We start from the raw sequence: 72,089 nt of genomic DNA, 5'->3' as shown, positions 1-72,089 counted from the left end.
TATACGCATCACTGTTGTTTTAATAGTTATTTGTTGATCATAATTTAAAACTGATATGTTTTATTTAGAGCTTATCGAAGTAAAAGCCGTAAGTATATTTAAATATTTTTACTATTTTTTTATTTTATTATTGTGAAAAAGATATCGCCTATCTTTGTTTTAAGAAATCTTAATGATATACATATAATAGCAGTACTATGATTGCGATTTGAGACGAGAATTTAACTTCAGCCTTTAAATTAATATAATTTTAAAAAAATAATGTCGAATATTATAGTACGGCTGTATAGTATACCTACTGCTGTAGAATAATATGATATGATGCTGAAAATTCGTATTTTCGAGATTATTCGGAAAACAAAAAATACTATAGCTTGTAGGGCAGGGATGTGCAACTGGCAACCCGTGAGCTGCATCCTAGCTGTCTACGTACTATTTTTAACGGACCCGTGCTATATTTGAAATTACATATTTTATAAAAAAAATATAAAATGTTAGGATTTTTCTGTATTATATTATAATATAATATTTAAAAAATCGATATAATGTTTATCGTAAAACGTATGTATGCACTTTTATCATCTAGTATTTAACTATAAATGTCAATAATAATTTTTATTGAATTTTTTTTTTTGCTTAATATGTTCTCTAGCCCACTAAATTTTTATTTTAAAAAAATTGGCCCTCTGTTACCAGTAAGTTGCCCATCCTTGCTATAGACTATAGAGCACATCAAAATTATTTTTTTTAACGCTATTATGGACATAAATTAAATACAAAATTGCATGGGTGAAGATTTTTTATTTTCGATTGTGAATTGTAAAAAATACATATTTTATTAGATTTATTATTTCTTCGACAAGTTTTTTTTTAAATAACGTATGAGATAATTATACATTTATTTTAAATAATTAAATGAATTAAACCAAAAGAAACACTATTTAGTGACGAATAAAATACCATGAGATTCCGCTTTAAATTTAAATGTTTGAACTCGTATTCGAATACACGTAAAATGTATATTTTACCCAGAGATTTATTATCCCACTCAAACCAAAAACACGTGTTATAGTTGTGATAAATAACATTTTCATTAAAGTGTTACAAAAATTCGACATTAAATTTAGATACATGTATGATTGTGACCGCGTAGTATATAAATATATTGATGTTTGGCGTGTTTGATGTTTTATGAGCCAGATTTCTGTTTTGTTAAAAAAAAATATGTACAAATATTTTTAATTTATTATTAAAACAAAAGAAATACAACGATGCAACGATGTGGATGGAGTGTATTTTCATATATAGTATACAGTATAGAGTTATTAATGCGTATTCAAAAAAAAAAAAAACAATATGTGTGTACTATATGTAAAGATCAAACAGATGTTACGTGCAAAATCGTGAGCTGATATATGTATATCATATTGTTGCACTGTGCACTTTAATAAAACGTCTCTTTATTTTATTTGCCTTAAGAAACCTATAAGAATTTTAATAAAATAACAGAGAATAACTTTTAGAATAATATCAAAATAATATAGGTCTATAATAATAACCTTCGCTCGAATAATATAATCGAAGGCTGGTCTTATTCGTGTACATTGTACATACATATAATAATTCTATAATGTATTGACTAATGAGCCACTTCATTGTAGAACGCGGATATACATAACATTAATGTCGCGAGCACACCTAACATTTGTCAAAATAAAAATATCTATACATTTGGTTTCAAAATCATAGTATTCTTATAATATCAAAATAATTTAATAGATCAGATAGCTAGCTACTATAGCTGGTAGGAATACAAATTGTGTATTGCAGGCTTCGAGAGGAACTACGGGAATACTTATGTTGATTAAGTGAGCACCAGCACAAAAGACCAAGAAAACAAATTACCTATTATTATAATGATGATGGTGGTATGGTGTTATATTATGACACAATTAAAACGATTTATTAAATGGCATTATTGGCAATTTGGGACACGTGTCGCAATCGGAAAGACGGAAAACCAGTTGTATGTGGCGTATTAAAATATTATATTTATTATTAATGTCAAAATTATTATTATGGTGTCATCCGTCATCATGGATTCAAAAATAAACATTATCCTAATTAAATAAATCAGATTCTTCAATTTTTTCACTATTCATTGACACTTCTGTGTCATCTATTTTAAAGACAACTTTGTAGGAAATTTGTGAAAAAATTATTCATAGAACAAAATTTGTTAGAAAAAACTCGTATGAAAACATTATCAATGCATTTTCCAGCCTTAAAGCATGAAAAAAAAAAACTTTTAAGTTTGAAATTGATATTGTTATAATAACTAATAAGTATATATTGTTATATAAGCAGTATATAAAAATTAATTTAAATAAAGGTTGAAAAAAAAAATAATATCACGTCAATTTTGTAATTGGTATAAAGGCACTTGTTTCTAAGTTTTCCGGGGGCACTAGAGAATCTTTCTACGTTAGTACGCTACTGCGTTAATATACCAGCTACCATGCTACCATAGTTATTATTTAGAATACTATTAGAAATATTTCGATAACCAAAAATTAACGTTATTTCTGGTCTTTAATTCCAAAAGGGCAGCCTTATAAACAAAATTAAACGATTATTTCATAAATAACCATAGGATTAAAATTAATAAGGCATTTATTTTTTAGGTGAGATGCTCAATTTGATAGCATCTACAATATCTCAATAATATTAAACTTATTTAAGTAGGCACCAAGGAGCTTCAAAGCTTCAATGAAGAAAATATTAAATACTATTCGACCGTGATATTAACCCTCCACTTCAAGTAACATGCCCCAAACTTTCGCATGATTTTGCAATTAATTTGCTATAATTTGTTATGAAAATTTTAGAATTTGTATAACATTAGTTTTTCCGGAATAAATTTTTTTAGTTTGGTGGGAGGGACAACTTCACGTTCCCCCCCCCACTTTCAATTAATAACTCTGGGATATTGGGAAAAATATGCAATTAATTTGATATAATTGGCTATCAACAATTTATTATCCGTTTATAATTTTTATATATATATATTTTTTTAATAAGCTTATATACCATTAATATTTTAAAACTTTTAACAAAGCTAATTTTATATTTGTAATTATATTGTACCTATAAATCTAAAACTTAAGATATTTTGTTTTGGGATTAGTAATTTGTGGTTTAAAAATACTTATTTACTTACTAAAAACGATACTACAAAGTCACAGATAATTTTTGTATATTCGTGTGTACCTGTTGTGAGTATATATTTGGTAAAAAATATATTATATTATATTATAGTTATATAGTATTGTTTGGTATTTAAGCAATTTTAAAATACATATATTTTAAAATTGTCAGATTTGCCATCTATCCTATAACTAACGTGTTAGAAAATAATTAATGTTAGTAATTTATATTATTTTGTTGAATATAAAACTAAAAATCTTTATTTAACAATCTATGGCTGATATATATATACACGATATGGAAAATATATTTGCATATATCAATATATGGCTTTTTACTCCAGTCAAAATTAAATTGGTTTAAATATTATATTATTATTAGTATAGTGTATAGTATTATACTATTATATTTTTATATATTTTTCATATTGTATATTTAATGTGTATTTCCGTGACCTTTTCTGCATGTTATATGGTATATTTAATTTTTTTTTTATACACATATAGATCGATTATACGTCTCGGCGTGACGGTCTACATCCATACATATATATATCGACGATGGCGCGTTTCGGTTCGGCTGCAGCAATCGGATGCGCGGTATAATACGTATTGGGACTTAGTTGCACGTGAGTTTGGAGGGCCTGATGTAAATTAGACACTCTCTGGTGACCGGCTGTTGAAAAGTCCCTTCCATTAATTCCACAGCGACAAAGAGTATATATATATATGTGGATATCTATACTTAGGTTTTGAATACCAATGATATCAGTAGCGTATACAATTGTGCCGCGCGAGTACCGCGCCTTACACGAATATGCACCGAAAATTGAGTGTAAATATATATATACAACATAATGTATATTAATATGTATATTTCTTCGAGAATTGTACGGGGACGAGACGCTGCCCACCCGAGACGACCCCGAACGCGTTACAACGTAATATATACATATTACACGCAAACATCACAAATCGCAGCACCAACCGCCGCTGGGATAAGTCCCTCATCAATGCAGTTGCCCACGACGCTGACGCCATTTGGTTTTTTGAATCTAAATTACGTATTTGTCAATAATAATTGCATTCCAACGAATATTTTAATAACATAATATGTTAATCTAGCCTTCGTCGTTTTTTCGGGGGTTTTTCCGGCGTCTGGACGCACGAGTTATCTTCTTCCGTCGTTCATAAGTCGTAAGTCACTCGGGAAATAATCGGTCGAAATGTCTCACATAATATACTTACGTATATATTGTATATAATAAATATACATGTATCCATTACTACCGAGAGAGTTGAGTGCTGCGTGACGAATTCACTCATCGCTCTAACGCTCTATATGCATAATAATAAATATAACAAATACACAGGGTGAATTTTAAAGGTGAACACTCCTCAATAGTTTTCTCGAAATTTATTGACGTTTTAAGAAATATATAATATATATATTTTTTTTACACAACTTGAATTCACTATAAAACAAAAATATGTTTTTATCATTATATTTTTTAAGTTTTTATTTATTTGTATGAAACGGAAAAGTGGACTAACATTTTGCGGTATATCTCTCCGAAACTCTGAACTTTTACTGCTAAACGAATCACCTTGTAAATGATAACATTATTGCAATCGATTCTCTAACAATAAAATCCAATTGCTGAGATGAGCTTTGCACTTTTCATATATACTCGTATGCAACGAAATTGCATAATAGCTCGCGTTTCTATTTTATACTCATTTAATGTACGCTTATATACTACACAAAATACGCCGTTTTACATGATATACATACATATACCATTGTGGTATTGTGTGGTATTACCACACATGCGACGTGTGCACGGGGGCAAATAAAAATCCTATCGTGAACCTATTCTATAGATTTGTATAGGTATGTAATATGTATACAAATCGCGCACAAAGTCAGCTGCGGGACTAAATCGAAAATAGGTATACCGTGGAGCTTTTATATAATATATATATACATAGACGAACGTCTACTTTATATTTGAATACTATAATTGTGCTACGGTACGCGCTTATACAAAGTTGTTTGTGCACCGTGCATGTGCAGGTATCACGTAAAAAAACGCGATGTATTTCGATTTGTTCGGACGATGTACGCACGCGCAATATTCGTCATTATTGTTGTTTTCTATGCCACAATACACGACACTGAAGTATTTAAGAGTGCTGGTGCAGCTTCGACTATATGTAGGTAACCGTACGAGGTAAATGCGCTTTACACGACAGTTTGTAACTTGTGCCAAAATAAATATAGATGTTTAATTGGCTGGACGGTAAAATATTAATATTATTCGAAAATAATAAAGTCAAGAAAAGAGGAAAATAATAGGTACATACGATGAATAAATGCAGAGCTAAGAGTAACATTCAATGAGTCGGATACTCATATAGAGTAGAAATTCTCAAAAGCAAAGAAGTAATTTCTACCAAAATGAGAATCTATGTATTCGATAATCACATCGATACTCTCGTCAAAATTCGACAAACGAAGATTCAATGATAATAATTATTTTTCGGGATTACTATATTTTCTGCATAATCACCACTTTAAATCCCGGTATCTGATAATTATTAGAAAATTTGACGTTCGATCCGTCGTAATCGCATTATTACATAATATTATTATTGTTACATTTATTAATTTTTGAAAAAAAATAATATATTTATTATTTTATTATTATATAATGTTTTTCATGACTTACTTATTTATAGATATAAACGCTAATCAGCTTTTTACATAATATAAGATTAAAATAATGTATTATAATATTTATAATAAGTTATATAATAATAAAAAATAGTGATATGATTAACAATAATATAATACAAGATAATAGTTTACTTATACTCTACTAGCGAAATACGTACCTTACAACTATCGAAAGAATAATTAATTTAATCTTGGCGAAAATTACAATTTGTATTAATTACTTTTTTTTATTACTTGTAATAGTTGCAAGTTGCGAATTACACACGTAAACATGTTGTTTAATGTTCAACATATTATTATAGATCAATTTTGATGTGAATTGACTACATTCCTTTACATAACGGGTATAGCCCATACATTTACACATGTACTTTAATATTATGCATTGTATATTATTATATATCATTGTCGACGAGGTTTGCCACCTACTGTAGTTGGTACGATTTTGTGATTAAAATACGATTTTTTTTTACGCCGCACCATCTTTTGTATAACAACTGATTATTATTTGGATTGCGATTTAATTAATTATAAGTACAGAGACACGACGTGCGTTCTAAATATGAAGTGCACGCCGCAGATATAATCCGGACGATAAATATTGATAAACAGTGTGCCAACGAGAAATTCTATATTTGCCATGGATAAGTCCGGCGCGGCGTCGTCGAAAAGTTTCCTTAGCGATATTTCTCGGTAGTATGCAGGGACGTTTTCATTTATACCTCTCGTCAAACATAAATGTTTCTGAAGTATGAAAATTAATCTCATGCTAAATATTATATTAATCAACTCGGATAGTTTTAAACAAATCAAAAACGTTGTAATATTGCAATACATTAAGACGAGATGCCGCAGATAGCCGCAGGAGAATATATTATAATGTTTTCTATTTTGTATTTATGCAACTGAAAAACGAATGCTGACATGTCTTCTACTTGGCGATATTCGTTTTCCGTCTTATATATCCATATTATATTATATATCGTATTTACGCTTAATAGTCTATGCTGCAACAGTTACTTCATATTGTATCATGGATAATATTTTTGAAATTAATTAAACCGCAAACATCCCGAGGAAACCAATTATGGATATATATATATATATACGAGTATAGGTTCATATAGGTATACGTATATGGTCTACAGAATTTACTATACTATTAGTATTACTATTATATGATATAATATTATAGCAAATGGCATTAGCCTATGATACATTGATACATCCAATGAAAGCCGTTTGTGTTTGACGGGTACCTTTGATGTCTTGCCTTATATTGCAGTTATTATTTATAACCGATAGCGTAATATTGGCTTCAATAATGCTCACCGTACATTTCACTCGGACAAGGATATCAAAGATGTATAACTTGCGATTTTTAATACCACATACCTAAATATTATGTTTTATTTAATCTAAATAACTATGTTATTTATTGAAAATCTTTGAATACAAGTAAATTTCATTGATTAAAATAATATTATAGAAAAACAAATGAGATTAATATAATACGTATATAGGTATGTTATTTGTGCATTGTAAATAATGGGGGTTTCAGCAAAATTTGAGTTGCTGAACATAATATAATGGTCCTCGAATATTGAAATATTTACAATCTGTATAATAATTATAATATATATGAAACGAACAGTCAATAACAATGTGGAATACTGGGAAATTTACATGGGTAATTTGGTAGTATATTGAGCAATATGAATAGTGAATACAAATTATTTTATGTATAATATTTTGTTTTAATTTATTATTACTAAACTGAATATTTTAAAACAATGAAAAATTATAATAATTATTAACCTAAAATTGACAGATGATCAATGCACTTGTACGATGTAGCTTTGCATAAATAAATATAATAAAATACAAATTTAGTGTAAATGACAGTCTGCTGTCTGCAGTTCTATAAATCATAATATGCAAATTAATAGGTAATGAAAAAATTCACAAATAATTACTATCATCATTAATATAAAAACGTGTTGAAATATTTATTACATGATAAATAGGTAATCATACAACTATAATAAATTATTTATTTATTTTGTTTTTATTTTCACCAATAGCATTATAAAATTATTAATTATAAATTATAATTAATAATAAATATAAAATAATGCAAAATATTACAAAAAAAAAAAAAAAAAAAATAATAATAATAATAATTTGTTGGTGTTAGTGATTTAAATTACAATATTGAATATTCTTTGATGTCCAAAAACCAATGGTAAACAGTTTTAATTAAATATAATGTATTGTTTAGGACACTCGTTTATATAATTTTAACGTTTTAAATTATTATTATTTGTTTGTATGAGTAAAATAAGAGTTTACAGCTGCTGTAGCCTCTAGCTGTATATTGTGTGTGTGGACATCTGTTGTTTCACTAAAAATTTTCTCGGCGGAACTTATACATTATTTTTCCGTTGTGTATATTTTTAAGCATTTGCGTTAAAATAAGAACCTCGTTCACCTGCTCAGAGGTGACTGACTCCTCGACGAACACTTGTAATTTCAGCATTCAGCATAATAGAAAACGCTGATTCTCGACAAAAACTACAAAGCAAAATAGTTGTATATAGTTGTGTAATTATATTTATTATAGTTTATATTTTTTAGTTTAATATTATGGGTAGTAGCATATGGCATGTGGAGAAATAAGTACGAAAAAATTCTGTACTTAATAACTTCCGTATTATAAACGAAGCTGAAGTGTATATCCGCATAACACATTTGGCTAAACAGTTAAACCATGTGCAATTAACTAGACGTGTATTAACGTATACTTTTTTTATCTAAATCTCGAGGTAAAGTTATATGACTAGGTTTAAAAAAAAATAACGTTCTTTTAGAGTATAAATTATAGATACCTATTTATGATATTTTTTTAAGGATAACTTTAAACATGTTTGACTCATATAGAAGTTAATCTTAATGGCTGTTACATTTATATATTAATTACTATCAGAACTATACATACTACATAGTTATTACTCAACTTCAACTTTTTTATTATTTAGATTTTAAACTTTTAACATTGAATATTGTATTAATTTTGTTAACTTTTCAATAGTATATCCAATGCATAATGATAAATTATACCTATATTCTGATAAAAGAAAAAAGTTAATCTACCAGTCGATTCAAAATTATGATTTGGCTATTTAAATTCGGTAACAGCAGCATGAGTTGCGGTTTAAAAAATTAAAAAATTTCATACGTGCGTACACCGCTGACAAAGGGTCGTAAACATTTTGAAAATTCGCCTAAAATGCTTATTTAAGTGTTCTATACATTTGCTTTCTTAAAAGTGCACATTTTAATTTTAAATATTATACGTATAATATTATATGTGTCGTGTTACCATTCGAATGAAACACACTGTGAACGTATACGTATAACGTGCCTCTGAATTGGACTATTATACGCGTGAAATATTAAAACGCTTCGCGAAGTGTAGGTATACTGTGCATAGAAACGTCGATCAATTCTTCGAACGAGCAGAGCACATCTCTCTCCGACGAGACAGGGACCGTCGTTTTATTGTTGTTATTATTCTTTCTTTTACTTCCGCTCGCCAACGTCGGATCCACATACATAATACAAACCCGTCGCGTGTATATACACACAACACGATCGACAGCATTGTATAATATATCTGTGTGTCAACTTTACCTTTTTATCCCTATGTATATATGTACACGTACACATAGTCATTGGGTATTCAAACAATGGCCGTCGTCACCGCCGTCGCTGTAAAAAGGGTCCCAAGGGCTCATTACCGGCGGCAAAACGTCGAAACGTCTTTCACCTGATCGGACTTTGAATAATAATGCGCGCACAAGCACGCGACGACGGCCGAAGACGGACACGTGAATCCGCGGGCTGCTGCAGCGACAGAACGATCGCAATAATAGACCCGAGAAATCGGTAACACGCCGTCGCCGTCGTCGTCACGTGCCACACTCGTCGGCCCGCCCGGGAATCGTTTATTTATCAACAACGGGTAGTAAAGAAGATAGGAGAAAAAAAAATAGAATAGAGAAAAACGCGCGTAAAACGAGTCGAAAGAGATGTCCTTTACGCGCACATATATACCCTACGCCAATAACAATACGGTTTTTTCCTGCCACGTAGGTATATTAAAAATCGGCCTATGAATAAAACATCGCGGCCGCGCGCATTATTTACTGACGAATTTCTCATATATATATATATATATTATAATAATATATACTTACGCTTGAGCATCAGTAGAAAACGAAATATTGTATTGTGCATATATACCTGCTTACGCGTGAACCGAATGAGTCAGTGACGTGTGGAGGGCTGAGTGGACTGCAGCCCCCCCCCCCCCGAAATATCAAGACAATTTAAAAATAATTTTAATTTTTAATGGTCTATGAAAATCGCTACAAAAATCTTAAATTTATTGTACTTTACAAAAATTGATCAGCCCTCGCCGAAAATAAATCCTGGCTACGCCACTGGACTAAGTATATTATATAATATTATTATGTTCGAGACATTAAAAAATATTGTACATTTGTACCTGCACGTAAACGTATCAGCTGTGTATTATACATAATATACTTATACAGATCAATACTCGTAATGATTAAATTTGATAAAGGTGAAACAAAATATAATTTGTAAATTTTCGTGATCAGAATCTAAAATGTATAAAATAAAAATAAAATATATTATACGGAGACCGCCGACCGGAGTCGAAAGTAACATATTGAGTTGAACGTGATACCACGGAATTTGTGGTAATACGCTAAATTTATCTTTCCATGATAATTGTTTAAAAGCAGGAGCATTTAATTTGCACCATGAACGGCATGAACTAAAAATCTTCTTAGTTCATGATTTGCACTGCTATATACTCGTAATATGGATGATCATAATTCATAGTGCATATTAATCAATATTTATTTTTTCACTATCCCATTTTTGTTGGTTAAAACCACGGTTAACCGTGGTTAAAACTTATCTTTTTTACGTTTTAGCTGTGCAAAAATCTTAGAAATGATTATTACTATTCGATGTTACATGGTGAAAATTCTTATACACCAGGTAAAATGCAACATACGATATATGAAATCAAAAATACCTAATATTACGTATAGTACGTTATGTTAATTTACTTCGTTGTATCTTTAATAAATATGTAATAACAGTTATACATTTATACTAATTCGAGTGTTATATTATATTAATATGACTTATAGTGCAATATAATAATGATATTTCCCTTATATTCAGGGAGGTGAAGTCGTCAGTGTCGTAAACTCGTAAGTAACTACTAAAAATTATACCTACCTTTTTGAAACAATGCATTAATTTATATGTGAAAAAGCCAATTATAATATTGTTCTTTTTGTTTACCACTCTTACAAATGATATAATAATTAATATATTTATCATGATAATCACTCATCGTAAAATGATTAAAAATATAAATTATACTTAAACTGTAATAGTATCATAATATACAAAATAGAAAATTGAGTTGGGAGGACTATAAAGGAACTATAAATGTTGATACAATATTATATAAATATATATTATTATAATAATTTGATAAATACATTATTTACCGAAAAATTAATTTCAACCTAACACAATAATAAAAGTAAAACAAATTACTTTAAGAGCTATATCAAAAGACATATCATGAAATATACAGTTATGATATAAACGAGCAAACTGTCTCTGCTCAGATAACTTACAATTGTTATGATTTTGACGTAAATGATTTCTATAAAAGCAATAATGAATAACAATTATATACTGTTGTAGTATTGTTTTTAATTCAATGTTAATATTTTAATACTTCTTAAGTTCTTAAGTTTAATACAACTTCACGGACGTTATTTTAATTCTTTTATTATTTGATTATTTACTTTTTATTGCATGTAACTTTTTTCCGTAATGTATGTTAATACTTTTAACCATTATTGGGTTCCGATGTAACACTTTTTTTTAATACTTAATAGAATCAATGCAAAAAAAAGTTTAAAATATAATTTTTGTCTCCGGTTTCCGCTACATTTTTCGATAATTAAATCTCAGTTCTTTCAACTATACTTTCAATACTTTGTATGACACATTATAATGATTATCGATTGTATGCTTTGATCGTGGATAGGCGGTTCTTCCACTTAGAATCTAATATTTGAAGGATTAAAGCGCAAACGCCTCGGGGACAATAACGCTGTCAAAGGCATCGGATATTGGTTTCTTTTTATGCTAAATTTTCTTTTAGAAGTAGGTAGTATACGTATGAGATTAAAATGAAAACTATATTCAATTCGGTTTTCTTTTATCTACGTACGGCTATGTTTTGTATGCGCCTTTAATGCGACGTATATATTGTATTTATCTCGCAGTGTATATAACAGAAAATCGCGGAACAATAGAATTGTTTGTGTAATAACAATATTATTTTATACAGGATGATTATTTTAATAGTAAACTCTTATAACCTCAAAAAGTATTTGAAAAATAAATTCTCAAAACATTTGTAGTAATAAAAAATAAATATTTTATTAGAACCTATTTCATTTTGCATTTCAAAACAGAATATTTTATGAGAATTTTTACTAAATTTAGTAACCATAGAATTTTCTTATTTTTTTTTTCATTATAAATTTTTTATTGAACTACTTAATTATCGTCTTTTCACTTGGAAGTGGTAGAATGTGTCTAGCGCACAACTACCCCTTTCTCTAAGAAATTAATTTTCACGTGTGTGGACGTAACTCTCAGTGGAATGAGCCCGGCCTAGTCAACCACAAAAATCTTGATAAGAGAAACAATTAACTGATACACACTAAAGTTTTTTTTTTATTTATTGAGTTCAAACATTAACATACATTAAAACAAAAAAAATAGTTTCATTAATTATCTATTTTTAGAGCTCATGATAAAAATATAGATAACTTATGGGGAAATTAGGAAATATAATAGTCCTATATAGTATATATAATTAAAATAACAATATCAATAAAATTATGTACTTATACCTAAGGATACATTATCAATTTAGCACAAACACGAAGTTTTAAGTAAATTACAAATTTTGTAGTGTAAATATTTTATGAATTCATAGATAAAAATTATTATTCAATAAGTTTTTGAATACATTAACTATTTTTTAATACAATCAATATTTGCTTTTAAATAAATTTAAAGGTTATAAATTATAATAATAGGTACAAGAAAAATATTTTGACTACTCGTATTATTGATATTTTTAAATTTAGTTATTTAAGCGGTAAAACATGTTGATTACATTAAAAAAATATCAACTCAACTTTAACTTATCTTCTGGTTGTCGAGTCAATTGAAAATATAATATAGATAGATACATCGGTAAGATACGTCCTGTGTGTAGTACTTATTAACACATAATATTGTAATTTATGACAAATTATGTTTCTACAGTAGAAATAACGTAAAAATGCGTAAAAATATAAATATTATGTATCTTTCGAAACGGCCAAACTTTTAAGTCTATATTATACTGCTTATAATGTGTCAAAAAATACGTCAATCTAATTGTTCGTTATTGTAGTCGATTTTTTTTTAACCTAACGACTAGGTATCATATTATATATAGTTGTAGCATGTAAATTATATAATAATCTTATCCATATAAACATAAACTAAAATTTATAATGAACATAATAATACTATATAATATTAAACTTCTCGAAGTCTGTATATTTTGCATTTAATTTTAAATATCATCTCGCGTTACACCGCATGCAGTGTGAATCGCGAAAATTAATTATGACGTCTTCTATATTAAAAAAATATATATATACATAAACAATATCCCTGTATCCGACCTCAGCCACAATGATAATATAATATCATAATCTAACAGAGTGTCCATCTGTTGACAGGTCAGGTCCGGTCTGGCGCGCGCGTCAAACGCATCCCCTTCCGTCGCCGGCAACGGTTACGCGCGCAGTCACATCACGTAATTAACACGCGCTGGTGCGGTAGGCAACCGGGTGGGAGGTCGGGGTCAAGTCCATAAACTACAGTGAGCGTACTTATATAATGATGGTGAGGACGGTATTAGGTATGTATTATTATTATTATATTTGAAAGGGTTAAACGCGATCAGAAGTCCTCAGAGACGTGCTGTAGGGAAGTTAGCAGATTTTTGACCGGCGCACGAGCATACAATATTACCTTTCCAAACCAAAATATGTATATATACCTACATAATATAAATGCAAGTGTGCGTAATATCTTTCGGACAGAGCACACGACGCGACGGTGGTCTTCATGTCTGAACAATAATAGTAATTATGATAATACATACGTAGTCCGTCGAACTCTGCGTTGGCCTTTGGCTATATAATAATATAATATCTCTCCCTGATCTGCTCTCTGCACTTGAAATCATCTCCTCTCCTCTTGCCTGGCCACGCCACCGGAAACGCAAGTAGGCGCACTCAAAACCCGAATATTGTATATATGCACGAGAAAATTATTAACGCAAAGTTGCCGATCCCGACCGCCTTTGACAGCTTTCGTCTTTCCCTCTCTTCTACAGCAATGTTTTTCAATCAGCTCTCTCTCACTCTATCTGCAATGTTGGTCTATCTACCTGTCCAGTGTCTATTAAAACGAACGTCGTATCCAGTCGTCCGATAACGATTTCTAAAAGTTTTCGAATTACCTGCTTAATGTATCTATTTTGTCTTTTCGGTCATCACAAAACCAAAAATAAAGTGATGACTTTTTTCAAAGTTACATGTACATATTTCATTATCAGAAATTGAGAAGTATTATCACGATAACTGTAAATAAATATATCGTTCAATTAAAATACTGTTCGGACAATACAGAAATAAAAATTATAGTTTGCAAAAAAAAAATCGGAACATTTTGAAAAAAAAAACAATGTTTTCTATAATCTGTAAAAGAATATGTACTTAACATCTACGTCAGTATAAGAATAATCACTTAAAATATATTTTTTGATACTACTTATAATTTATATCTCAAAACGATTTACTACGTATAGTTTCTCGGTATTTCGCGACCGTGCAAAAAACGCCAGTCTCCCCTCGCCAGAGTGACGTTCCGGAAATTATTGTCGTCAGCGTTTTGTCATAACGTTTCCCGTATTCCCGTAGGTACATCCACATTGGTACACATAAATAAATATTTGTTCACGACAGTATTGCAATATAAGTATCTATAGTCAGTCGACTCGCGGTTTTCGATTGTTTTTTCACTCGAACAACCGCGTACAGCCGGGACGAGGTATATACATCTATGTCGTCGTATATTGAGTATACAATATATATTCCCATGTGATATATTATAATGATAAATATTAATATACTCGGTCGTTCAGGCGTATACTTTTATATATTACTGTTTATATAATGTTTGGTTATCGGTGATGGATTTATCGTCGCGCTAAAACACTACGAAATGGATTTGGAGTGGACTAAATAGTGCGCTCGCTGCACTAACACACATAGATTATAATATTTATACTGGTTGGCGGTACGTTGCGTAATATATTATTGAAATCTGGCTGCCCGAGAACGACAATAGACAATTTTTCGCGTGATAGACTCGGAATTGATAATATAACGAATACACTTCCGGCGGAATGGTTTCAATAACTGCATCACCGCGCAGTGCAAATATAATATAATAATATAAGACGCTCTGTGCCCGTTCCACCTGTACACGTGACACTATAATATATAGACATTATTACGAGAAATATTATATATTATTATGTTTATTTTCTGTGAAAAATGTATTCGCGTATACAGAGCGATCGTCACTAGGAAAATGTATACGGCTTTGCCGTTGCATCTACGTATATGTGATTACACGGTACAATCCTCATCTCTATATTCTGCACAAATAATATTGTGCTCGCAGGTTTGCGAGTCGCAGCGCTACCATGCTGCTGTAGACGAATAAAAATTTAGTATTTTAATATTTTTTTGTTACGTTATAAATTATAATATGTCAATTCAATTCACTTGCAGAGTTTGTATAATCGGCCATAGACTTACAATAATATATTGCCGTGTACGATGAATACACGCTGTAATAGGTAGGTACTTTAGGCACTTAGCGTAATATATTGGAAATCAATATTGATGAACAACAACGTAGTTTTACTTTTCTGACTCCGCCATTTCATTCCGAATAAAAGGGGTGCATGATTATGCATCCACTCGGTACCTCGTATATCTGTAAAAAATATGTTTATTATGCATATTGAGGAACAACAGGTTGGTTTACGACCTTTTAATTGTGAATAAACTAACCCGAAAAATTGGACAAAACGATTAACGATAACGTTTTAAAAGTTGTATAATATATTATTATTATCTCCCTGAACCGGGCAGTTAATGCCTTTATGGTTGTGTATTATTATTTATGTAGTGGACAGTGGTATACCACTATGACATTTCTCATTCTACCCGTGTTTAATTATTTATATTCATTTTTTAACTTATATCGTTTAAACTCTTTAAAAGTGTGTTGGTTCAATATTGTTATTACTTATTTGATTTTATAATATGTATGTCGCATCCACTTAATGTAATCGTATTTTTCATGAAATGGATATCCATTTCATGAACAACGATCATATCGTGTAAGTCAAATTTTAGTTCATGAAATGGACATATATTTTATCCATTTCATGAAATGGAAACTCTTATTTTACACTTTGTGTAATATTTTTAATTAATTACATCAATGGGTAACATTTTGTGAAATCGAAATAATAATATTGATACGAGTACACGAATCTAGTATCTTTAAACTGTAAGTATTAAGATACTAAATAGGTACCTATTGTAGAACTTACTGTACTATACTAATAAGTAATATGTTATCGACACCTGTTATCGATAAATAATCGCATCAATTGTATGAGTGTAATAGCACTCTGGAAAGTTTTTATTTTTATTTTTATATGATGCCAGTACGTTTTCTCGAGCCGTATATTAACGTTCATTACAAGGAATACAATTTATAAAATGGAATTTGATTCATTTGCTGAATATTATGAAAAATTAAATGCCTACTATGTAGGCAAACCCGGGAAAAAACCACCCACCAAAAATGAGGTTCAATTAATAATTGAAGAAATATTAGCGGCCAAAATAAAAATGTAAGTAATTGTTAAAATATACAAAATATTTACACTTCAAATAAAATTATAACAATCAGCCATCAGGGCTTGTATTTCAAAAAACTATTTTGTTTTATGTTATTTGGAATTAAGAGGACGCTATACCCGCAGTGTTGTCTCTGTCTTACTAACGTACATTATAACAAATTTTCATTCAGTAGAATACATTTTGTGATGTTAGCTTTAATATTAGAGTAAATTTACCTATTATTAAATTTAAAGGTAAGAATATTATCTAGACAATGACATATGCTTTTAACGATATTATTATTTTAGAGTTATGAACATTTTAAAGTTGTAATATTTCACATAGCTGTAACTCACTTTAAAATAATAATATCATTAAAAGCATATGTCATTGTCTAGATATTATTCTTACCTTTAAATTTGATAATAGGTAAATTCACTCTAATATTAAAGCTAACATCACAAAATGTATTCTTCTGAACGAAAATTTGTTATGATGTACGTTAGTAAGACAGAGACAACAAATGCGGGTATGTCCTCTTATGCTTTTATTAGGAGTGCGATGAAAAAAATAAAGAACCATAATACATCATACAAAAAATTAAAATGATGAAATAATATTACAAAACTAAACACACCATTACCGTCCGATTTGAACGACAAAGTTCAGCGCAAATCATAAGCTTCTATATCTATAGCCGCTGCGCTGTCGTGATGTTATTATTACGCGTATATAAAAAACCCGCGACATCTAATTTTTTAAAAATTACCGAAGTTAATAATGATAAAGAGCTTACATAACGTGAAACAGTTTCTCATATTTCTGGGGGACAAGGTTTTTTAAGTTGCATTTGTAAACGCCAATGTGAATCAAAACGTTGTGCTTGTTTTAAAGCTTCGGTAAAATGCAACATTCGTTGCCATAGCTCTAATATTTGTAAAAATAAGTAATAATTTATTATTTATATAAATAATAAATTATTAATTATTATTATAATGATTATTATAACTATTTATATTTATATAATTTATTATTATTATAAAATATAATTATAATACAATATTACATAATTATAATAATCATGAATAAATGTAATAAAATGTACTCGTATCAATGTTATTATTTCGATTTCACAAAAAGTTACCTATTGATGTAATTAATTAAAAATATTACACAAAGTGTAAAATAAGAGTTTCCATTTCATGAAATGGATAAAATATATGTCCATTTCATGAACTAAAATTTGACTTACACGATATGATCGTTGTTCATGAAATGGATATCCATTTCATGAAAAATACGATTACACTAAGTGGATGCGACATGTATATCGAATACGTTTTTAAAATTACTAATTTAAATTAATTTGAAATTAATTTGCTGAAACTTTGCTGTCACAGCTACAATATAAATAATTGCTGTCATATTTTGTTTCTTCTTTTGCAGTATTTTCCATCCAAACTCTGTACAATACAAAGAACAATAAAATATGAGAACACCTCTACGAAGTGTGACTCTACAGTCGTTTAAGTTATCGCGAATTCGTTTTAAGTACCTTTTCCACATTTTAATATCATCATTCGTCATCTGTCAACCTACTATCAATAGTTTATGCAATATTAATAACTTATGGTAATTATATTTTAGCTAAGCATTAAATATCGAAACAATTATAATAATTATCGTTTGTCGTTTGACATTAGCGGTACCGCGCGTGTACCTATTGACAGTTTTTATGGGAAAAGAAGGGATATTTTTTGTACCTTATATCTCCATTTTTACAATTCCGTCATAATAGTATTACATTACTATTATAGTAATGTAATACTCAACTCAGTATTATAATGAGGTATAAATGACTATAATGTTGTAACTTATAAGTATCTATGATATTTATAAGCATTAAAAAATCAAAAGTTATTGCAATTATATTACAAACATTTATATTAGAAAATGATTTATAATTTATTATATTATAATAATAATTTAATACAAAACAAAATCTAATTTTTGTCAATATGTTACAGTATTGTTAAACAGTATAACCTACTGAATAAATAAATAAATATATATATATATTATGTATACGAGGTGTCCCACGAAGATCTGACAAATGAAATAACTTTTGTTCTAATTAATATTTAAAAAAAAAAATTTTGAATATAATATTCATAGACACTTGCGCTACCTACATTTTTAGTATGCAATTTTTTTAAAATTTTTTAATACCGAAAATAAAAAACTAAAAAATTGATAAAAAAATTTCGAAAATATTGAAAATAGCCAATTTGTGAATCTAATTAAAAAAAATGTAGATGGTAAAAACATTTATTTAAGTCCAGTGGCTGATTTTATACAATTTTTTAAATATCAATATTCTCGTTAAGTAAATTACGATTTAGTTTTTGTAAAACAATAAAAAAAAAAGTGGGCAAGTGGGTATCGCTCTGTTGTATAGTAGAGATGGAGAGTAGGTCACTGGTCACTATAATGGATGTGTTAAATTTGAATGCAATGACGGGTATCATTGTGTACGAAAAACGATTCTGAACGGAGATGATTTGTCAGTCAATGATAATTAGTTGGATGTATTATATTATTACCTAGCTATATTTAAATTGTAATATATCGTTATTTTACGCAATTTCGTAAAAAATTAAATTTCATTTGCTCATAAAATGTTTTCTATATTTTACAGTTACTTGAAGGAAAACTTATAATAAACCTTGTATTAAATTTTAAAGATTTTTTGGATAGCCAAAATTTTTTTATCGGCATTTTAAGAAAAAAAACTTAGAAAAGTCGAAAATGTCAATTGTCTATAAGTAGCTTATTACTATTAATATTTTGAAAATTTAATCATAAATAGATAACCATAATATAAACATTTGGTGAAAATTTCAAGTATTTACAGTGATTCGTTTTTGAGTTACAGCAAAATCAAAAAAATCGATTTTGTCAAAAAGTTGGTTATGCGTAAAAATTCCCGTTTTTCCGTTATTTTTTCAGGGTTTTTCCCGACGCTTTTGAAAACTACTGGAAATTTAATTTTGACCCCCCCTCCAAGTACCAACTAGATGAAAGAGGGGCTGAAGTCAAAAATCGAAGCATTATTTCTACTCCAAAACGTGATGACAGATACAAAAAAAAGAAATAAAAAAAAAAAACATACATCATTGTAAAATCAATACACTCATCACTCCGTTCAGAATCTAAAATAGTTAGATTTTAACATGCACCTATTTAAAAATGTTTATATAAAATATTTTTAAAAAAAATTGTATTTTTTGATATTATAACGTTTCTTACATTAATTATTTCATAAGTTATTAGTTATTTCATTATTATTCTTTTGATAGATCTCCGTGGGACACCCTATATATATATATAATTCTATATATATTTTATATCTTTGGTGTAACAATTTACTTACATATTCAACAAAATCATACTTGGTACAATATCGAGTGTAACACTGTAATTACATTTTAAAATTACAACAAAAATAATTAAATAACTAATTGACTAAAATACAATATATTATATATGTGTGTGCCTAAAAAAATAGTGCTAATTATTCGTGTTTTATTTTAATTACTTTAATCAATAATTAAAAACTGTATTATACATGCTATGATGTGTGGAAGAGGTATAGGTAAATGTCCCCACTACCACAACTACTCCACTGTTTGACCCTCAATAAAAATAATTTTGCTTAAACAACGATGGAACACGAGTCACAATTTTGAGCTTTTTCTTAGTCAAGGGCGTTCACAAAGAAGATTTAATTAATAGTAGTTGTTCCTGCCCTTAGTTATTTTTTTCTATAATATTTACACTTTTTAACACTTCAGATCAATGGCCATACAATAATAGTATAATATTATTACAATTTGAAATTATAATATAAATAATATCCAGATCAATAATACATTTATGTATATATTATTTTGTATTAAACTACATTCAAATAGCCAAGGTTGCAGACGTTAGTTCTTTAATTCAAAAACTACTTGTTTGAATTTTAATTTTAAAACGTTATTTGAAAAACGGTATTTTATATCCCCACAGAACACTCCTTTAGTATTACAAAAAATCTGAAGGATTTAAAAGTATAATATTTAAGTATACTTGAATATTCCAATAACTAGATTTTAAAGAGCTACATTATTGTTAAAGGAAAAGGGGGTAAGCATGAATTACGAGTGAATCCGAATTTAGCGATGTCAATGATATAAGGATTAGTGATCGCCATCGGTTTCGCGATGCGAGATTCGAATAACCCGCAGAGATCTGTACACAGTAAGTCAGTAATAACTATGTAGGTAACAAGCTAATTTAACTCATTGCTACTTATAATATAATATATAATATTATATATTGCTGCGTATAGCGAATCTGGAAATTCAAAAGACCGAACAATTTACACGCGATATTTACACAAGAACGCGCGTATTATATATCGCCCCTGCCTCGGATAAAGAACTCGTCTCCAGTTCATTACTAATAAGGGCTTATCCGACGCACACACAGACATACACCATATGTATATTCGCAAATAAGACTTTGAGTCGTGTCGTATATACGGTTAATTAATGTACCGAGAAGTTTTCTCATTTGTACACGTTTAATCTCATCTTATCCTTTCCAAATGCAAATATAACGGCAGTGGTGGTGGCTATGGAGTCGTGATTTTCTTTGCTCTTTTTCTGGTTCTCGAAACCAAGCACTACATTATTATACACAGACAACGACAATTCGCAACAGCTTCGAGATACGTCTCTATTTTTAAGGGGCTTTAAATAGGCAATTCCACTGAACATGTTATTTGTTTAAACCAATACATTTACAAATGTAAGTTTTTGCAAATATCCAAAAACAAAACAAAATTGCTCAAACCAATAATACTACATGCACATTGCACACCTATAGCTATATCCAATTCCATTTACAGAAAATTCTTGTCATTGAATAAAACTTTATACATTATTTATTTATATACATATATTTTTGCACAATTATTATCAGTAAAATAACAAACAATGAACACATTTAAAACTCAAAAACCTTAATTAAACATTTAAAAAAACATTAGATAAAAATTAATTTGTGCATTAAAACTTAAAATAAAATACAAATAATGTTTAAAAATCATTTTTACGAGACTAAAACCTGTTGAAATTGTTGGATTTACTAGCGAGCTAGTATAATGATAAGCGTTGCAACAGATTTCTGAAATCGTCTGATCTTTACATATTATTATTGTTATTGTACTCGTATATATAGTTGCAAACCCGTCCCCGTGATATGACTTTGTCTTGCGACCGTCGCGCGTCGCCATAATATAGCTGTAGATTCGTATTATACCTATTATACATGTATATGGGTGATTCAAGATATTCATCCACGCGACTTATTGTTTGTCCATATATATACTTGAATAAATATTCGGGGGAGAAATTTAATTTGAAAAATAAGAAAAAAAAATGTGAATCCGGTCTAATTTCGACGAAGCTACTGCTGCGAAAAGCGTTCCCTTGGGTTTCTTTTCGTCGAAGAAACTTTTCGCGTCTTCCCAGTGCAAACAAAACCGTTCAAAGGAGCAGCAGTAAAGACAGAGAGAGAGAAAGAGAAAAAATGAAATCGTATATACGTCTATCGCGTGTATATATTTTATTTTTAATAAAGGCGCAGGAAAAGTTTAAATTAGATACGACGGGATTCGAGGTCAAGGGACGTTATTAATATAGTAAAGTATATATACGCCCACAATATTAATGCAATTTATTATTATAACGACCACCAAAGATCGCGACGGGCAAAATAACGTTAACACATCAAAGTCAAAAGTTTCTTTTTTTGTATTCCGAAAAGTCCGTTTTTTTCTCCCTTCCCTCGTGCGTATTATATAAATATATAGTATACAATTTGTATACATCGCTTTTAGATCTTTTTGGTTTAAGAGCGCATGCTCTAGGAGTGTGTGTGTGTGTATCTTTTTCTTTATTTTTTTTACACCGATTTTTTCGATAGACCATCGAACAAAAGGGAAGCACAAATTTTCACGCTTCTCTGGTCAAAGCGCGCATCGGGTTCCTCGTGATTATTATCTCTTATACACTTCTGAAACCTTTCTAAAAACATCATTATTACGTCTTTTATACGGCACAAACTCAACTATAATATGAATTATACAAGATACAAAGAAAAAATACACTCGTAATTTAAAATTGTGTTTGTTATATTAAACGTTAGCCGTTAAGTATATAAAATATTATAATGCATTATATTATATTTATCTAGCATTTTAAATTCGCGGAGATTACTTAACAACAGATGTATACAGTTAATAAATCATACATCTTATGAAAGTCACGAAAGATATTCCACATGACCACATACCTATTATTCACCGAATGCTTAGCGGTTTAGGTAATGTTGATTTAAATTTAAATTATAATATCATAATTCAAGTACTTACATCCGTAGTTTTAATGTTATTGTAACTTTATAAACCCTAGAAAATTTCTATTCAGATATATACATGTACCATGTATGCACTACATATTAAATGTATACATTAAAAATGTCCGTCAGGCCTTTAAAAATACTTACTTGTTGTAGGTACTTATAAAATTTACGCATAATGTTGATAATTCGTGATTTTATATAGTTATTGTAGTTAGTTGTATGAAGGTTATTATTGTTCTACCGATTAAACCCATCAATTATTCACAAATTGTGTGTGGATTAGGTTTATTTTTTATTTATTTTTTTTGAGTTGTCTTAATCGGATATCATAGCTTGATAATCGTCATGCAATAGAATAAAGAAACAGAATATATTGAAAATAAATCAAGTCTTTATAATATCATAAAAACCCTATGTGCTATAGGTTTATTCAACTATTTCATATATTTATTCCTTAAAAATTTCAACTAAAGTAACAAAAACCGTATTTACAATAACTTACTATGTAACAGGTACAACACTAATAATAGTATAAGGATAAGGTATATGCTATACATTATATAACTATGATAAGTGATTTTAAAACGAATGTGAGTCTATAGTATACAACTACGTTATACATATATATATATTATATATAATGTAATAATTATATACTTATTTTTAGTTGTCCAGGAAATGTAATTTGGAGGAAAAAAAGGAAACAATATTTTAATATTATCATATTAAAAGAAACTAAAACCGCTCAAGAAGCACTGAAAATCTCTAAAAATTAATTTAAACTCAGTTTTATCGGTAGTCTTCTATGGGTAGATATAACGTGAGTACAAAGGAAAATAGTTTTAAAATGATCTAATACACTTCACTAAATGTAGTTTATTATAAGTTATTTTAAAAATAACAAATTTTAATAACATTTAAAACACTAATCAAAATTTTGATTTTTTTTTAATATTTAGATTTTTGATATAATTCATGTCATATTGCTTGTATTATTTTAAAACCTAAAATATTCGATAAATATTACTAAAATATGTCATTCATGCGCTATTAATACAAGCATAACGTACATACATATTATGTGTACATATGTATTGTTAGATCAAACATGAAAAATGCGTTTTAATCGTAAATGGTTAACGACTATGAGATATATTTTGGTAAAATAAACTGCAACATGTACAATAATTTTAATGTGTATAGGCAACTTGTCTTACGCTTGAGTTAAATTGTACGTAGGCAGATGAAATAACAAATCTTTTGCATATTTTATTATTTTTATATTTAATATTATAATTTTATCTGTAAAATATATTGCAACACGTCCCTGAACCAAGAAATTTGATTTATTGATTTTTTTTATACTTATATATTTCTCTAAAAATACTTTTCGATGTTTAATAATGATGACTAAGTATATCATTATATAGTGCCTACATATTTTATGATATACATATTATATGGTGTTGTATACAGTCCTATATTTTAATAGTTGTATAATATTTTAATCAATAACGAGAAAACATTTTAACTGGCGAAATACGTCTATCTGTAAATACGTCGAAGATGAATAATATCTAATTCAAAGCTCAATCCTAAACGATTTGTGACGGCGTGATAAGGATGAAAAAAAGTCCGTAGGATCGGTAAAATTTCAATATAATTTAGGTAGGTACTTTCCCAACGTAAAATATTTAACGCTTTTGTCGGGTATTCGTCGTTTAACCGTTCGTTTTAATTATTGTCCGTAAACAAAAAGATAAGAGAAACGACTGCGTACTCCGAACGAAGAAGAGAACATCTTCTCGCATCTCTTAAATTATACCGCGTTTTTTTACTATTCGCCTTATCTCATCCGACAAGGAGTATAATAGGTGAAATATCCCGTCGACAGAATGATGGTACTCAATTAATGCAAATCTCCTCGTTTCTTAGTGCGTGACCGTCTGTGCACCTATGTATAGAGGTACGCTGTTGCAGCCGATGAGTTTTACCGGTCGCTATTTTGTTTTCAACAAATTTTTTCCCGCGTATATTTCAGTCATAAACACCGCATTGTACAACGGCGCCAGACAACGGTTATTACATTATAATATGCAGGGTGATTTACCAAACATGTTCACTCCCATTTTTTCATTTAATATAATACATTTATCAAATTCTGAATTTTGGAGTTTTTAAGTATGTATACTACGTACCTCGTATACTTTATAAAACCGTATTTTCATATTCTTGAGAGAATCCCGTTTTTTTTGTATATTTGATTTACCTACCTAATTCAAAATTTGTTCGAGTAATTTTTCAATTATCAAAATGTATATTATATATTATTATATACAATATACAGTATATACCATAAGCGTGCGCATATCTTTTTAACAGGGGGGGGGCAATATTGTTGTAATTTGAGTTTACTAAATAAAAATATCATAACAGTTTTTAATGTGTTCTTTGTAAACATTTTTTTTTCCATTATTATCACAAAATAAACCGATAACCATTTCTGAATCTGTCTTATTATTAATAAATATAAAATTATATGTAATAATACAATAGTTATTATTTTAGTATTTTATTCGCATAATGTATATTAATAAAAATATATTTTTTAACTCTTCGTTAGTATGTTGACGATTTTTTGCGTCTTTAATGTGTTTGGGTTTATTACACCCCACAATTTAAAATAACAAAAAATCAAATTATGTTTCAACTTTTATTAAAATTTAATTTCATAACAATGTATTAATATAGAAATAATATTATATAAAAAAAAATAATAATTTTTAGTATACTTTTTAGAACTTATAAGTAAATAAAATATGTTTGAAGATGAATGATGTGTTGGAGTTTGAGTCGTTTGAGATACCCATAATTTGATATTACTCAGTTGATTGCATGATAACGGATAAACGTATTGTAATTTATTAACCAAATCTGTTTTGCATTATTGTCTATTGAGTACTATGTTAAGAAGAAATTTCATGAAGGTATAAGTTTGATCTAGTTTAATCATCAGTAGTATCACTCAAAATCTTATCACGTGGGGCTTAATAAGCTCCAACACACTAACGAAGAGTACTTATATTAAATACTAAATATTAAATAGATACCTTGGTAAAAAATCTCAGGAGCGTAAAACTTTACTCCCTCCACTGTCTCTCCTGTGCTTACGTTTATCGTATACACTTAGGATAATAATACTTATGTTCAAATTTTTATTTTGATACGTCAAAATAATTTTAAGTTTAAAAGGGGGGTTTTCATCTAAAAAAAATACCTCCATAAGATACTCATCCTTTAACACCTATATTACAAAAAATCTCAAGAATTTGAAAATATGGTTTTTAACTAAATTTAAAAATTCCGAAAATCAAATTTTGTATAAAATATATAATTTAAGAACAGAAAGGAGGTGAATTATCCTGTATAGTGAATATACTATTATCATAGTGCTCTCGATAACCGTTCGCGCCCATCACCGGACACAATAACTATTCCATTAGCATAAGCGGATTACCGTCAACCGATACGCGGACATTATTACCATCGCCCTGTATAATTCAATTCCGACGACTGTCTCGTGCGATACACTGAGCTAACACAGTGTAAGTAGCCTATATATATATATATATATACATTATACACAGCGATAGTGGAGTGCGGGCGTTTGTCGTCGGATGTTTTAATTATCTCTTGTTTGCATCACAACTATATACTATGTAATATTGCATAAGAATTACCAACGAGTGTTTTTATTTTTTCTTCATTATTCGTTCCAGCGTTGACGGTCTTACGAAATTTTTTTTCTTCTAAAGAAAATGGACGACTGCGACAGAGAAGAGATTTTCAAAGCTAATGAAGTCGGACCCGCCATTGTACATAAATATATATAATTGAAAGAGGGGCAGCTTGGCAAAGAACGTAGGTACTTACATATATTTTTCCGCCGACGGGACGGAGGGATGACGGGCCAATACCTAATGTAGTATGTATATATACATGCTCCCTTGTATAATATATACATTATACACGTGTCACGTATACCGCTCGACCGATGGCGGAAACTGTAATTCTTAATTATTCGAAACGCGAAAGGCTTATTGTCGCTGAAAGTATCGCGTGTACCAACCGGAAAAAAAAACGAGAAACAACAAAATTAAATAAGACGTCGTTCCGCGGATTATAATGTATATATCATATTATTAGATACGCATATACTTTACAATTCTTCTTAAAATACACTACCATCTCACGATAACCCTTTCGGATTGCTTACGGTGTTATTTTCGTCCGGTCCTGAGTATAATAATTCTTGTTTTTAAGGGTAGCTGTCAGAAAACGGGGTGAAAAGAAAAAAAAATTACTGCCGGTCGCGACAAGACCTTCGATTTAATTAAGTGAAAACGGAGTCGCCTTATAAATTATGACTCCGCGATGGGACCGCCACCACCACCGCTGTATATATATATACATAATTTGCTTGTGTCGGAGATAATTTCGTACTTATTTTTATTAATTATTGTTGAAAGTCGCCAGTAAATTACGATTATAATATATATAACGAGCTGCAGCCACGGTACGGACTTTTATACAAAGTGTTCTCGAGAATCACCGTATGACGCAATTTAATATAAAATAATATACGCGTGTAAGAATGAAACAGAAGCGCACCACTCAAGCGCATATTTCTTCTAGATAATTTTTACGATTTATAGCAATGCCAATCCTCTGACCCCTAGTGTATATTAAGAAACTACTTCTCCAGTCATCATCGCTGGAGTAGTGGTCCCGTACCATTTTAAGAGGTTAAAAATATATAACCCTTATACACAGAGGGTTACGAAAGATTGATCCCCATTATTCATTTTTTTTGTTAAATAAGATAAGTTAATATAAATAAATACATTGTATAGGGAATACGACTGCTTTATGGCTATATATGTCCAAGTTGTCCAACAAGGATATAAAATTACAGTTTTAGGAACTCTATTTGCCTATCTATATATTTAGGTTGACCAAATGTGTCTAATACAAAAAGGTAATTTCTGCAAATGATTTCCTAGTGATATACAACTGCAGGTATATAAAGTTGTTATATAATGTTTTAAAGGTTAGGTAAATGTAAATCACAATATCCACCAGAATAGATTTACATATTGTCGGATTTGTTGATTTGTCTAATTCTGATATCTATGACTAGAGCACTGGATATTAAAGCATAATAAATAACAAAAAAAGCACAAAATTGTTTTTAAAAAGCAAAAATGAAGCATATTTATTCTTTAAAAAAGCAAAAAAAAAGCATGACTAAAAATTAACATGAATGATTAGTTATAATTTATAAAACTGAATAAAAAAAAATTGAAAAAATAATTTACTACCATGTATTTGACAAGATTTTCAGGAGTGAAACTGATTCTATTATCTGAGAGGATGTTTTTATACATAGAAAACGAACGCTCTACATCGACTGAAGTGATCGGTGCGTACTTCATGCAAGAGGTTTCGTTTAAATCAAACCCATGATAGTTAATTTCGTTTGATGAAACGCCACACAGTATAGAATTAATGTTTATTTTTATAGCATAACAGACATATAAAAATTCCACAGTTAGAATAACTGAAAAAAGCAATAAAAAAAGCAAAAAAACATTTACAAAAAAAAACACAAAATAAATTCGTTTATTTGGAATCAGATTGACGTGAAACGAATTTATGTATAATAATTAGATTTCTATCTTAAATATATAAAAAGAAGCATAAAGAAGAAATATAAAATAAGAAGAATGCATTTCCATAAAATACATATAAGATTTAAAAATATTAAATTCGTGAATAATTTGTAAATGTAGTTATAACTTAACCGTAAAAATCAAATTTTAATCACACTACTGCAAATGGGTTTGAAAAGGAATTTACAAACGATCAGAGGCTGATCCTAAATATCAATCCAATTATCTAAAATTAATATCTTAAATATTTTTACAAATTGTTATTATAGTAACATACTCGTGATACTTATCTCATGGTACCTAACAAACAAATAGACAATAATAAATATATAGGTATACCAACGTGTATGAACAAATAATAATAATTATAAACTATTATATTATCTATATTCTATATAATTTATATGCTTTTAATTATTATCGTGTTTATTGTTCTATAAACGTTGTCAACTTTTTCATTAACTAATCATTATTTATATATATATATAACAAATATTTATTAGCCATTCGTAATCAGTCACATCTATTTAAACTTGATACATATAACAATATGGTGTACTCCGTATGGAGTGGTGGGTCCCCAATTAATATTTTTTAAGGGCCACAATAGGAATCTGAAAATTTTTGTGGGCCATCAAAATTTTAAATACATATAATAACACGTAATTTAATGTTGTTGTAGTATATGTTATTTATTCTTTGTCTGCGGTCGCCGGTCCGGATAAAATTTGTTCGCAGGCCGTATACGTATTACTAATACGGCTTCTAAAAGATGATGCCGTTTCATCATTATGATTGCGATCGTAACGCAGTCGTGGAAAGTATCTACTGCTTCGAGGTAGAAACTTTCACGATATAATTAAATTTATAGAGTACCTATAAGTTAATCTTTTACCATAAAATACGAATAGGGTAGTCACTAGTCGTAAGTCACAACTCATTAGTCAGTCATTCAATAAGTAGTAAACTAGTAAGTTTATCAATAATTATTTATGACCATTAACCATGTAGGTATACCTACACAGACAGAGTTAATAAACTTATCATCCACCTATTCCACCAGTTTGTATACGTCAACTTTAATCAATTTCGTCTATACGGTGTATAGTAAAACGTCGGCCGTGTATAAATTAACATGAAATACAGTTTTTGTTTATTTTAACCGTTGCGCACAATAGTGTTTTAAATGTTATTAGCGAATGTTATAAAAGTAAAATCACTCTAATGTATTCATAGACATTATTGCAGTTTTCATATTAATTATAGTAATTTTATTATTGTCATAATAATATATTTTTTTTAACTCCGACAATTAGTGTATATGGTGTACGTACTACGTACGTGGACGTCGTGAACGTAATTCGACGTACTCGCCGAAACCGGCGCGGAATTGATAACGCGGAATGGAAAACGTTTAAAAAATAATTGTTCAATATTATAATGTTCTGTCCTCTTTTAACGGCTGTCGATTTCGTTCTGGACAATATTGTCCAATATTGTTGTGTCTAATACAAAAGCTCATTTATCGTATCATGATAATAATTAATAATAATACATTATGACATTCTGCAGGTACACATTATGCACTATTTCGACCATTATTTATTATTCAGACGTACGCTACAATATTATAACACGTGTACCGATCCAAACAGAAGCCATATCGTAGCCAATATAGTCATACATCAATTATTCCGGTATTCGCGAAAAGTAAAAGTATGTTGAGCCGACAATTCTCCATATGCGTAATAATAATAATCGTTCAGACCGTCAAATATCGTTATATTATAATATATTATTCATAACATACCACGGTTATGGCATATAGGTAACATGTTTACACGTGTACCTACATATACATATAATAATAGTTATAATATGTGCTATATAGCGGCGTGCGTGTACGATGTCGATTACAAGACTGCAGTGGCGCAGTGCAGGATACGACATTATTATTATTTATGTTTTTAAAAACTGCTGGATCCTACGTTTTCTCCTCGATATAATAATAACTGTTGCGATAAAATGTCAATATTATATTATTATAATATGTTGTTCTGCACTACGCGATGGCGAATGATCAATCGCGATCTCACTAATCCAATAGCGGATAACCGCGACGATACGTAATTTCGAAACGCATACAAATATATACTATACATACGTGTTATTATTACGTTATTTATTTTCACAATCGACTTTTGCACCGAAGAGCAGTATAGCACATAGTAATAATTTACAAATGGCACGCGCGTTCGTCTTAAAAATCTCCTAGAAAATCGTGTCAAACAAATGCCATATCTGGATGTAGTACATTATATTCCATATATAGGTACTTACCGAAAGTGATTCTTTAAACATTTGTTTAACGTGAATTAATTATAAATCGATTAGAATACCGTCGCGACGAGATAGTAAAGAACGTCTGACTATAATGTATAATATTATTTATATATTAATATTGTTATCATAACATGTATTGACTAATTCAATGGATCGTCAGCGTTACTTCCATCATCATCACCTAAGTATATAGAACGTATACGTACATGTTACGCTGCGCGCGTGCGCATATAATAGTAATATCTGTGTATTATAATAATTTATTGGCGTATAACGGATACTATTTTAAAGACGTACTTCGATATTTTGTCACACGGCTCTCATCGGTCATTCAGTCGGCACAATGTCTAGGTCAAATCTTCGCTGTCGCGTCGTACGAACGTAATATATCGGTCGGTTATTATAATGGTTCAGAATGATTTCGTTTTGAAACCAGTTCGGTAATTATTTGACGATCAATTCACGGTTTAACGTGTAACCTTCACCTGGATTAAAATAATAATAATAATGGCATTGCCGATTGTATAGAGGTGTATTATAGCATTTAGATAGTACTCGAAATAATTGACATTGTCTTATACGGTGAAATTATGATATTCTACCGAGCCGTCGCCGCGTGGTTATGGACATTATGTCTTATCGAAACAATTATTCTGCTCTACGGTACATACTTAACGGTTTGATTGTTTGTTTGCACGTGGCAATCAAATAATAATTTAATTATTCATAAATAATTTACGTGTCGCAATACAATCAATATAAGCGTCAGCCGTTGCGTTGACAAAACTATTTAAAAATTATATCGTCTAAACAAGGTGTATTAAAAATTATTATAATAATACACAGGTACTTAAGTATAATGATTAAAAACGATTCGACACGTAACCCGCAACGGCTGTGGTGCATGTGTAATACACCCTGTTTGATCGCGGTATTGCTTTCGATAGTAATTTTGGTATAGTATGATGATGGTAATAATAGTCATCATATAACACATATCATCGACACGCCCGGTCTGTTTCACGATAATAATTAATCATTTTACTGCGGGCAAACGGATAATTATTTCGGTAGCGTATTTAAATTTAGAAGCTCCGTCAGCGCGTGTGAGTAAAAGACGTTGATCTATGTAATTGCATTTGGGATTTAGTGTTTGTTTTTTTATCCTCTTCGAAACGTCGTCCGCTTTAACTTTATAGACGTTTGTCCCCTAAGGAGCCGTATAATATAATAAGACGCGGGCACGCGGCGAGCCAACAGGCCATGGAAACCTTCCAAAATACGAATCGATGATGAATGCGATGCTTTTGGCGGACATTATTTTCGCATAAAACACCATACGAATATTATTCTATTTATTTATTTATATTTTTCTTGTTCGTACAGAGAAATTCATATAATGGGCTCCTTCCTGCAGTCTCTCTTCCAAATATAGCTCATTAATATAATTTACGAATACATTTTGTGCTTTCTGTCGAGGAGCGATAATATAGTTTTTAGCCGGTTACTTATTTGTTAGATATTATTGTGTCAGTCCAACTACATACAGCCAGCATTCCGAATATATGTTTATAAATATTAATTTTAAGCGTAACGCTGAAGTTACGAATTTAGTTTTGCTGAAAATAATTATTACTTATTGATCAGGTATAAATTTACTAATATAAAGTAATTTGTAGACAACGATTTTGAATTTGTGGTGACGCCGGGCAGACGGTGTCGCTGAATACCGTATACGTTAGGTTATTACAGTATTATACCTGTCGAACCAGTAAGTCTTCGTTTCGAAAAGTTGTCTTAAATTTATTACCAATTATATTATCATAACGGCGAACAAAAAATATTATACATACACTCGAATTATTTTTTCATTTTAATATCGCGTGATCGTCAGCGTTTTCACCGAGATGTTCGGAATATTTTATTTATCGTCGTCTCTTAAGTGCACCCATCATATTTATGTGAGTATAAAGTACATGCGGTCTTTCAGACTTTGCAAAGGAAATTGATTTCATTAAAATATAATAACGGATAGACTGGTACCTATATATATATATATATAACATAAATAAAATATAAATATTATAAACTTGCTGTTTATATTGCGTTTGTTCGCTAATTATGTCATTATACGTATTTTGAGTTGTCATCGTTGAATATATTATCATACAATTGCAATAATAATAATAACGGGACCGCTCGGCCCTCTTAAATTTATCTTCAAGACTTCGCTCTCCTTTCCCCCGAGGCCTATATGTATTAATTTCTAAATTAACATTATTGCTCCCGCGAGAGACAATGTTAATTAGTCGAATAATTATTATTTTCGCTCCACCCGTAGAAATATGTGACAAACTGACAAATGATGGAAATTGTACTTATAGGTATACGCATCGTAATATGTTTTTTCTTAGAAGGTATCTCATTTTTACGTGATTTCTTTAATTCATGTTTATTATGGATGATGCAATTTACTCGTGCCCATCGTCGTGTGCTAGTAATTATTTTTCAATCCGGTTTTTAAATATAAAACAGAGTTCACAATACAATTTCGTCGTACGATAGACTTTTTTTTTTTATAAAAACTTACTTGTATTATAGTATATTCGTTGTTCTACTTAAATTTTGATACAATCGAAAACAAATGATGGCATTATGGGCTACGGCAACATATATATTATTGTTACGGCATAATAATCGTACGAAGCAATTCGGAGCATATTATATAAGAAATATAACTCAAATAAATAATAATATGTTAGATAAAGATTAAAAACAAATGGAAATTACGTAAATTATTTTACACTTTGATAGACGTTCTCTTATATTCTCCCCCAAAAAATACGAAACAACCCCATATAATATATACGTTATATTAGATGTGTTACAACTGATAACAAATGCGTTTCTTTTTTGAAAAACGACTTGGAAATGACAATCTTATTTTATTAGGTTCTAGACGCATTGTTGTTGTCCTAAAATAAATCGAAGACTCTAGAGCGCAAGGCGTCCTTATTGCTCCGCGGGGGCCGATAAGTCCAAAAATAATAACTTGGTCGCGATCCCTATAGTTTTTCAGCAGTACATACGGTTTGAGAAAATATTGCTTATTGTTTAGTATCATATTAAATAGAGCGGTTTTCAGCATTTATTTATATTCAAACCCCAATGAAATTGAATCGTTGAAATAATTAACACAAAAAATGTTGTATAAAATTTGGTTTTTAATTTGTACACAAATAATTGAAGTTATTCTATACAGTCTATACCTACTTTTAGTAAAAATCAATGTTAATCTGATGGTTTGAATCATATCATAAAGAAATAAAGTACTACTGCATAGTATAATATAGACTTTATATATTATACAAATACTCATTTTTATTCCATCTATGTATTATATAATATATATATATGTTACGACCCAATTTTCGAATATTTTAACGGACTACATGATTTTATTCCTAAATTGATTGTGATCGCATTTAATATGTGCCGACTGAAATTTATACATCTATTTATTTCTTACAATACACAATTTGTATTGTGATATAATATTAGCTGTGTTGGGGAATAACTTAACTCAATATAGTTACAAGTTTGATGTTTCTCTAACGAAATTACGTTTTAAGTAATGTTATAATAAATTATCATCATGAGTAATTTATATGTAATTAAAGTTAATTTTTTGTAATAAAATGTCTATATTAGTTATTAAACTTTAATACCTTTTTTTAATACATATTTAAGAACTAATTGTTTATATAGTTATACATGTATGTAAATATATCATACCTATAAGTACAATTTTTGGACAATAATATTTTTGTAATAGCTATTTTACAAAACATTTTTATTTTGAATAAGTATTAATTTGAAACATTTATTTAAAATAAAGAATTAAATGTGTTAAACAATATTATTGTTCCTTAATAAACATTTTTTATAATTTAATATTTCTTTTTTTGTCATTATTAAATTAATGTATTGACAATAATATTATTGAGCTCAAGTGATATTTTTGAATAATATTAAGTAATATTTAGAACCCTATATTTAACCAAGCCCAGTAGTCCCATTTTCTGTTTACAAATATATCATTACGTATGCAATATTTCCTGCTCACGCTCCAAACTGCCACACGAAATTGCGATTTATTGATACTCTACTTCGAAATAATTTTAAAATAAGTATTTATCAAATATCACGTCGCGTACTTCATATGCGTTTGCCATGAATCGAGTAAAGTTTTTTCTCAATCGCGCACGTAGGCAACGCAAAATAAATAAAAAATATGAAAAACCTTCAATCCACCACCACCTCCCCGCGAAAACGGGTTGCCGTCATCGTGGATGACGAGATTTGTAGATTTCATGCATCCGCCTCTGTCGCTTAGCAAAGGGGTGTGTGGCAAAGAGGCTTGTCTGGATCATCCTTCGACGGAAGTAAAAAAAAACTCGCGTGGTTATGGTACGAATATAAGACGAACTACTCGTGTCGTTATTATATATATATATATATGTATACCACCCAAAAAGTACAACTATGTGCTACAGTACACGTGTTAGTGCAGTATATAAGTTTATAATACATGAAATATATTATACAGAGTGATCCTCCAAACATTTATACCCCTCTTTCTTATTCGTCAACGCAGTTATTCAAAATCTAATTTTTTGAAATTTTAATTTACAAGACAATATTATCAAATTTCTGGGTTTTTTTTTATAATACTTAAGAAGTATCCTGTGGAAGTACAAATATTTATTTTTCAAATGACAACTCCCACCACCTTTAAATAAATAGTTGTTTTGCTAATGTTAACGTACCAAAAATAAAATTCAAACGAATAGTTTTTTAATTATTTAACTTTGTATACTAAAGATAATAGGGCCATGACAATGAGTTTAGAAGATATGGGGACTATAGTAATTTTAAAATTTAAATAATTGCCATTTATCTATCAACATTTATAATTTTTAAAAATGGTCCAAGTGCCTAAGGTATTATACGTATTTTAAGAATTATTTTCCTTGATATAAACAATTTAATAATTAAAAAATTACTGGTTCAAATTTTAATTAGATTTTTAAGTATATTTAAAAATTCCAAAAACTAGAATTTGTATTATTTCCTTATTAAATAGAAAAATGGAGGTGAACATGTTTCGTGAATCATTCTGTATATACAAGCCGGGGTCGCTGTATCTCCCCCTCGTGTTTATATCGTATATGTATACCATATCGACTGTACATGTATATTACTATAGTACCTATATATGTAAATGAAAAAAAAAACAAGAAAACGCGATGGTTCTCCCTGTATATATGTATAATATAATATATATAATATATGTGTTAGTATGTTGTAAGGCGGCTGCCGAAAAGCGCGATAAGTCGTCTCATGTTACGCGACTCACCGCACCACCCCATCATGCCGAAAATCCGTCAATCCTTTGACGTGTTTCTTTCGATGCGATCGTCTTCAGCTCTGACTTTGCATGTCCGTCGGTCGGTCCGGGGGCGCAGGAAGATTTGGTGAATATACTTACGTGTCAAATATTATCGGAGAAACTTCTATCCTATAGCATGTCTCTCACTATGTCTCCCTCCATTATTTAATAATATACAGAGTGATTCACCTGCAAGCAAGGCTCACCCCATTTTTTTTTTCAATAATGTTGTTATTCAAAACCTGATTTCTGAAATTATTATATATATATAATTAAGTATATTTTAAGACCATACAAAGACAACTTTAGAAGGGTCTTTTCGAGATATAAACTTTAATTTTTTAAACGACAACTCCCCTTTTGTGTAATAAATTATTTAGTAGCAAGTTTTTCTGAAAACGTTGACATACTTTTAAAATCAAAATTAGAACGAGTAGATTTTAAGTTATTTAACTTTGTGCACTCAGGATAATAAGTAAACGTTAGTAATTAATATTAATGTATTAACATTTGTAATTACTAATTTGTAAAAATTATCCAAGTTTAATAAATACTAGATTCAATATTACATCTATAATCTATTATATATTTACTTAAAAAATAGGGTTTATCATGCTCTGTATCGCTCTGTATATCATAAATATATATATATATATATATACACAGTAAGACTTATATAGAACGGTACCGAAGGCTCGCGTCATACCTTGTATAGATGTATAAGTAATATTATATAATATGTATATAGTTGTTCGAATGCGTCGGCGGTGGTATGGAAAATATCCCTACGGGACTTGTCAACACCAATACGATTATTAATTATATACATGTATAATAATTATGTCTGAGCACTATCAGTTATATTATTATCGCAGTGTATACAATATTTAGCGGTGGTCTTTAAAAATGTTCTTTTGAGCAGATAGTCGCTTTTTATATACACATTATATCTGGATACAAAATAAATAAAACAAAATTCGACGCTTTACGTTTTTTTATTATTTTATTGGGCAAGTAAGCTATACACGTGGTATTATTTTACTTAGTTTTTGGAGTGCATAACTGTTTTTTTTTTAATTTAAATTCTATAGTATAACCTATAGATTCAGAAACCATCTATTGGTCATGAATTCTAAAACTTGATTTCAGAAAATAATTGCCTTTATAACCTTTGTTTAATTTAATCAAAGATAGGTAATATTATTTATTTTACAGTCAATAAATTTCCAGTTCTAAGTACACTTATAATAAAAATATTAGTGAATATAAGTTATAATTATTTAATAACTAATTACTTTTACAATAGCTTAGTAAATAGTTTAGAAATATACGAAGCAAATAAAATATAAGAAAAAACAATATTGGTATGTTTCAAAAGATAGTCAAGAACTATTGGTAATATACGTATATGAATATATAATGATATTAACAATATGAAATCAAAAATTTGAATATAAAAAAAGAGAGATTACAATAACTTAAAACGTAGATTATTATTTTGTTAAAATCGAGATTATTGGTTATTGCCACGTGATATTAAAATATTAATGAACGATTTAACATGTTAGTTGTCTTTTTAAAACCTCAGTAGTTTCAAGATTTTATTTGCATTGCCGAGTATATAATAATATTTTTCGATCGTTTTCTATAGACTTTTTAGCCGGATAACTTTCACTTTCAATGATGCGTTATAAAATTAATTAAATTAAAACTCGCTAACTTACACTGGAAACGTTATTATACAGTCGACTCGTTTAATATATATCCGGAATCACCAGATAATATTTTTGGAGGACCACTTAGTGAATTCAGATGGAAGTCATCAAAAAATCTAGTAAGCATGTTTATGGTTTATAGAAGAACAGTAAAGGAGAAATCAAAAAGCTTAACTTAAGTTAAAAAAACTTCATATTTTAATTCACCAATATTATTATTATTTAAAAAAATAAATTTCGTGTCTGCAGACCAGATAAAGTTTGTCCATGGTTAGCTATTCAGCGGCCACTGCGTCGTTTTTTGACCCCGGGTTTTCAATATCATATAACATGATTATATATTTCACTTGAAAGTTTCGAAGACTAACCTGCAAAAGTAATAACATCCATTGACTTATTACTGCAGTAAGTGAATAATAAATAGATAGGTACCATATCGTACTACCTCCTATATTATCATATTATAATATAGGAGGTACACTACGCTAATTGTTCTATTAAATTATACATAAAACCCACTATATCGTAACAGGATTACGATCGGTCGTTATTACTTATCCTGTGAACTCTGTCTACAATGCATACACATATACGTATATATAATAACAATAGTATATATATATATATATATGTAGAATACACAATTTAAGGACTACAGGGCTACTTTTGAGTGATGATACCTTACACTATATACAATATACATGTATCTTATTATTATTTCTGAGAATATTGCGAACTCTCTACCGTTGGAGAACGTATTGTCCAACTCAATTGAGTTAGCGCAGCGGTTAAACGCTGCAGGTCATCTAATACAACTACACAAATGACCTGCATTTAAACCTGCAACTATATATAGGAAACAATCGGGTTTCAAAGGCCGGTCATGGTGTACGAAGAAAATAGTAGGTTCTGACTGCAGCGGCCCTCGTCAATAACCAGATCGAATTAAGTGTCATTATCGTCAGTTCGAAAAGACTCTTCTGCGTCACACATTCGTCTGTAGTACATAAAAATTAATATCAGGTATGACTGTATGACGTATATGTATATATAATATACATTGCATAAATCCTACAAAATATCTTTAGTAAAATTACCTAAAAAAAAATATATATATCTCATAATATTGCTTTAATGATGGATACAATGGGGCACTCGTTTGCTTTGAAACAACAAATTTTATAATATTATGATGTAAGTACATTTTATAACTTTCTATAATATATCTATTAATTAGAACTTAAGATTTATAATATTAATTATTAAATGTTAATGATAAATAAATATCAATATCAATAATGCATTAATAAAATTATAATGAATATCGATGAACTTGCATGGAATTTGTATTGAGCTTATTACATACAAATTTGATAATAAGTGGATAGTACAATAATATTATTTATACTCTAAATTCGGGTCCAAGTGATGATAGTAAAACGTGAGATTAAGAACAGTAACACCTATAATATTATGGTTTATAATAGTTTAAAGAGAAGTACATATACGTATAAGTATATATATATATATCGACGATAGTTACTATTATTATATGTAGTTGTTATTAAATATATAATATATTCATTGTATAAGTTGTATTATTTATTAGTATAATATATAGTTTGATGTAATATCATAAAGTCAATACTCTATTACTATATAATATGTAGTTAATATAACTTATATGTAACTGCGTAAGTAAATACCTTTAAATTTGAGGGACTCGAGTCTCGTTTAAAACACTTTTTATAAAGGACGTCATACCCGCATGACGTGTTGTTTGTCTTACGAACGTTAGACATAGCAAATTTGCGTTCAACAGATTCTATTTTATGCTGTTAGCTTTAATATTAGAGTCAATTCACCTATTATCAAACTTAAAGGTAATAATATTTATCTAGGCCCCATCTCATAGGCTTTTATTGGTATTTTAATTTTTAAGTGAGTTACGAGCATTTTAAAGTTTTAATATTTTACATAACTCACTTAAAAATTATGATATCAATAAAAATCTATGATAATATTATTATTACCTTTAAGTTTGATAATAGGTAAATTGACTCTAATATTAAAGCTAACAGCATAAAATTGAATCTGCTGAACGCAAATTTGCTATGTCTAACGTTCGTAAAACAGAGACAACACATGCGGGTATGACGTCCTCTTAATAATTGAAAATGTCTTTTTTTTGCATGCCATTTCTATATTCCATACAAAAGTTAACTACTAATAATAATTATACATATATAATATATATAACTTGAGCCACTTCTAGTTTCTAGATCCACTACTGTTACTAATGATGACAGTGCAACGGCAAACGTCTACAATCGCATTTTCGCAATTGTTTCACTATGTTGTATAATTATATAATAATAATAACTAATAAGCGCGTGTTTCTATAATGGACTGTACGTCTCTGTACATATTATGATAACGATTTATTATTTTTCTGCTGGTTCCGGGGTTTTTTTTTTTTACTTGTTTTCTCATATCAAAACTGAATTCGATTATACCGTTGGCGGTGTATGCACGTAATCGCGTATACTGAGCAGGTTACGAGTTGAATTATTTATGCGATTTTTGTAATATTATTATTTGTGGTCTATACTTCTGCTGAAGCAATTTTAATTTACGTATAGTTAAAACTAGAATACCTACAACTTGATTATAACTTATAAGATATGCGGTGGATGTAAAAGTTAATTAGATGAATCTATTTTTGAATTGAGTAGGACTTGTGTAAAATATACTTACCTATATTGACATATTATAGGTAATCGTATACGTAAATGTGTATCGTTCATTTAAATAGTTTATAGCAAATTAGCAACAGCTAGTTTATCGTATACCAAGATTTTAAAAACTAAAATAATGCAAAAAATAAAGCATATTTATTTTAACAATTACGCATAGTCCATAATATAATATAACTTAATTTTGTTGATTGCATTTAGTGCGAATAGTATGAAGAAAAAAAAGTATGTTATAGTCGTATGTTAATCTTATTTAAAAGTTTTAATAACTAAACGATCGTCAAAGTCTTGAATCAACATATTGATAGCAACCCGAATGACTTATTCCTGAAACAGTATCTATGTAATACTAATTGTAATAGTATGACCGAGTCATGTTTAAACATAAAATATTATATAGTATATCATCGGATCTTCATAATATGATATATATATATAAAATAATATAAAATAAGCTATATATATAGAGTGGTAATCAATGGTATAATAGGTACACGGGATAACAAAAGACGATTAATTAAATAAATTTACATGTTTTCTAACACGATATATAATAATATATAGTAGTAACTTTATTGCAATAAAATCATGTTTCGTTGTTTTACAATTTTTTCGTTGTATGCATACATCAAAATTGTTCGGTGTATAGGTAGGTATACTAGTCGGATACGCGCGTTATAAATACGGTAACCACAAATACATAATGTTTTATTCTTAAAATTACAATATCTTAAAAGAATATAATAATATGGTAAATCTATATATATAGGTAAATAATATATATCAGTATATGTTTAATAATAATTGGTAACTAGCCTAAGACGGTTGTAATATATTCGCTATAAAATAAATTATTAGACATAAGAGACTTGAAAATTATGTACAATATGTAATAAAATAAATTAAGAAAACTCTAGAGTATACCTATATATACTCATACCTGTACAAATTCAGATAATACGTTTACAAGGCGTGCATATTATATATATATATATATAAAATCGTGCGCACGATATTATTGCTACACATGTATATACGTATACATATAGGTATATTTTATTATATACATTATTTGTATGCCTATATGTATTATTTATGAATTTGTTGATGTGATATTCGAAACGTGAGTATATAACATAATATAATCGATTTGTACAGATATAATGTAAAGTGCGTATAGTATATTATTATTCTTAATTTGTGTTATTATATTATTTGTAGAGATCTCGCATTGACAAGTATATATTTGCTATCCGTTGCCGGGTGAAACGCGTAGGAAATTCAATCTACTTGCAGTGTGTTTCGTTATCGGATCTCGTCATCATCACCAGAAGCTGAAAATGTTCTGGCCTTGTGGTGGTTCTGCAAAACAAACAATAACGTTGTAGTATAATAAATTCCACTATATACAATATACATATATTCATATTGTTTATTACGAGTGATATGACACTCGGTTGGGCTAACATCTTAACATCTTATAGCGGATCGAGAAGATAGATGATAAGCACGAGCTTTATGTGGTGAAAGAAGACACCTCACTACTGGGCACTGTGCAGCAATATTAGACTTTCAGTAGGCACTCTATTCGGAAATTTTAAAGACTACTCGCTCTCGTGTATTTTTTAAAAGAATCTCATTAGGTGGTATAAGCACAAAATCATTAAAATAACCAAAACTCGGCCGTTTAAAATATATTATTTAGGCGGTCGAGTGAAAAATAGTTATATTATATACATATAGTATCATCACGTCGTAACTTGTAATCATTATACATATTATTTGGCCGCAGAAACTATAGAGAGTATAGTTTCACGGGGGCAATGTATAATAATAATAATGATAATATTCAGCTTTGAAGTGTCCCGGCAGTATTCGTAACCCGAACATTAATATCCGGCACGAACGGGCTCCTCTCGCCGTGTCCTATATATACGCGTATCTCGCAATAATAATAATATGTAACGTCGGCGCAGCATCTCGCGGCTCGGTCGTCTTCATTAGCGCGCCTATCGTGTCTCCCGCAGCCCGCCGCGCGTTCCACAAAGGGGTTGTTTCCGGCAAAGGGTGGACGTGGGATCCGCGCCGCGCCCGGTCCGAAACTGTTCGTCTTATACATTCAATAACATCCGCAAAAGACGACTTATCGGCTGCCACTCCACATATATATATATTATAGTATATACACGGTATACTCCGGCAGCAGTTTCTGCGGTCGGACATATTATTGCTGCGATCGCGCCCTTTGAGCTCGGGTCTCTCATCCAAATTAACCTCTCGTCGTGGCTTCTTCCCGTTCCACCCCCACGACGATACCTTCGCGCCCTTAAACACCGGCGGCTACCGAAAGCTCTCTGTGTGTTGTACCACTGCAGCAACATTCCTACCCGCATCACGTATTATATATTATTATATATATAATATATAATTACCGTACCGACCCCGTCGTCCCTGGCGGAGTCAATAGAGCGCACAACAGTCATCGCGTAAAGTGTACCTTATATATATACATATTACAAGCGTAATATTCCCGTGGTGCAGTCGAAACTATCCGAACAATTCGCGAACACTAATAATCCTCTCTGGACGTTCGCCACTTATATATATATATATGCATTATACGCGATTTATATATTATATAACGCGAACCGCAGTGGGCCGTATTTTCATGTATGTATAACAACTATAGTAATAACTGCAAACGTCGGCGACGACCGTTTGTGACCCAAAAACCGTTGAAAACAACACATCGCCGGGGCACATAATATATAATTGGGCGCGACCTATCGACAATATGCTAGCGAGGGTCATCTGCTGTTCGCCACATATATTCGGAGAATGCGTACCAAGTTTTCCGGCCGCGGCCAATACTCTCCGACAGCGATTTCAAAGGTTGTGAACTTGCGACTGCCATCACGCTGTACCCGTCGAATAAGAACGAACCGATTTAATTTCGGACCCGTCGCGTCGCGATGAAATCTATCGCTGCGGTCTCTCAAACTTAGAGGCACGATCTTCGCGGGCCTTACACAGAATCCGACCGCGCGCAACCCGAAATCCATTCGCGTGATACGCGGCTATTTTTGCCCACCCATGCGACCCTCGGTCTATTTTGATGTCGATATTTTACCAACGATACAGTGACAATAATATATTATGGTCGGAAAACTCGAGAAAGTCCTTTCGATTCGAAAACGCGCGGGTTTTCACAACGACAATAATAGTCAGTCGGAAAAAATTGCACAACTATATTCGCGGTGACGACATACGTCATTATTGCGTCAACGCAAATTTGCTATACACGCGCACCAAGCACATATTAATATTATTATATTGTGCGCGCGTTTAGTCGGGTTTCTAGTCGATGGACAAGTTTTCGAGTAAATTTTGCCGATTATTGATCGATTAAAACGCGATTAATATAATATAATATTGAAACGCTAATACGACGACGAGCCACGTGCCTAATGACTAATGACTATAATTTAGTATAGTAGTGTATACAACACTATATTATTAAAAACACTTACGTTTGTTGCCACCGGGTGGTACGAATCCGAATCCCGAAGCTCCCACTACCACGCCGCTGGTCTCGGAACCGGGTTGTGTTGCCGGGAACAGAACTGGACCTGTTGTTTATTTTTCCAGAAAAGGGGAAAATTGGAAAAAAAGATTATTATTTAATATGTTATTTTGGAAAGATTGAACCACATATTATACACATTTATTTTTGCCTAAACTCACCTCGGTTTTCTCTGGGGTCTCGATTGCTAGACTGTTCGACGTTGGACAGGAAATCGCCAAAGTTGAATTGAGCTGACGCGATCATCAGGTGGCACACGACGACGCACAGGACGATCAACACCTGTTGACAAAAGCAAAGTCATAAAATCATAAAATAACATATTCATGTACAGTATTGTACCTATACTGGTATATTAAATAAATAATATGATATGATGTATTTATACAACATGACTGCATTTAATCCGGACATAGGATAACATATTATTATACGTTGGTGTGTAATTGACTAAAAATTATCGTTTATCATTCGGAACTAGAAATATAATATTATCGTCTTCGGTATCGTAATCATTGTGGACCGAATACGAGTGGATTGTTTTTGGGTCATAGTAGCAGCTTCGTAAATATTATTAGTTATTAGTATGCAGAAAACAATAATGCGAACGAATAGCACGGGCTTGATAAATCTATTCTACCAGAAATCGACCAAAACGTGTTTTTTTTTAATGGTCACGTAAAGAAACACTTTTAATTTAATATTATCACGTTTTTCGGTATTCCAGCATACAACAATATTACAAATATCTTTCGATTATTTAACCTTATTACGGTGACGGAATTCACGGATAGCCCGAGGAGGATTCATCGAACCATGAAATAATATGTATTCGCTTTCTATTATTATAATATCATAATAATTTATTAGAGATGAACGATACTATTTAATCCTCAACCCTTTTGATACTATTAATATTTTAAATATAAAAATCTTAAAAATTGTATTAGTTTCCGATTTCAAAATTATATGATGCATTAAACTAGTTGCATTTTTTGTCCCCCGTCTTATAAACACATAGCACAGCAGTTTAGTTTCATTTATCAATACTTGCGAGTATATTATTCGTGAATTTACTACTTAATTTATTCGCTCTATATCATAATAGGTTGTGATGCATTTATGATACAATAAACAACATAGTTTGTGAAAATTATAGAAATTAATAAATTAATATTTTCCTATAAAAATATGTATAGTGATTTTATATGTGTCGACTTGAGGAGTATTAAAATTAAAGTTTTTAATACCACCGATATCTAATTATTATACCGGTGTCTTCTTAATGATCGTACAGATACATTTACAGTTTTTATTTGGTGAACGGCTGTTCTTATCAGTTTTCGGAAAAGTATGATATTATACTAGCTATTACAAATTACAATATAACAATTTCGTCGTCCGGCTATCGTCATTTCATTACTAACCATAAGTGCAGTGCGTACGCAACAGTATAAGTTTTGCATACCTACATACTTTTATTTACATATTTGCAGGCAGTCTGCACCTTATGGCTTATAAATACCCGATACATATATACATATAATAATAAATAATATAACAATATATATGACTCGTGCACTATTATTGCATCCGCGCACACATTTCAATTCGCATAATATAATCATATACTCGACACTCGTATATATATATATATAAATAAATGTGTATGTATGCGTATTGTTATTAGTAGTCGTCATCGTCGCTGTAAACTTGTACGAGTGGCAAGTAGAGCGCGTAGGCATTGCGGGGTCTGAGAGTTGTGTAAAAATCGACGGAATCCGACGTAAATTTATGCGTAACGATTTTCGCTCGTGTCCGTTTTTATTTCGAATTTTTTTTCCTCGCCGCATATTACGATAATATTTATGGCGCCGTGAACGCGATATGTACCTATATATATTATATACATATAATAAACCACGTGTATCAGAGGCGTTACCGCGATCTTGTTAACATCGACCGAACGGGGTGTATACCGAGCTATAACGGCCGACGCGGAGGTATATTATACATTTATATATATTACAATACCATGTCGACGACAATATATATATATATATATATAAGTGGCGTATAAGTGTCTCTCGGACGGACATGTACGATTTTTAATAAAAGACTACTCCCACGCGTTAAATGTCTGTGGCACCCATGATAAATGGATGACGACAAAAACGATACGCCGAGAGAAAAACGAACAAAACACATACACGCAGAACTATGGGATTCGTATTGCGAAAACGGAATTATTATTATTATTAGATATATCTACGCGTATATCGACGTGACACTATAATATATATATATAGGTTCTTACTTCGTTAGGTTCATTTTGATGCGATTAATATCAAACCAAGACAAATAAATTGAATCTCATAAATTACCTTCAGTGTGAATTGTTCGATAAAATTGAATCATTTTTTTCCAATTAATAAACACTCTTTATGTTTCAAAATATAAGAAAAAAAATCTTAGTTATACCTGTATCATTTGCATTCAATAAAATAATATTTATATAATATTATATTATACGTTGAGTTGCCGAAATCGGGCGAAATCTCATTAAATTTAATATGTTTAAGCCTATTTTAAACTCATAATATATTCGACCACACCAAAAGCATGTGTTTCTAAAAGTTTATCTGAACACTATTATAACTGTATGCGGCTGTGCTTAAAGGCGTAGGGGGCGATTGGGAGAAATTCAAAAATTTGACAGACTTAACAATTTAAAATTAATATCGTGAGAGGATATATCACTATCGTGTTCAATCGCGCGTTGTATTATGTATATAGGTGCACCGTGCATATTGCCGCGCGTCCAACTATTATATTATGTTTCTGCACATATCGTATTCTTCGTCTTCGTAATCGGTGTACGACTATCGATTTCCGCGGATCACGGTTTTAACCGCGTGAACATTTTAAGGTACGTTGTGCGAGGTACACGACTTAGCGAGTCGTCCGAGAATTGCGAACGAGCGTGCGTCTGCCGAAGCGCATCGCCAATTTCGCATCTGCCCCCTGGGAATCCATACATCATATTTAATATAGCAACCCGACGATTTCACGCGACTGGATATATTCGTGTGCATGAAATCGAATAAACGGACACGTGCGGTGTTCGGAGTTAAAATCGTACAATATAAGTATATACGATAATATTATAATATTTTATTATGGTAATATGTGTCCAATATATTATTATGTCGGTGACCTATACGATATGTATACGCATATTATGCGGACCGCGAAGACGGCGTTATATATCATATTTAAACGTGAATACAGTGTACACAGTCCGTTATTGTTGTGTACGAACCGCGTCGGAAAGGGGGGAAACGGGCGCACAGATTTCGGGGTCGCCAAGACGGTGTAAAGCGATAAAAATCGTCGGTTAGGTCTCGGGTCGCGCATATCATTATCATTGCACACGGTTAAAAATTTTCAGTTGATTCTACACGCGTTGGTGTCAATGTTATGAACAGTTTTGTGTTGATTTCGAGCTGGGACAATAGCTGGGTTTTGATTTCACACTATTAAGCGATATAGTTAAAATAGTTATTATTCGCTGTTATGGTATAGTAAAACTAATAATGGTTAGTGATTAATACAATATGTCAAATTATTTTGAAATATCTCAGTACTGTTTATATTCTCACAAATAAAACATGTCAAAATAATTGGTGCTGTTTTTAAATGTTGTTATCGAAAAACTCCTTATAAAAGTAAAAAAAAAAAATACGATTACACAAACTGTCTTATCAATGGGAATCCATCTCGGTACCTATAGATTCATTACCTGATTCCTAAACCTATAAAATAGCTTATCGACTGTCGACTATACTTAGTATTTAATAAATCGATCAACTACAGATTTATATTTGTGATAGGTTTGAACAATGTTTTTACGATACGATCGTTGTCAGTTAAACCACGACGATAACAATATTATAAATAGATATAAATTTGAAGTTATATGCATAAATTCGAGTAGTTTTAAAACTGCCATTCGAGATGCGACGAATGATGGGAACGGGATATCGAAAACGTCCATGAGAATCCGATCCGTAAGCACGAGTGGAAGGCCTAAACCAATGGTAACTAACTATTTTTGTTATTTTTATATACATATTTTACTATATTTTGGAGATTTTTTTTATTCATATACCTCGGAAGTTTGGACAACACCGCTACAAACGATAACAATGCCCTAAACTCCCATCTGATTATTATGAGATAAAATGCGACGACTTCTGCAGTGAATCTCATCAGGAAAATCCGTCAACAACACGATATGCAGCTGCGCAGGCCTATAGAAAACTGGTCACGTAACAGTACGCGTTTCCCGTCTTCTTACGCTTCCTATACATAATAATATATATTATATTATATTATACACTGCAGCGGCAGCAGTAATTCGAATCGAAAACGTGTCGTTAACGATTTGTTTGTCGCCAAAAACGAAAGTAGAAAATACCGAGTGTTATTATTCGTACATCAATAACGAGTATTTATACGCGTGCGCACACACAACCCATATTCGTGATTTTTATTATATACACGCACGCTTTGCCATTAAAAACGCGTTGGATGCGAAGAGGTAAAAATTCATCTGGATAATTCCGGCATTCCGTGGTCGTAATAATAATAATTGATCGGATATAAAAATCCATTAGCCCGGCCTGATTTATTCGTCGGACACTGCACATATATTGTTTATATGTTTATATGTTATAATAAACACATAAAAATATAATCCTTCGTCTGGATACTATGAAAACGTCTCCTAAACCTACTTTTAATTGAGTAATAATCGTGTGTGTGTCTGTGATTTTTTCTTCAAAGTGGCCTCACAGATTTCGTCAGAATTATTTTAACTATATAGACATTTTTGATAAAAGGAATTCATCGACCAAGGTCTCATCGTCGGTATACTGCGCATCTTTGAGTAATGATCAACATTTTGAAAAATTTTAAATATCGGTATTCTTTGTTTATTATAAAAAACTTAAAATATTCGGATTGTGTGTTTTTATAAACTGACACAAAAAAATTGATTTTGAAAACGTTGTTAATTACGTAGTATTGCCGTGACAGTCTCCAGGTATACAAAGTCTAAGATAAATAATCAAAACATAAGCATAGTAAATTGCATTATTTAAAGAGTTTTTGAATACTTTTTATAAAACTGAACTCAAGTTAACCTTGGTCACCCAGACTCGATACTAAATATAAAACGTAAATATAATGTGCGAATATAATACGGTGTTGTCTTTTTTAGAGTCACTTTCGCCGAAACAGAAGTTGCTAGCCAACTAGGTATACATAATATTTACACACGTAATAATTTAGTATAATAATATGTTAGTGTGTGTGTGTGTGCTTATGAATTCTTTCGGAAACGGATTTGAATTTATAATAATAGTTATACGACGCGTGACAAAATATTATTTTGATATTATCCACTTTTATATTATACGGCGGTGGAGATCGCTTGCGGTCGCGGTATACTGTTTAAATGTACTTACAGTATACGCGTGCAGCGTTTTATCCGTCTCGTGTGACGTTATAATAATATTTTCGCAGTCATTATCGTCGTCGAAAACGATTTGCCGTGAAATTGCCGTGCGCTCTTCGCGCTACGTGTATAACATTGACACATAAAAACCGAAAAAACCGCTATTTCCATGCAGCAATGTCCCGGCGGCAAGTCTATATTATAATATTTTAATATCTACATACGCGTATCGTCGATCGTCGTACGAGATCTGCACAAATAACCTTTCCCAACGACACAATAATAACGGTAACACAATGCCTATACGATATAATAATATAATGTTATGTTGTAGCCGTTGTAGGTATTAATTATTATCATTATCATTATTATTATTATTATTATTATTATGCGTTGCATGTACAATGTTCACGTATATCATAATAACGACTACATGGATGCGTGTCATGTCGTATATTATACTATTTATAATGTGCCGCGTTGCCACACGCCCTATATGACTGCACGTGGACGTCCAGCGACCGATGCGAAGAAATCATTTTCGAATACATATTGCGTATTGTATCGCACAAAAGAAATTTAAATGGTGGCATGACAAGGTGAAGAAAATTATGCAGCTTAAGGTATCTATATTATGTTAAATCAGAGAAGGTTGATCGGCGATAAAATGAATCCAACGAAACAGTGTCTACCAGGTGCTATAAAATAAGGAGGAGCATAACAACTTGCACTCAAAAATAATGATTTATAAAATTAGTGTCCTAATTTTTACCAAAGTATAAAATGATATGTATATATATATATATATATAGGTTTAATCAATATGTTAAAATTAGAATAAACTTATAAATGTTAGGTACTTCTGTACTGTATGAAAACTTTTATGTATTATTAAAGTTGTATATGTATACGTAAAGAAATCAATAACCTAAGCCAAGCATAACGACTATATATATTTCAACAAATTTAAAAAAAAAACTATCTTATATTTTCTCAAAAAAATTTAATAACGAACATCATGTCAGAAAATGGCGTTCTGCCTAATCTCCAAATCTTGTCTCCCACACATTTTCTTCGTTCATCACTATACATATCGTGACGTAGGACGTTAAAAGTTTATCGATCACTTGCGACATTCGCAATAACCACACAGTTGACGTTGCTCGTGTTTTATTTATAATTTCTTTTATATTTATCTTGTCGCGGCATCGATTGGTTATAAATATGACATATTACATTATATACTTTATGTGTGATATATATGAAGACACTATAGAAATGCAGGTTTTTCGATTTCCGCGCGCGTAACGTCCCGTTGAAACGTTGCTGGTTCGTCATAATATTCGATCGCAAACCGGTTGGACGTGCTTAAGAAGATAAAAACAAATAAAATACGTAATTATTTAAAGTTTTACTCGCGCAATAAATCGTGTAATGAGAAAAAGACGAATTAATACTTTTTATATTAATACAAGTGTGGCGTAATATATTATGTATAATATAATATTTACGGAGTCGATGATATTAAAATTTAAAACCATATAAATAATATCCAGTCTGGCTTCAGAGTCGTATTATGTATACGTGCGGAGAATAACGAAGATTCGCGCGACTGTCAATCACATTCATATATTATATTTTAAATGTTAATACATCATTAGCCCTTAGGAGGATCTCACACCTATTTTATTCGACTTTCTTTTTTCGCGATTCGTCTCGAAATTCACGATTGTCGAGCTTATAATAATGTTATTTACAATACTACAATAATATACATTAATATTATGCAATATTATACGCGGTGGAATAAATTGCCGAAAAATCACGTGCGGGATATCTGCAGTGCCATAGAACTATATTTTAAAGCGTATCGCAAACTCGCTAAGTTTCGCGGTGTACAAATAATAATACATATTAGGTGCCTATGTCTCCTTTGGCGTTTTATTTTCTCATAATTTTCGGAATAATCGTGATTACATTATATTATGTCTTAATATAAGTGCATAATATTATTATTATTCTTTAGTTTGTGGCAAGCTTTGTAATGAGATTATGTAAATTTTTCAATCGGTCATCTACTGCAGTTGACACGTCATTATATATATATACTTAGGACTCGCCCTGTTGTTATAATGTAACTAGGTAAGTTATATTTGGAGACTTAAAGGATAACTGCTTGTCGTAACTGCAGTATAGAATAGTTTACCATGCATTGGCTATATGCGCATATTATGTAATAGGAGTCTAATAGCTGTTTTTTTTTTTTATTGTAATACCTATTTCCGTGGATAAAAATACATACCATTATATCATTATTAGTATGTGCTAATCTTGATCGATCGCCTTTACAAGCAACGATTTCGGTAGGTCAGTGGGGTTTAGGTGGGGATATGAGTAATGTACACACAGCTAATGATTTATTATAATATGTGTTTACATAAAATTGTAAGTTATCGATATTTTAGATTTCGAGTAAACCGAGGAATGTATTTTTTTTTATCAAATTTATAATCATATATAATATAGAGGTAGACGAATGACACGAAAACGCTCACATACTACTACGTATATTATGTTACTCAATATATTATTACGTCGCGCGTTTTTATTTACTCGCCAACGCTATTACGCGATAATTTTCGCGCTGAAATGTTATACATTTTTATTTTTAGAGATGTCATTGTCGGCAACTATTATAAACAAAAAATCTAACCGCAATCGGAACACATCGAATGTACGCAGGGCAAACGAAATACTGTAGATCAAAGTAGATGATCGGTGCGCATCGTTTGCTCAGAAAATCGAGTATAATATACATATAATTACGACTGGGCCGCAGATTGCAGCCGTCTGGCAGTATAACACAATAACGGTAATGTAATTTGACGACGAAGTCTTGTTTTAACTAGCCACGGACGGCCTCGGACGTTTGGATGAGCGACGAAATCTTCGCGAGACGTTCGTACGGATAATTTTGTCATTTTACAACACCGGTGGCATATAGTGGCCAGTGCAATCATATACTATTATTATATTTGTACTTGGGACATACGCGCATACCGCGAGTATGTGTCACGGTCATATTATATTATGTACAATATGTATGCCTAATGTATATAATATAGTATCATGATAATAATATTATCAAGTTTTTACGACAAGTTCTTACGACAACGACCACGAATTTCGTGTTGACAGAGAAAGTCCTAAGGGTTTCCTAGGCGCCGGGCGGACCTACCTATATTATGCGTGTATGTAAAGGTATTATTGTGTCCACGTCGTGGACATACAATTGTTTGACCAGACAGAAGAGTCGGTGAAATTTCTGACCAACTATATTTCCATTCATCGCGTGTTTAATAATAACCGAAACCATTTGAAACATAATAAAGGACACAATTGGAAACGCGATCGCGCTTAAAGCGTTAATATATATATATAATATTTTAGTTATGTCAGAGTAAAATATAACATGCTTATAATAGTGATTGAATGCAGTTGTACACGTCTTGTACTCCGTGATCATATTATATCTTATAAGTTATAAGTGATTATTTCGTCCAGAGAAGACTACTGTGTATATAGAATATTTGATTCCGAACGATTTATCGATTTGTTTCAAACGTTCTCAATAAAGAAATCGAGTAATAGTGGACACTCATATAATTACTAAAATAACTTAATCGATAATGATAATATGATCATTAAAGGTATAAAATAATATATAATACTACAGTTGCAATATTCAATGTACATTTCTCGCAGTAGGTACTTTCATTACGATTTTTCTAAATTTATATTATTCACTATCGACTATATCATATTTTATACGTTTGACAATTCTCCGCGATTTGTAAACGACACATTTTAAAAATTGACTTTTGAAGGACACGTGTCACAAATTAGTTCCAGTTTATAGAGTTTTAAAATATTTGCCATTCTCGCCGAAATATGATAAAATTAACGGTTCGTTACCGCGAGATGAACAAATATAACAGTTGCATTGTTATACTGTAACTCGAAATATGTACGGACAACGTTATCGATAACCTGTTGAATTCTAAAATATAGTTCATAGCATATTATTTTCATAATCATTTAGAAGCGCTGGAAACAATTTAAATGCTGATGTCTACATAAAAAATGAATTGTTCCGATGTGTTTAGTCAATACTTGCAAATTAGAACTTTGAAGACCGCGAAAGACGTAAAAATGTTTTTGGTTTTCGATTTCTGAGAAATTCTATATAACGAGCTTGTTAGTTGTTACAGAATCATATTATTATCGCTACGGGCTAACTATATCTGCACGACACGTCTTTAAACTATTCGTCTCGCGGCGTCTCGTTTGTAATATTTTGAATATAAAAAACGATTCATCCTGAGCACAGGTTTGTCGTCATATATATTTTATAATTATCTACGGTTCCTCGCGTAACGCTCATTATATCAAATCGAATGAAAACGAATCTTATTCGATACGGCAGTGACGACGACCTGTCTAATTACAACCGCGCAATTATTATATTATTGTTTTATACTATATGAAATCGTAGTAGACAACGCTTGTACGATGTATTATCGGACGAAATCTCGTTCAAACCATCTGTGTTGATATAATAATATAGGTACTGTATTACTGCTTGAACACGTAATAATATATTATATATATAATAAGGTGATTCATTTAAGTGTATACACTCATTATGTTTGTTTCGAAGTCTTAAATTTTTTGTTAATAATTTTTTACATGAATTAATGTCGTTGCAAACAATACTTTTTAAATTTTTTATCATTATAAGCTTTTTGAGTTTCTTACTTTAATAATTGACAACACACATCTTTGATTTAATTTTCCTAAGCCGAATATTTTTCAATTATTTCGATACCTATATATTAATCATTTTTATAAGTACTTATCGATATAAGTTATAATATAAAAAAAGAGTTATATACCTAGTAGGCTAGTAACTCAAAAAAGTAAAAAAAAAAATTCAATTTTAAAACTATGTGCCTATAACGATAATAAATTGTAATAAATATATAATTGTTTTCGAAATTGTTGTTTTAACAACGACATCAAACTATGTAAAAATAATAATTCCAAAAAAGTTATGAATTTTAGAAATAATGAGCGGCATAGACAATCAAACGGGGATCGCCTTGAATGCGTAATACTGTTTGTTGCGCGGCACGACGTTGTCGTCTGAAACGGGTTGACGTAAACCTACACATAATAATAATGTATATATAAAGATCGTTATTCGTGCTGGCGTTCTGCAAACGCACGTGATAAGAGCCGAAACGCAGGCGAACCCGACCGCGATTAACGCGCGTCGACGGCAATCGCATCTAAATAGATCGGTCGCAGATCGTCGTCGGGAGAACACGCGCGAGTAGGTAATCGCGATGATGTTTTTCTCTCGACCGACTGCTGTACCATGTCGCGAAACCTGTATGGAAGATTGCCGTTTTTAACGATCGTAATATCGTCGTCGTCCGCGTCGAGACGCAACCGGTGTCGGCTTGTCCGTAGGATGTATATTATTATACATATAGTTACTGGTACGTGTCATTATTATTATTGCCGGTATTGTGACTTGTAAGCTTTCGCTCGGACGTCGTAGTCGGCGACGTGCGTGTCTCGCTGGCCGTAGCACCGGTTCCCATATGGTATTATGATATTTTTAGCATTATTGTAATTATTATGTTTCGTAACGGATTTTCAGCGGCGGGTGTACGAAAAACCGAAACGTTTCGAAAAAAACAACGGACGATTTTCGGTCGGGACAGTAAAACGTAGATATAATATGATAATATTATGTATGTAGTATGTATACCTCTATATATATGATATATAATAGTCGTTTGAGGTACACACGCGCGTTCGGGCGTGGGCGTACGACTGCAACAGGCGAAACGAGGCAACGGCGGCGTAATTATATCGCGACCGACGGTCGACATTGATTGGTGGTTTTTCCCTCAAAAAGAAAACGCCGTGTTGAAACACTCGCCGAGCAAAGTACGAGCATATTACCCATATATATCGTATGTGTGTTGTGTGTCTGTGACACGCGAGCCCGTCGCATATAACGACCGATATTGGTCCCTCCACCTTGTCGTTTATGAATATTATAATATATGGGTACATATCGCGTGTATAACATAATATTATGTCATCGACAGCCCGTAAGTACATGGACATTATATTATTATTGTTGTTATTATTGTTATAAATTGACGGCCGGCGTACGTGCGGCATATTAAAAATATGCATGTAGGTATATAATGTGTATATATACGTACAACGTACATAATTTAGCTTTGCGGTGGCGTTTTTCACACGTGTCGCCAAAACGCGAAATGTGTAATGGATACCATTAAATGAGATATTATTATCGTATTACGGGCGCGAGCGCAAGAGTGTATATAAAGGACATGTGAATATAGAATATGACATGTACCTATAATATATATATATATATATATATATATATATATATATATATAAACCGAATACGATCACGAATTCGCGAACATGCATCAGCTGCTATGTTATTATTATAATATGAACATTATTATGATGTTTAACTCGCTAGCCCGACGACTTCCGACCGTTTTTTTTTTTAATTATCACTTTTTATTGAGCCCGTATTTATTGTATTAATAAGGAATTTTTTTTTTATCTATCTTCAAACTCAAAACGATATCGATAAGACAATGTTCAATAAGTCTTCAGGCGTATACAAGTACCATAAACACGCGTCGTTGAACTACACTCAGTGTACGAATACTGGTCATATGGTGAAATGTGATAGACGGGTATTTTCAAAGGCCTCGCGGATACAATGAATCAACGCTACCGAATTTCCTCATTTTCTTCTAGACCTATCAACTTGGAACTTTTGCTCAATATGAATTGAATAATGTTGCAGGTATACCCGCAGTACCATAAATCATTCATCCGTTTGCGCGTATCGTTCGAAATCAAATGGCGAAAAACAAAAGCCGCTTTGTCCGGTTTAATTTTGGATCGTACGCGCATCTTATATTAATAACATTGTCAGACGATCTAATAATGACAATATGTAAGTACATTGTAATATCAATTATTATATACGTATGCAGCCTTGCAGTTCAAAACGATTAATGTAAATGAAATTGTTTTCACGTTAAGAAGTACTTAGTCACATTAATTACACTGATGGCCGTTAAAATCGTTAATATGCTATATATCAAATGGAAGAAAAATATTTGTAATTGTTTTCATCGTTAAATTGGTTAATTTTTAATAAAAATACCACTTGCCTGAAATTCTATAAATACATTCCATCTATAAATATTATTCTAAAATGTTTGAAACCTAATTCGTCATTCCATAATATTGATTGAAACTATACACTGTGGGCATACGCGTAATTAAATAATTTATATAATATCGTTTAAGGATCAATGAAGTGGATTAAAAAAATCACGTTTTTCGATTGCATGTGAATTTAATTAGTTATTAATTTACATTAAACACATGCGAACAAGTAACCACATTTAAATTACACAAAAGGACAACAGGCATTTGATTTCATTTAAACATTATCCGGCAATTTTACTTTTATTCGAATTTGTATTTTCACATATAATAGTCCCGAATAGGTGGTTTTGTAAATGGTCGCACTTATAAATACAATAAATGATAAAAAATGTATGATATGCAATTATTAATAATCGTTTACACTTACCCTTTGTACGGAAACCATTTTGTATATGTTTTTTTTGTTTGCGTTCGGCGGGGAAAATATGCAACGAAACCAGCCGGAATCGGGACGTCGGAAAATATAATAAATATTATATTATGATGTGTATAGGTTCAACAGGTAGTTGTGATATGGGTCGTCGTTCGTGACGGTGCAAACGGCGACGAGTGGAGTTGTACGAATGGTCGCCGCGGTGTACAACAAGTATTACACTGCGACAGCGGAGCGTTAGTATATGATATTTATATAAAATATATTTACAGAAATGTACGAAAACGTTAAATAAATAAAAAAAAAAACTGGTATGGAGGTAATATGTGTGTGTACGGTTTGGAGTTTGGGTAACTAAACACTAGGGTTTCGGAGGCGATCAGTTTAGATTATATAGTGGCGGGACGTTCGATTTTCGCCGGGCGGTGGGAACGTTGTTATAGCGATAATATTGTTATTATACGTGTTTCCAGTTGGCGGCGGGGTGGGGGGCGGCGCGCGCGAACCGTAGGAAGAAAAATCGCGGCACGGAAGAGCGCTAAAAAGAGGTGTACCGTATCCGCTGTCAAGGTCTTCTCCGGTGTGCGGCTGCAGATACGCCGCCGACCGGTTCGAATGGACTCAGCGGCGGCGGCGATCGTACCTACGACGACGTTGACGATTTATGTTTCATATTATTACATTTTTCACCGTAAAACATAGCGTGTTATACAGGATGATTCTTCGATCACGCATAGTCCCATTTTTTCATTTTTTTTTTAACTATATGAATTATTTAATTCAACTTTGATTTTTGGAATGTTTAATTATACGTTGTGATCAAATTTTCAAATTCTTGTGATTTGTTTGTACTATTCTTAATAAGGAATTGCCTAGAGCAATTTATTGTATTTAGTGTTTATTATATTACACTAAAGCTGTTTTTAAAAATTATTAATGTTAGTAAGTTAATATTACAACTTACAAGTCACCACGCTTTCATATATTCTAAACACATTATCGCATAAACCTAATATCATCCTTAATCCTTATACTATACAAAGTTAAATAACTACTCAATCGAAATTTTATTTTGATACGTAATATATTTAGAAATATTATCGCTTAAATAATTCACAGTAGAAAAGCAGAGTTCTTATTTTAAAAATAGAAGTTTGTGTAGTTGTGTCTTCACGGAACATTCCTTAAATAGAAGGTAAAACAATTTAAAGAATTTGAAAATATGGTCTTAATTCCTAAATTATATTTAAAAATTCTAAGCATAAGATTTTAAATAACTGCAATATTAAAAAAAAAAAGAGGTTGAGCATGCATGGTGAATATTCCTGTATATTTATATAATATAGGTACGGCGCCCAATTTTAGTTACTATTTTACTAATATATATATATACATATATGATTTTTTTCCATCTCTGAATTCGCATTAGTATATTTTGAATAGGAATAGTATATTTAGTTATTCCTTTGATGACAATATTGCGACATGGTATACCTACCCACATATATTATGCTGGAATTGTATAATTTTATCTTTCGAAACCTCAAGATTGGAGTCTGAGAGAAAGAAAATTCTTCAGTTATTATTATACTCGATTATCAAAAATAGGTACTCGCGTAGGAATAATTAATTTGATTTTTGTTTATAGTATAAACTTTATACCATAATTTCATCCCAACGCCAGTGCGCACATTACTTACTAACGCGACGATTTTACAAACCGATAACGAACGTATAATTTAACATAAATGATATGTGCCGTAATGCGATATATGTGTTAAGTGTAAACGAATTACATTGCTCTGCGATGACGAGAAAAATGTACAGAGGTTGGGTACCACGTATGGTATTGACATATTATATTCTTGTATAATATGTATCCTATGGTTGATCATATAGTTATATAGGTACCTAATTTTACATGGAAACTGGAATGTACACGTGTGCGTAAAACAAGTCGTTAGAGTAATAAAACTTGTAAGTACTCGAATTGACAAATCATATTATATAGGTACCTACCTACTGTAAAATGTTATTTTTTTTCATTTTATTTTCTAATTAAACAATTTGTAAATTTCAATATTCACAATAATAACAGGTGATTTAAAATTAACATAAAATTATAATTATGTTAAGTTAAGTTTTTTAGAGACTGAGGACTTGATGGGAAAAGAAACCACCCATTGATTGAACTTCCTGAAATGAATGATACCGTATAATGTATACTTTAGAAACAATTATTATAATATACCTACTTAAAATGTAAACAAAAATGACAAGTGTCTTATTAGTATACAGCAATACGTAACGTGTAGGTGCCTACAGTATTATCGCCAAGTGAATGTCCTAAATCGATCCGTTAAAAAAATTAACGTTTGTGTAAAATTACTTTTTTATTTATTTATTTACTTTTTTTTTTCTTAACGTTGGCTTATATTAATATCTTCCACTCACTTATTATATTACTTACGTGAAATGTACGCCACTGGTCGTTAAAAATGGGTATTATTATTCAAACAAAAATTAAACTTCGAGTTTTTATTAATTACTTTTTTTAATTACTAATATCTTCGCAAAATTATTTTAACAATTAGCTAACGTTTAATGAAAATGTTGACCATAAAAAAAAATTATTAAATTTAATTATAGTTTTAATTTTAAATATTTGTGGAGAACAACAAAAGAAATTAGTTACAGCAGAGCAAACATTTGTTGTAAAAATGATTAATGTTTATGAGCTTGTAAATAATATCCACTGTTATTTATTTTATCTTTATTTTCAACACTTGTCGGTATGAAATATTCTTTCCGTGATAAATTTAACGGATAATATTCTATCCGATAACTTGAGATCAACCATTATATAATCTTAACTGCATCATGTGTGAGGTGTATTTTTAGGTTTATTTCCTGATCAGAAATTAATACATTTTTTAAGCAGATAAAATTGTTTCGTTTATACCTAATGGCTAAAAATATATATTTTTTTCCATCTTCAATTTATTATAAGATTAAAAAAAATGTGAGGATTTTTGACAAAATAAAAAAAAGATGGAATTACGCATTGACTAATTAAAATTATTTTACTGGTAAAAACTATAAACGTTCAGTAACGAATAATTTACCGGCAGAATGAATAATTACTCGAAGGTTACGGAGTCGAATCTAATAGGAACTAAAAATAATAGTTACGGGATCAAGTAACAGGAAATACATGGCCAAGTTCAAAATTGTCTATTTAATATTAAGCTAATAATAATATCCGTCTTCCAAGTCCAAGGAAGCAATTATTCGGTGAATTACGAATAAAAATATGATTACTGATTGGTGGTGTCTTTTACGCTTGGTTTAGTTCGACAGTCATCATGATTATCACTCAATCGATTAAATTGTAACTTTAAGGTCTATTACGTTATTTTTACCAGACGACGTACATACAAATTAACGGTACTTATAATAATTATAAAACGGATTAACGTCAAAACAAACATTTTTTTTTTATGAAATCTAACCACAGTCATAAATAATAACTAGATATGATCTAAAAAATCGATACAATTATAACTTTTCGTGTGCCGATAATACAATTTATATTATAATTTATACAAATAAACAATTTTGCTAAACACTAAGCTTCTCGTATGAAATATGAATATTTTGGTTTTAGTTTTATATAATATATATTCAATAATTTCATAATAATATAGAGAGTAATTCACCAACATGGTTTCCCTTTTTTTCTTTAATAATTAAGTTCATCAAAATCTGTGTTTCAGAATTTTTAAATATATTAGCTTATATGAAACCCATATTTTCAAAATAATTAAACTTTTCTTGAAATTTATTGTACTACTTGGAGTGTCCTGGAAAGATAAAAACTTTTATTTTTCAAATGACAATTCCTTTTTTACTATTTAGAAATTGAAAATTTTGATGTATCAAAAGTTAGAGTTGAATTATTTAACTTTTTGGCTTTATGTACTAAGAATACTAAGCCTATGTTAATGGGTTTAGAAGATTTGGATGGTATACTAATAAATCAATATTTATAATTTGTTTAATTGATCCAAATATAATAAACACTAGATCCAACATTACATATATTTTTTAACTACTAGTTTAAATGTTGATATAGTAAAGAACATCAAAATTTAAAAATAAATTAACTATTAAATAATTTTCATAGAAAAAAAGAGGTTCTTATTTTGAGAAGGTTGATAGCCGAAGGACCCTCCTAGATACTAGAAGAAATCTCAACAATTTTAAATTATAGTCTCTATATTATGTAAGTATATATTTTAAAAATTCCAAAAATTGGAATTTTAATATATTCATTATTGAATGAAAATATAGAGGTTAGTATTTTTGGTGAGTTACACTGTATATTCGATCATTGCATAATAATATATTAAAGCGAGCTGGGATATTTTAAATTAAATGAAATTATACATTTTCTAAATCGATATTATAGTCTACTACTAATAATAAATTATCTACGAGTATATACCATCAAACGTATTATACCTTAATACTTTATGGCTTATACTATGGTATTTAATACTGTTATGAGGCTGCAACTGCAGTGGTGTAAAAACTAAAAAGTAACTAAGTGTCTGGCAGAATAGTTTTATTTACGATACCACGTGGTCGTTTCCGAAAATACAATTATAATGAGTGCAAGCAATAGATTAAGTGTACCTGTTGTACGTCCGCAGCACGCATAAGTCACGCATTAGTCAATAACGGATTGTCGTTATTCCTCATATACGAGTAGATTATCTACATTTCGGTTCACTGCTTATTGAGGCTATAACACATAAACATAATAATATACGCTCCACCGCCGTGTATATCGCCCCGTGTCATAATTTTTGAAATTACATAAACTGTAATCCATTAAGCGACCAAGCACGCGCGTTGTGTGTGTGTGTGTGTGTGTGTGTGTGTGTGTAGATTCCAACATATAAACATAAACATAATAATATTAAAAACGTACGCCAAAATAAATATATGACATAATAACGCCCGTGCAGTGTTGTACTTTAATTATAAAATGTTATTTTGTGTGTAAGATACGATATTTCTTCAATTTTACGAAAAAAATCGACGGACGCGCCAAAATAAAGATGTGTTCATATTATAAGTATATTGCATAAATTCATCGGTCCGTGATCAAGAAACTTGTATTTGCGAGATCGGTATAATATTGCTATAGAAAAATAATATGTTATTATGATTATGATATTTGGCATAAATACAACACATATCTTAAAGACCAGTAAGTCTTGGTGGGATTTATTTATACGTCTGTTCAAGTGAATACGATAAATTAATAAACTTAAATCAACCCGCGTTTTAGAATATTTTTATACACATAATATATGTATGTAAAATATCAAAGATATTATATTGATATATTTTCAGTTTTCAAAATGAACAAGATGCTCTTTTAAGAATTATTTAAAATTGAGTACAACTTTCACATGTGAATCAAAGAAATTTAATTTATTCTGTGGTACATATTACACTTAAATGTTAATGCTTTAAGCATTTTGTTTTTTAAGCAATAATTATTTTATAATATTTTCTTAATATTTTGCATGATAGGTATTATCTATATCGTTATATATATTACAATAAAATATGATAAGACATAAAATGTTAAATTAATTTGTTTTTATTTAGTTAAAATATATAAAAAAAAACACAATTAGACTGTTTTCGTGCTGTATATAATTTATACTTTATAATATGTAATAATTAATAATATTTATATAAAACAATGCATGTTCAACTGAGGGGAATTAATACATGAAATTCAAATTAATTCTAAAATATTTTATACGTGATTTGTTAGTCATGCTTAAACTATAGTAATTTAATTAAATATTAATATACCTTTCCTTATGGCTTATATTCTGATTTTAGAGTTCACCTTGTTTCAGTATAATATGATTTAATTACAGACGCTAAATATTCTTTTCGAACTTCATAAGAATATAGTTTTTATCTGAATTTATTTCTATATAAGGTTGGTAGGTACGTAATCGATGGATATTGTCAGGTCGTAAGCAGTGGATACAAATTACGCGGGAATTGGATTTAAGTCCAATCGCTTAAAACTTGAACAAAATTATAAAAGAAAAAGAAAAAACGCATCAGATCTTTAGTCATCTACAAACTATAATGTACGAATGATATACATAAAATTGTATTTTTTCGTCGTAAATAAAATGTAGGTAAATGAATAACGGCTGAACGATGTAATAACGATAAATAAAATAATGATACAGACTGAAAATTTTACGAATTCGCAATCGTAAGCGACTTTTTTACGTATATCTAGAACGTTAGTATAGTAATAATATAATATAATCCATTGAAGGCTGAAAGAGCTTGGAAAAAAGTTTTTATTTTCGTGGTACGCGTAATATTGATAATATTATACTTCATTAATCGAATTATATGACATCGCGCGTATTTCAGTGGAAACAAAAATAAATAATAAACATAAATATTATTTATTTATATAGAAAAAAAAAACGTTTTAAAAATCGATAGACGTCGCAATAATTTCACATACGTGTGGGCCTATGAAATATTGGCGAAAAAAACAAACCGTTGTAATAATAATAATAAACTATATGTCATTACCTACGTGTAATATATTATAGTGTTATTTTTATTTGTGCATTTTTAATTCGCGCGGGCGCGATTATATATTTATATTTTGGTGTCGTAACGAGTGTTGTAGCTCTATAATAATATTATGCACTGTTGGGCGCGGAACATACAATTAATGCACTCGTGTGCCGTGCCTATATAATAGCACGCGCACACACCATTTGGCTATCGTTATTATTATTATTATTATGTACTTATGAGTAATAAGGCGGTAATTGGTTTCGACTTCGATTGGTATACGCTCTGATACAACAATCGAGATCCGAACAGAAAAGCCGAACTGTCTTACAAGTTACAGTTATTGTCGTGTATTTTTTATAATTTACATTATATTATATAATAATTTTTATTATTTTATTATACGCTTTACAAATAGCTTTGTACAGCTCTTACTTGGCGTGAACTTCTAAAGTTTATAAATCGTAGGTGAAAATAACAGTACAAACACTTGCCACGTTCAAGTTGTATATTCTATAGTAATATAAGACGAAAACGGCAATCATAAGATTTGTTGAATTATATAGGCATTTTAGAATAAAAAAATTGAAATGAAAAAAAATTACGGTAAAAATTAATTTTTTTATAAAACTTTTTTGCTGAAAATGAAAATTCATTCATCCAGATTGAATTCTTGTTGTCAAAAAAACAGTGGGCCATCACCACATATTTTTAAGATTGTCAAAGATAACTTTGCATCAATTGGGATGAAATACATTTTTGTAGCGACTACAGAGGCTTTAAAAGACCGTTCTACGTCTTATAGGGGAACATTTGAAAACCTCTAATTCAAGGGGGTTAAGTACAGTAGTAAGTTTATGAATTACTGTTTCTTAGAATATTGTCTATATTATCTATAATAGTTTGAATTTTCATCTAACCTATTTCTTGGTTTTAATACCAAACCTCCACAGAGTTCTCTTCAATTTTCACGGTGTTACTGCACTATTTGGGTTATCAACAAGGGATAAGTTTTGAAATGTAAATTACTTGATAGTATTAGTAAGTTATATGCAGAATTAGAGGATAATTAAGTAATCGTTATAGCGTTATAACAATTATATCAAACCCTAAATTATGTCGCAATGAAGTGCTTTTAATCAAATGTTGTGCATTTTCTAATGAAACAGTATCTATTTTATGTATTTTAAAATTACTTTAATGGCACTATATTTTTTGTAGCGTATTATGCTGTAACCAAGTACTCTAGCGAATAATCACTGACTCTCGAGATAGAGGTAAGTGATGGTAATTTTCTTTAAATATTTTTACGGGACTTGAAGCTTTAAATAATATTTTTTTTACAGTTTATCGTAATCAATAGGAATAAACGTAGTAGCAAACGATAACAGCCGCGCACATCATGCACAAAACAAGCCAACAAGCGCATACTACTTGCAATCTTTCAAAAATGTAGTTTTATCTCTTTAAATTTCCATTATTTTTACTTAAATTAAAAAAAAAATGTGGATTATTTAACAAAAAAAAATTATAAATGTAAATTATGTAAAAACATGTAAAAATATGTAACAACAACTATACGTCTATACCTACACCTTAACAGTGCTACATTGTATTTCTGTAGTTGATTCAATTAAATTATCTTCATTCGCAACTAATATGTAAATACTTAAACTTAATACATACAAACTCGCACCCCAATTATAATGTTATAACATTTCCGGGATGATAAGTTTTCCTCTACTGTAATGCCGCTGTCTAAGTAGTAAGTACTCCGTTTTTATATACGTTTATGCATATACACATATTTATTTACTAATCGTAATAGCTTTTTTAGATTAAACCATATTTTATTGTATGATTGCATAAGCGGCGTATATAGGTATGTACTTGTTATACTAAATATTACACATCGTAAAATACGCACAAAATTATCATTTTAATATCTTATGTGCGGTGGCAACCGGTTTAAATGATACCATTTTGGAAATTCTGAAGGAATAGAAAACATGAACAAATAAATAATAGCGTTTCAAATAAATGGTGACCTTTCATTTGAAATCATGTGACGAATTTAATTAGTTATTTTTATACCTATCTTTATATATATATTATAAAATACTAATGGATATATTTTGTGATACTTTCTCGATTTTATAGTGTCTCCGTGAATTTTATAACACAGTGATGCAGTAGATTATTCACATTCCAATACTAAAAAAAAAACCGTTGCATGTCAACTTGATCGAAATTTATAAATTAAAATAATAAAATAATCTTAAAGGTATATTAATTTGAATAAGGTGGATTTCAATTTAGTGTCCAGACTACTAAATCAATTATGGTAATTTGTCTTTGCTCTTTATATAAAGTTAGTTTCTGATTAATACGTAGGTACTTGAATACCATTTATGAAATGATATTATAATATTTAAATTTTATTTTTATTTCTTGGAAAAAACTTGAATTAAAATGTTCTATACTTTTTTTAATCAACTTGTCCGATTTCAATATATAATATTTTGTTAAAAGAAAATTAACGTCGACATTAATTTTTTTTTGCTTTTTGGAATTTTTTTATGGCAAAGATAGTCACCGACCAAACTTAAATTAATATAATACAATATATTTATGAAAAATATACTTCAAAGGTCTGGTTTGTACTTATTAAATGTTCATCTCAATACAAAAAATATGTTATGTAGGTGAACTCGGCGCTGGAATCTTGAGATAACGAGACGATATAATGATATTTTGCATTTGTCTTACTTAATTTATTAGACAGATTTATGATTATGTATTAATACACGCATTTTACGGTTTGTTAAGTATGAGTGTACAATTTATAGACGCGCAATAAAATATTTTTTAATATTTAAAAATTTTAGCGTCTGAGATTTTTCCATTAAATATTAAGCTTAACACTAATAAAAGGGTAAAAAACAATAAGTAATAAAAAAACATATTCACAGTAATATTGTTGTAAATTATTTCTAGATGCTTACTCATGTATACAATAATACACATGTGTATATAGAACATAATATAAGTACCTAAAGTGTACTATATACAAAAGACCATTCTGTATTTAAATAATATTTACATTTATTTATACGTTGTATTCAACGAAGAAATACCACTTTATAGCCGAAGTGATAAAGTATATAAATTCATTACGATAATAAGCATATTATTAATATATAACATATATAATATAGGTAGGTATACAAGTCATAATATAATTTAGATATTAAAAAATGTATTTATGTTATTATGTAACCCACACAGAAATTCAAAAGTATAATTCTTTAAGCAATCTAAAATGTAATAATAATAACTACGACGCTAATCCAATCTAGTTTAATAATAATTAGAATCGGTTACAACCTGTAGCATTGCTGTGGCACCTGTTTATTATAAATTATAACATAGAATATTTTAACTACAATTATTTTTTAGCCTGCATTGAATATTGATTATAGTCGTACAATCGATTCACGTATTATACGTTTACGAAAACGGATAACATTGAATTGAGTCCATGCTACTTTTATACGTTTGAATTGAGTCCGGGTATTCTCAGTTGTTCATAGTTTGTTTGAATTGAGTCCCAGATATTACTTAATGTCTTTGAATATAGATAAGATATCTTAACCATCTATATGTAGCCAGTGACGATCTTGAATCCCACACATCATATTATACCGGATACGAAAACGATAATCTCTATATTCGTCAACGGCCCAGTGCGATATGCCGATTTACATACTCGTCAAAAATCAAACAGTCGTGCGTGCCGAATACTCCGTAAACACACCATTGAAATATGGAGTCTAGGAAAGCTGTGGATGATATTTCTACCCGGCCATCAAAGATTTTCCATAATGAGTTTAAAAATGGTGACATTTCAACTCTCACGACAAACGACGTTAAATTAATCTGCAAACAAAACATTCGCCATGCTCGTTCGTAGTATCATCCAAAATTACCTAAAAGTACAAATGAAACTCAAAATGCATTAAAATCTATGAATATTATAACAAATAAAAACGAAAACTTTATATTTTTAAATGACTTCGAAAAATCGATAGTAGGATTTTCGAAGAAAATTAATTTAGATGTTTTGTGTGATATGAAAAAAAGTATATATTAACGGGACGTTTAAGAGCTGTCCGAAATACTTTGCCCAAATTTTTACGATACATGGTTACTTTAAAAATGCATATGTTCCTCTTGTGTTTTTGTTGTTGCCCACGAAAGAGTCGAATACTTATGTTGAAGCATTTCAAGATATTATTAACTATTGTACATCGCTAAGCTTAACATTTCACCCTTCAGAAATGTATGTAGATTTTTAAAATGGAATCCATACTTCTATTAAACAAGTCTAGACTGATGTTAGAATCAAAGGGTGTCAATTTCATTTGGGTCAAATTTGGTGGCGAACAATTCAGAAGTTGGGTCTATCTAAGGAATACAAGTTTGATTCTGAGAAAGATATCTTAAGTTTTTTTTTGGTTTGCCATTTTTAAACGAAAATGAGGTCGAATGTTTCACGGAAGATTTGATGACAATAAAACCATGTAATGACAAAAAAATTGACAAGTTCACAGATTATATTTTAAATATTTACGTTGACGATGATGTGCACAGTTTCCCCCAAAAACTTGGAGTTAAATATCAAATATTATTTTTATCAGTGCCCATCGATTGCGTCACAAAAACAGGTAAACGAATTATTTACCCCCTTTTTTTTTGTTCTGATTGTGTCCATTGGTAAAGTAGGTAAGCGTCGATTTACTCTATTTAAAATACTATAACATCGTGTACAGTATTAATTATAAGAGAGTGGGGAAATTAATAAAACTCAGCATTTTAACATTATTTATTATATTTTAGATACAATTATTTAAACATTTGATGATTGAATAATTTGTACGTAACAACACAAATAAATCAAGTATAAGTTAAAAATAATTAAAAAAATTAAAAAATTAATTTCTCTATCAGTTTTATAAAATATTTATAATTATCAAACATTACTATTAGTTAAATAATAATTATTATATATTTGGTCAAGATGTTTATTTATTTTATTGCTTTTCGTTCATTTGTTTATCAATAAATTATTGTCTTTTTAAATAGTTTGATCTGCATTTCATAAAGATATTAAATGCTTAATTGGCGCGTTTAAATATAGATCTGCACACCACACAGGTAAAATATCATAATAATTAATATGTTTAACCAGGCCCAATACAAATTATTAATTATTATTATTACACTACCTACATATTTTAAATTTACCGACTTAGAGGCACAATCGGATAACACACATTGCTATATACTTACCCGCTATATACATAGCTTCGTTTTGTCCACGCGTATATACCTACAAGAATTTCAATATTCATGTATTTATGCGGTACAACTATATTATTATTTACGGCGTGAATTTATTATTATTATGTTTCTTTTTTCTTTGAACCCTCGGATGATATGTATGTATACAAAGTTTTCGAAATTGGATCACGGTCGCTAAGTGTGCAGTGAATCGCTCCGAAGTTTTTTCGGCAAGGCAACCGACAACGATGCGTTTCCGACGTCCAGAACGCGTACAGCATATATTATATACATACCTATATATATTTTGTTATATACCCGAGTGTAAAACAAAAATAAAATATCAACCGAGTTCTTTCAAACTTTTCAATCTTTCCGCATTCACCGTCACTTCTGTTTGTCACCCCGACATTTTTCCCACGCCACCTTTCGGCACACTGTATTACTTAAGCGACTCTATAAAACGTACGAAATCCTATTTTATTAATCACCCAAACGATGGGAACATCGAAACATGTTCCGTATAGTCTGTGTACGGAAACTTCTGTAAATCCGTCCGACTTATAACAATTACAACCTCATCTGTTCTTGGACGTGTAAATGTGTAATCCAAATATACACGCTTCTACGATGATTCGTATAATATACTAACAACAGGACGTACCTACGATATATACGTATGCAATATGCATACTATTTCACTCTTCAATAATTCTAATGATCATCTTTGATTGGAAAATATAAGAATATTTTGAAAATTGTAACTATATACCTGTGTTGGGCTCACACAGTATTCAATTTTCAATTGGTCGCAATTTTGTCTGTATATTATTGAATAGTAGCTAATATGCCGTACTATGTTATTTGTTATTTATTATTATTATTTTTATTGCAAATACCTGTTGTTGGGTTTTATATTTATAATATATTTCTAAAATCGTGGATCATTATATCAGTATATGTTTGTACTCTTGCAGTTAGTTATTTGTATGGTTTTGTATGGTTAATAGGTATAATATCATAATTTACTCATTTAAAACTTTGTTATGTTTTATTTTAATTTTCAATTTTTTTTTTTATAATTTACTTAACCCTTACCACGATATGGATATTTGATTGTCAACTGGAATTGATTATCGATTTAAATTGGTAATTAATTATAATGGGCAATTACCGATTATCTTCAAATAGCAATTATAATTTTAACGGATTAATTGTCATTCGTTTTATTGTTTAATCGTTACGATCTGTTAAAAAAAGATTAACGTTTAAAATGATACTATAATTTATAAATCTTTATTTTAAGTAGGTACCTCTAAAGAACGATACTAAATAATTGTAAAAAATGCATGGTAGTTTATTTAGTTATAGTAAATATATATAATATAATCTTTTAAATAAAGATTTTAATTAGAAAGAGGAGATTATTTACATAATATAAAATATGTGTGTAATTCGTGTATATTATATATCAACGAGAATGAGTATTCGTAATATCGACAAAAATATTGTACAAAGCCGAATATAATTTCTATTTCGCACTGCCGCAGTACTGCGTCCTTGTAATTTGTAAAACACAATTTTTACATACTTTTCTGGTGTATAATCAAATTATCGAGTATTATTATATTCGTTCATATTATATTAATATTAAT

The 72,089-nt window shown here is 30.2% G+C and overlaps 1 protein-coding gene and 1 long non-coding RNA gene across 3 annotated transcripts; one reads left to right on the top strand and one right to left on the bottom strand.

Moving 5' to 3' along the window:
- Positions 1 to 42,153: 42,153 nt before the first annotated feature.
- On the bottom strand, positions 42,154 to 58,827 carry LOC132932175 (uncharacterized). Of its 2 annotated transcripts, none has more exons than XM_060998419.1 (4): positions 58,440 to 58,827; positions 45,349 to 45,465; positions 45,135 to 45,233; positions 42,154 to 42,966 (listed from the first exon to the last, which is right to left on the bottom strand). In XM_060998419.1, the coding sequence occupies exons 1-4, from the start codon at positions 58,459 to 58,461 to the stop codon at positions 42,929 to 42,931; spliced, it is 276 nt and encodes a 91-aa protein (XP_060854402.1). In that variant the 5' UTR covers positions 58,462 to 58,827; the 3' UTR covers positions 42,154 to 42,928. The 2 variants fall into 2 exon arrangements, with proteins under 2 accessions (XP_060854402.1, XP_060854401.1); XM_060998418.1 differs by having other exon boundaries at positions 45,349 to 45,469; positions 58,444 to 58,826.
- LOC132932176 (uncharacterized) lies at positions 57,676 to 66,666 on the top strand. Its single transcript, XR_009662827.1, has 3 exons — positions 57,676 to 57,795; positions 66,313 to 66,368; positions 66,438 to 66,666. It is a non-coding gene; the product is annotated as an uncharacterized LOC132932176 (long non-coding RNA).
- The last annotated feature ends 5,423 nt before the right edge of the window (positions 66,667 to 72,089 follow it).

The sequence above is a fragment of the Rhopalosiphum padi genome, chromosome 1 (assembly GCF_020882245.1).
Source record: "Rhopalosiphum padi isolate XX-2018 chromosome 1, ASM2088224v1, whole genome shotgun sequence".
NCBI lineage: Eukaryota > Metazoa > Arthropoda > Insecta > Hemiptera > Aphididae > Rhopalosiphum > Rhopalosiphum padi.
Note: the sequence above shows the minus strand (reverse complement) of the source record. Positions and strands in the feature narration are given on the sequence as shown.

What these genes read in the sequence shown, in the direction of transcription:
- LOC132932175 (XM_060998419.1), bottom strand. Translation starts at nt 58,461, where the DNA reads ATGGTTTCCGTACAAAGGGTAA. An exon ending in GGTTTCCGTACAAAGGGTAA is followed by an intron (nt 45,466 to 58,439) that starts GTGTAAACGATT and finishes GTCAACAGGTGT; the next exon opens with TGATCGTCCTGTGCGTCGTC. An exon ending in AGACCCCAGAGAAAACCGAG is followed by an intron (nt 45,234 to 45,348) that starts GTGAGTTTAGGC and finishes AATAAACAACAG; the next exon opens with GTCCAGTTCTGTTCCCGGCA.